Genomic DNA, 72,089 nt, shown 5'->3' with positions numbered 1-72,089 from the left:
CAGAAGTTAGGGATGCATCCTGTTTTGGTTTTGGCCTTTGGGAGGTTCTTTCGGTCATTGGCCGCTTCCTTGGGATTTCAGTCTCAGTTAGAATGTTCGAGTTAATAAAGAATAATATACCCCCGAATGTTCTCTTCTGTGATGGTTGTCTCGGCCCGTGTGTACCCGCGGGATAAGATAATATAAACATTATTTAGAACAGTCAGGTATCACAGTGAGTAGAGTTACTAGAGAGACAATTTCATAATCTTTCAGCATGTTTTGAGCTTGTGATGAAACGAAATCCTGAAATGTGAAGATATGAGATAATTGAATTCATAATGCGATTGTTACATGAATGTTATGTATGTTACTGTTATTGTTGTTGCAGAATATCCTTATTTGCATAATGTCTTACCTGCTACATTATTGTTGTTGCATAATCTGCTTACTTATGTATATGTTGAAAATCACACAGGACACCCACATCACATACTAGATTCATGATATACCTGCATTAAAAGTTATAGATTTCCTACTTAGACAGTTGTAGTCTAATTCCTTTAATTTACAAATTTCAGGTGAAGAGTAGAGCTATGAGCGACGCGGGATGAGGCGCTGAACAAGGCTTGATCTACTTGTTCCCTGGTTGTTCTACTTTCTTTCAGATTGGAATATTCGTTTTGAGAATCATAATGGGAAAACTCTGATGTTTAACTTCATAAGTTTTTTTTTTTAATAAAAATAAATGGTGTGGTTTGCCTTACTTCCTTGTATCATTTCGGAATGCTTAACCTTGAAATTATTGATTGTTTCCGCTGTTTAAAAAAAAAATATCCACATAAATCTGGGTTAAAATTTTGGGGCGTTACAGAGAGAGGAGCAAAGAAGAAGGGGGAGAGATAGAGAGAGAGAAATGAATAAGAAGGGGGAGAGAGAGGGGGGGACAAATAAGAAGGGTGACACGTTGTCAGCCTTTTTGCTTGTCATTGGCCTCATCGTCGGCATTGTTGTAGAGAGAGAGAGAGATGGTCGAGACCCCCTCTGCCCGAGCTTCTTCTTTTTTTAAGTAGCATTCCCTCTGTAGTGTTCTCATCATAACGGGGGGAGGGTAGAATGGTATGTGCATTGCACACGTTTACCACATCGAACGTTTGATCGTCGGGGCATTTTGCATGTTCACGACATCCCATAGGATGAACGATCAAACACCCCCTTAGGGATTGTTTGATGGCTTGTTTAGGATTGGACCAAATGAACAAAAAAATGAATAGAACACTGGTTATGTTCCTTTTGTAGCAATTGTACCAAGTCTAATGTTTATTTGGACAGTACTCGTATGTTGTATTCCAAATGTCTGTTATTTGATGACGATGTGTGGACAAACATGGATAATGGGTCAAATTACTTTGTTTTGGATCATATGACCCGATCCACCCACTATTTTACATGTTTTAACATGTTTATTATGGATTTTTGCCCCGAACATGGATCAAATTACAGACATATGTCTAAAATCATGGATTTTGCCCCGAATACAGATCTCGAATTAGATCCAAATACCATAACATTAAAAAACATTTAAAATCTAAAATCTTGAATTGGATCTAAAAATTAAAAAGAAATTGAGTAACTTGAGGAAAATAAGAATTGTTATTTTTTAATATATAAATGATTTAATCAATGTAATATTATATCTAATTATGAAAGTTTATCATAAAATGTCAAACCCTAAATTCAAATTAACTATAAAAATCAAATTATCAAACTCTATTAAATCATGAAACCTTAAAATGCAAAAAAATAAATCATAACTTAAGAAATTCGATTCAAAGCTCTAATCAATAAAAAACAATAAAAACTTTAATCAAATCAAGGAAAACCCTAATCAAATTAACTTAAAAAGACCTCATTTAAAAAATTTGATTCAAACACCTAATTAAAGAAAATAAAAATAATAATTCAATAACTACAAAAAAAACCTAATTTAAGAAATTTGATTCAAAGCCCTAATCAATAAAAAAACTCTAATCAAATCAAAGAAATGACATAATCAAATTAACTATAAAAAACTCCCATTTAAAATTTTGATTCAAAGCCTTAATCAAAGAAAAAAAACCCTAATCAAATTAATTATAAAAAACCCTAAATTAAGAAATTTGATTCAAAACCCTAATCTATGAAATCTAAGAATGAAAAGAAAGAAAAAAAATGAATAATATGATAAAAAAGAAGAAGAATGAAGAAGAAGGGGGAAAGACGACGACGGAGAAGAATGAATATTGAAGAACGAAGAAGAAGGGGAACAAAAAAGAAGAAGATGGAGAAAAAATCCTAATCTATGAAGAACAAAAAAGAAGAGAGAAGATGAAGAACAAAAAAGGAGAACCTGGCCGCCAGGGACCCTCATCGTTGGCCTCACCACAAGCGCCAGTGATGATCGATGACACCTTGCCTCGTGATGATCGCCTGGCACTGGTGATAGCCGACATCGGCTCACCCTCGTTGGCCTCTGCCTGGTTGCAAAAGAGAGAGAATCAAGGGGACAAATCTCCCCTTGACTTTTTTTTATTTCATTTCGCATGTCCATGTTGTCACCGTAACAGGGGGTAGAACAAAAATTGCATAGAAATAAGGACACGGTAAGTATGTTTGATGGCTTGTCCAGGAGTGGACGAAATGAACAAAAAGGAGGAAACAATGCATTGATTTTGTTTGTTTCATAACAATTGTACCAAGTCTAACGTTTATTTGAATGTATTGAGATGTGTTTCAAATGTTTGTTGTTTGACGATGATATGCAGACAACATGGACAGTCCTAGATAATGGGGATTACTTTGTTTTGGATCGAATGACCTGATCCACACACCATTTTACATGTTTTAAAATGTTTATAATAGATTTTTGCCCCGAATATGGATCTCGAATTGGATTCAAATCCCATAACATAAAAAAATATTTAATATCTAAAATCTCGGATTGGATCTAAAAACTAAAATCTAACATTCATTCTTCTAGAATTGGATCCAAATACCCCTTTCTTCTTAGTTCTTCAAATCTAACATTCATCAGCTCAGTAAAGTAGACCTCGAATTAAGCAACAAAAATCAAACTTGATTAACTCAAAATACAATTTCAGAAGCAACTCAGATATGGCTAACAAAATCACATTTTTCATTAAGGAGGACCACAATCACAAGCAAAATTTTTGCCAAATCTAAAATGAATCCCTTCAACACTATATCCAGCAAGATCAAACTTCACTAATCCTCACAACTTCACCCCACTGGAAGCAAATCTTTGAAACACAAGGCTAAAATCCACCAACATTTGCAAATTCACCCGATTTTTGAAGGGATGTGAGAACAAGAACTCCACCAAAACTCGATAAATTACAAAACAAACTCAAAATCACAAATCCAAACAAGTTGAACATTCCCATGCCAGAGATCCGCATATCCCAAAGCGACTAACTGAGACAAGCCCAAATCCGTCAAATTCCAACAAAAACAAATGGATTTTCCTATAAAAAGGCCTTGAAGCTGACAAATCCATCAAATTACCTTTAGGGTATGTTTGATGGCTTGTCCAGGGTTGGACAAAATGAACAAAAAGAACAGAACAAAACATCGGTTTGTTTGTTTCGTAACAATTGTTCCAAGTCCAATTTGGACTGTACTCAAATGCTATGTTCCAAATGTCCATTGTTTGATGATGATGTGTAGACAATTTAGACAGTCATGGATAATGGGTCGAATTACTTCGTTTTAGATCGTATGACCCAATCCGTTCACCATTTTACATGTTTTAACAAGTTTATTATGGTTTTTTGCCTGGATATGGATCCAATTACAAAAGTATATCTAAAATCATGAATTTTTGCCTTGAATATGGATTTGAAATTTGATTTTTGCCCTAAATATGGATCTCGAATTGAATTTTTCATATTCTTAAATTCTCATAAAGCAAACAAAATTCACACCAAACTGCCAAGATTTCAATTTTTACCATCATATTTTGTAGCATCAAGTTGATGACATTTTGATGAACAATGAAATAAACAAATGAGCTCGATAAAGAAAGAATGAAAGGGTTATGTTAATACCTTAAAACCTCAACTTCCAAGGCCAAAAATCAACTTGTTTACGCTTAATACCAGCTTTTGTCCTATGTTTGAGTTGGCAGGACAAATTGTCTTGGACAAATACAACTTGTTCTGGATAAGAAATTTTTGCCAAAAAATACCAACACATTTATGAAAAAATTTAATTTCTTAAACAAGTTTTAATTCCTCAAAAAAATAATAATAATATATTCTGAATAAAAAATCATCTCTTGATATTTTTCATGAGCCAATATTTTCCCAATATTTGTGACTATGGTGCAAACTTGTTTGGGAAACCAAAATGATCATCTTCTTGAAAATGTAGAACTCCAATTAGGAAAATGATTTCTCAAAATTTATCTTTCTGAATTTCTTTTTCTTGTTTTTAAGAGAACTGAAATATAGATGCTCAAGAAGCAATTTCCCAAATCCAAGCATACATGTGCAATCTCCACTTCCAAACTACTTGGACTATTTAAGAGATGCATGGAATGAGCATGCATGTTTAGGATATCAAAATTTAGATGTCCCTGAGTATCCCCAGGTTAAGTGTTAGTCATGTTGTAGGCAACTAGCTGGTGCTAAAGCAGATAATGGACTTCACAAATATTCATATTTTTGTTTTGTTCAGAGTACTCAATTGATGATAGCCTTGCACCGCACCTTACTCTTGAGGCCCCTCCACACTACACAGGATATATGCATGGTATTTGAAAAAGGAAGTCCTTGCAATTAGAGACATACATAAAAATACAATAAGATTCTTTTCTTCAACATGATTGACTAAAGTTCCCTCTTCAGATAGAACGGTCCATTAAATAGCAGACTTAAAGGATCTGATATGCTATGCTAAATGTGGTTATGAGAAGTTTGAAGTAGACAAGTGTGAATTTATGATACAGATGCTAGGCAAGAGATTAAGCAAGTCAAAGAAAGAGCTCATAATTTTTGAAAGAGTACTACTTAGGGACAACAGATTCACAGGAGTGCCCAGTATTTATCTTTTTCTGTGAAGCAAACTTGCTTTGCATCGATCATCTTTAGACCCACTAAGAATCAAGAACTTTTGGATAGGATCACTAATAAAATTGACAGAACAATTTCTTTGAAAAGGGTGCTCTTGAGTGTATTTAAGCAGTCAGTCCCCATACCTATTTATTGGATGGCTTTCTAAACAGAAATTTAAGCAGAGTGAAAATACATCATACAAGATCATTCTGTGACTTACGAAAACAATGATAAGCTTGCCTTGGATATTATTGTACCAATTCAATGGACTTGAGTATTTCAACCCATTCAAAACATTAGGCATGTGTTTTGCAATGCTTAGGTTATACATATAGGTTATGTCTGGTTGCATCTCAAATCACATGAGATGGAATCAAATGTGATTTGAAGTCAGATGATTTCAAATCACAAATTCCATGTGATTTAGAATCACATGAGATTCACTTCAAATGTGATTTCAAACCACATTTCATTTCTCATTTGCATGAGATTCCAAATCACATGTTTGGTTAGCTGTGAAAATGAGATTTATTCTCTCACTTGCATGATATTCCAAATCACATTTGTATCCAACCAGACATACCCATAGATTCTAGAAAATTCCTTACACCTTTCCAATAGTTAAAATTGCAAATAACCAACTGAAAAGGAGATAGCAATCAAACAATCTATAATGACAGCCATTTTTACAAGTACATAACATGTGGCAGTTGAAAATTCTCCAAGAAATGAGCATTTGCATGAAAATGAGACATTTACCATGATTGTGATTTCTCATTCTTCCCTTTTGTTTTCTGGAAAATTATCATTCTAAATCGAATAATCATGCAAAGAGCATACTATTGAGATGAATAAACATTTAGCATGTCCTAGAAAATCCTAAGACATTTATGACTAAGGTCAATTTCATTAGTACCCTTCATTCTTTTAGTAAGTGTGTGATAAGGAACACAATATACAGGTGAGACAATCATACCAGCGTCTTATACAGGAGTATTTTTTCTCCAAAATAGGTTTTACATGTACAAGAGAAAAGACTAAGCTAGGCGCATAATGATCATTTCACAAAAATGATTTCATTTTCTTTTATAGTATCTAGCATTCCAAATAGAATCAAAGTTTCATTTGTTGAGGTGTTCTAAATGGAGTTCTGCTATGGCCATTACATGGGTTACCATCTCTTGCAGACATTACAACAAACGATTGAAGTGCAACTTCACATTGACAAAAAAATGTGACCCTCTCAAATTTAACTTATTGATCAACAATCTCAGCACAAAATATAACATTTCACAGAACCATTACATCAAACAAATGACATGCATCGTTCAAACATCATTTTCATACAGATCAGTGCTCAGTTGGTGGAGCAAAAAGGAGATCGTGGGTGAAGCGATGGACGGTGAGTTTTTGTCAGAGTTGTGGATTTATGTTGGTGGAGCAGGAGCCCTTCGACTGCATCATCCACAAGATCTACAGCGATGAATGGCAGAACCAGCTGCGCAAATTCGCCACGAGGAACCCTGGCACCCACGTGATCGACCCGCCAGAGGCCATCGAGCGGCTCCGCAACAGGATCTCCATGTTGCAAGCGGTCTCCGAGCTCCGGATCCCGCAGGAGAGCGAGACCTTCGGCATCCCCAATCAGATCGTCATCTACGATGCCAACGCTCGCCGACTTCAAGTACCCGGTGAACCATGGCAGGGTCATCTTCAATGTGTACGCCGTCGGCGACCATGTCCGGTGCGTGAAGCGCAAGTCATTGTCGAACGTCTCTACTGATAAGCTCATCAACTCCGTCGGATCCCTCTCATTCTCGCAGGTCTCCAAACATGACGGAGAACCACGGCATGAAGGCATACTACAAGTCGATGGGGCTCCAGGAGAGCGTGATGCCCCCCCCCCCCCGATCTTCGTGGAGGTGATAGCGAGAGGGTTGCGGAGGGCATTGGGCTTCCGTCGAGATGAAATGAACGTTTCCTTCACCCCTGTTACAAAAAGTAACAAGGGGTGGATGAAACGAAAAGTTCATTTGTATAAGGAAGCGGCGGACGCACGAAATGTCGTCCGCGCCCAACGTTTGTTGAAAATCGCAGTCTAAATGACGCTGGGAACGATGCATCAAACATACAGTTAAGGAACACTTGGATATCATGTTGTAGCTCTCAGGTTACAAGTAACATGGAATTGTTTCAATTCAAGTTCAAAGATTATACATGAAATATCCTTTTTTGTGAAAAATGTGGATGCCACTTAAAAATTAACATGAACATTTCAAAATCAAACTTTTGATTGATTCAAACACTTGGGATCCTATGGATGAAAACATGGTCATTATAAAACCTTGGTCTCTAAAAAGCCCTCCTCTCCATATTCCAAAAGTAGATACAAAACCTTTTTTCATTATGATATTCTTTTATCTAGTGATATATATATATATATGTGTGTGTGTGCACGACTAATCTTAAAGGCCGGGCCAGGTAAGAGTGTGCAAAATCATTTTTTTTATAGGCAAACGGGGTTAGGCAGACCCCTACCAGTTATACAAAGATACCATTGGGATTTGAACTTGCTACGTCCCAAAACAAGGTGACACGCACTAGCTGGCGGAGCCCTGTTGGTAAGATTGTGCAAAATCATATAGATTGGTTGTTCCTGATAAAATTTCAAAAGTACAATTGGAGACAGACATACACCCACTCAAGCGAAAATTGAAGGTGACAGACAAAAAAATAGGCAACTGAGGTTATAAAAATATTTTGCAAATAGATCAGAACGAAGGTTCAATTCTCTTATGTAAAACATTGTTACCAATTATCAGTACAAGCTCTGCAAGTATATAAGAGCTTTTTAGATTCTAAGTATCATTACCATCAACTGCAACTTCATAAAGAAAAGAATAAACTGTCATGCATGAGGCTACCTGAGACGAAATCTTTAGGGAATACAGAAACCAAGCGATTCTTAAAAAGACACTGAACATTCTGAGCTGACTACAAACTATATGAAATCTTACATAACACCTGCCTAAAGACAACATACAAGAAGCTTAGGAAGTCCCATACATTGAAAGGATCGAACACTGCCTTATGCAGGTATGGCTACTCTCCTTTGGCAGGGGAGGTACTTTAGTCGCTTAGCAACCCGCACTACGAGAAGCGGTAGCTTGCTCAACGTTCGAAGATGCAAAGCTTACTAAAGAAGTCGTTTCTTATGGTGGGAAAGTATGTCATCTATCAATATCCGAACAGAACGGATTGGAACTTCTGCTAAAATAGTTTCGGGTGCTAAATTCTATTCCTATTTGTTGTCAGAGTAATTGACAACAAAGAATTGCCTAGTGCACGTCACATTGTGTTGGGAAGTTGCAAGCTCGAATCTCAATGGTATTGTTGTATAACTGGTAGGGGTCCGCTTGTCTGGTAGGAGCAGCTAGTGCACGTCACATTGTGTTGGGACGTTGGAAGTTCGAATCCCAATGGTATCATTGTATAACTGGCAGGGGTCTGCCTAACCCCAGCTTGCCTATCAAAAAAAAAGTAATTCACAACAAAGAATTGATTGCAGCACCATAGAACATGAATATCATGACCCTTGCATTGTTCCAATTGGTGGGTCTCTTTTGGTTCTCATGATGATACTCTTGTAAATGCAACAATTAATAAGACCTTGTTATTTCAGTAGCTTCTGAGAATGTTGAGCAATTCCAAGCAACTGCTTGGTTTAATTCTAAGCGATTCAACATAAATTTTTTTTTGCACATCTGACCTTCTATATATATATATATAATGAAATCTACAAGTTTGTTTTAGTAAAACATAGCCCTTAGATCATGCTACAATTTTTTGGGAGTTGAAAAATGAGTGGCCATAATGTTTTGACTGTTCAGCCTTCAAAAATCATATTTTTACGTCAAATAATTACAATACAAGGGTTGATTCCTCTATTTTTTACCATATTCGGACACATCCATCCAAACTTCTCTCTATGAGTTCCAGTTAGGGGTTTCCTTACCCGTGAGGGTTAGAAAATATTTCCCATATATCATGATTTTTTGTCTGTATATTTTCTATTAGATAGGTCTTTGACTGTATATCTAGATATCAAGTTTGTATTTACATATTTGGTCAAGTCACCATGATGTCCAAAATAAGGTTAGTTTTTCATTTTTTATTTTTTGTTGATTTTCATGAAACTAACCTTATGGATGTAATTTACATAGTTTGGATAGTGAAAGTCGATTGTTGGATTATCTGATTATGACAATGTAGTCATGATTTTATGAGCCTTAAAGAATCAACCGACTACAATATGCAATATTTTCTCAACTTGTAAAATTGTGTTTTTCGTTGAAAGAACATGATTGAGGAGCTGATCCTTATCATTTGGACCATGTTGAATCCATCTATGAAGTCTGATTGAGTCAACATGGCATCTGTGATTATTAGTTCATTTGGATGTTTAGGTCACCATGACCAAATATGATAAGGGAAAATATCGGCTACCCTCTAATAAAAACAGCCCATTCTATCACATTTTCTTGATTTCTTTTAATAGGATATGAACTATATGGTTTGTTTGGTCTAAAACATGCTTTAAATTGGTTGATGACATTGTATAAGCAGATTCTTAGAGGCATCAGAATTCAACATTTCACAATATAAAAAAATATCACGATTGAAAAAAATCATGTTTTTACACTAAAACTACTTTATGAAAAGTTCGTTCCCTAGTAAATCGCCATATTTAACACATTTGTGGGGGTCAAATTGATGAAATAAAACTTGCACCTATGAGTTTTAGCAAGAGAATATGGTGTTCTAGAGTTCCACCTATATACATAGACCATACTGCGGGCAGGGGCGTAGCTAGGATTCATGTGAGGGGGGGGGGCAAACAGGGGTGTAGCAAAATTTTTTTTATTTGTGTGATAGTCGGGGGTTCGGGGGCAGCGCCCCCGAAAAAAAAAATTGAGATAAAATAAAAATGGCTACAATTATTAATAAAAATCTATTTCATATGGACAAATCAAACTATTTGCTGCAGAAATGGATAAAAATCTATTTCATATGGAATCAGGGCAGGGCAGGGCAGGGCTAGGACTGGGCTTTTAAAAAAAAAAAAAATTAACTGTTTGGGGAGGCAGGACTGGGCTACAGCCCAGTCCTGCCCCCCCCTAGCTACGCCCCTGACTGCGGGTAAACATTTGATACTAATGAAGGTATGAAACTATCGAGTAGAATCACATTCTTTGCCTATTTGCTTAGGTTTTTTGTAGATTGAACCTTATGGATGTAGTCTACCATGTTTATTTAGTAGGAAATGGGCTTTGAATCATGTGATCGTGTAGGTTTTTCAAGGACTTCAAAAAGCAACAATCCATAATATATCAAAGTTTCACAACTGAAAATTTAATAATTTTACATTAAAAAAAAGAAAAACATGATCCAAATTATGATGTCCAATCTTTACTGAACAAACCATGCTGAACATATCTATGTGGTCAAATTAAGCTGATACTGCTTACACCTATGATTTCTAGAAGCTTCCTAACTTCATTAGTATCAAAATGTAAACCCCTGTACAATTATCCTGATTGGAATAAGAGGTAATAATGAGAGTTTCTTTAGAAAAGGGCAAAGTTTCTTTAAGAAATGCAACCGTCTCACTTTTTTATAGTAAAAGCTGTAGGACTGAATTTTAATTAAGATGTTAATCTAATAGTAAAATTTTTATTTTAACTTTAGCAATATTTAACTGATTAAAATGATCAAGAAGTCCTCAAATCTAATGGTGGTTCTGAAATTAGTTTTAAGGTAGAGTTGTTTTTGTAATCTTAATCTAAAAAATAAAATAGCTTTTTACATTAAAAAGTAACTTCGTATTTCTAAAAAAATGTTCCCTTTTGAAATTATTGTGTGTGTTTTAACGTTAAAATGAAAGGTGCAAAATTAAGTTTAACCCTTTAATTAAATGAAAATTCTCACCTAAGGTTATCATATTTAAAATTTCAAACATTTCCGATGGGGAGAAATGAGAAAAGGAGGGAACTTTGAACTTATAAAACAACATTCTTTTCCCATTTCTAGAGAGAGAGAGAGAGGATGGCGGGGATGCCAAGGCGAGGTGGGGAGGGTTTTTAGGGCTTAAGATCCGAGAAACCTTCCCCATCGCACCCCTCGAGTTACAGTTTGCACCATTGTTCCGTTCCAATCTGCAAAACCACACAACCCCAATCCAAAAGGCCACCCAAATTCCAGAACAAGTGAGTTGGGTCTAGTCGACTCTCTCCTTGTCCCTCCCCTCCTCTTCCTTATTATACCTGGCTTACTTTCCTTAATTAATCGGCAACAGTCCTCTCTGAGACGCAGGGAGACAGAGAGGACACCGCCATTGAGTGAAGGTGAGGCCACCCATTAAAGATTGGTCGAACCCATAGATGGCGCTTGGACAACTTGCGTTGTGAATCAAAGTTGTGTTCTCTTTTTCTCTGGGCCTTGATTGGATGGTCATGTTGCCGTGGATTTCATGAAGTTGGTTGTCGAGAGAATCGGTGATTGATGTTGATTTCATTGGTTGGTCGAGATTTTGGGGATTTCATGGAGAGTATTTCCTTTTCTATAATGGTGGCGAATTGGGTTCTAAGGCCAATGTAGGTTTGTTGGTGTGGGATTTTCGTGGTGGTAGTTTCTGATGGGAATCCTTTGAATTTGAGGCCTTGGAATATCGAGAATTCGGGCGGAATTCGGAAGAATGCTGCCTGAAATCTTGGCTTGATGCATCGTGGGTCGTCGATAATTTCAGAGAATTGCTTGATTTGGGCAGTTGCCTGTAAGGAAACAGGGGGCTGTTTGAGATTATGGGCTGCATTTGCTCAAAATCCAGCAAAACAGATGAGATCACCGGGTGCGGAGGGATCGGAGGCTCCATTAAGATCTCTGCATCGCTTCGGCGTCTCTCCCGGAAGGAGGAGGTAGCAATAGAACCAGAAGCTGCGACCGATAGGGATGCTAAGGCAAGGCTAACTGTGAAGCCGGCAGAGAACATCGTGGTGGTCCCGGTTTCATCTGCAAATGAGAAGAAGGCGGAGATGCCAGTTGAGAGGCCGCAGCAAAAGCACCAGAGGCTTTCCACCTTCGATCTCGCCGCGAATGAGGATCATGGCCTGTGGGCCGGCAAGGTGCCGAATCAGATTGTTGGGGAGCAGGTAGCGGCAGGATGGCCGTCTTGGCTCACATCGGTGGCTGGAGAAGCCATCAAAGGGTGGGTTCCGCGCCGGGCTGATTCGTTCGAGAAACTAGACAAGGTTAGCCAATTTCTTCTGCTCATATATGTGGCAATTTCTATTAAACTTATTTTTATGGTTATTGCTATATCGACATCGTTGTCTTTTCGGTTTTGATTCTTCAGGACGCACAGTCATCTACTTAATGATTCCTTTGTCTATGGAATCATAAACTGTCCACTGTAATATTTTGCATGTATTTTTTGTATTATTGTGGTTTTCTTTGATAAATTGTTGAATTCCTCATCGAATTTTATTGAGTTCTTTATAGCTTAGTTGAAACTTATTTTTGTAGGTTATTAGTGATTGATCTTTTAACTTTGGTATAGATTAAACAATGAAAATTTCAAATCCATATAGATTTTCCTGCCAAAAAGTGGAAATGTAATTCATTGAACTAGCTCAAGATTTGCCCAGATGAGGTCCATTGGTGTTGCTTGATACAATTGTTTGGGACATCTTGAACGCAACTAGTCAAACACCAAATATCCGTTGGCGTTGTTTTCCATGATATGGTAGTTGTTTTGCTGGCCGAGTAAGCTTGCCTTTGAACTGAACAATAGTTTCTCTGAAATGTATACAATCTCTTAAAATTTGAAATGGAGTATGTAACCTTTACAATGTCAACTCAAGTGATGTAGAAGAAAAATGTGAAAAAAGAAAATAGTGGGAAGAATGAAAAGGGTGTGATATGGATGTTTGTTCTGTAGCTCCAAATTTTATCTGGTTACATCATTTTCCATGTGAACTTCTAAGCATTTACATTTGCCTATGTTCAGATTTAGTATTTCTTGCGACACAATGCCCACTTATGTTTGACATTTATCAAGATTCTTCCTTTACTTTTCGTTTTCCCTCATGCAACCTGCCATCTTTTTCTTTCCTATTTTATTACTTCTAGTATTTTCAAGGGAAATTAAGATAATATTATTGGCCCCTGATGTTTTAAGATTATCAGCTTTTCTATATCAATTGTTTGACAGTCACACATTGAGCTTTTTAGCCATGGGATAATTAACTTAATTTTGCATCTGGTCACCCCTGATTACAGATTGGCCAAGGAACCTACAGTAATGTATATAAAGCCCGGGATCTTGAAACAGGAAAAATTGTAGCATTGAAGAAAGTTCGCTTTGTAAATATGGATCCTGAAAGTGTTCGTTTTATGGCACGAGAAATTCACATCCTTCGCAGGCTTGACCATCCAAATGTTGTGAAGCTTGAAGGGCTTGTGACATCACGAATGTCTTGCAGCTTGTACCTTGTTTTTGAGTATATGGAACATGATCTTGCTGGTCTTGCGGGTACTCCAGGTGTCAAGTTCACGGAGCCACAGGTAGGTAGTGATTCTAGCTGTAATTTTCTTTTCCTTTTGCTTTGACAGGCATATAGTCATTGCTTTTTACATTTATGAGTGCTAATGCTTTCAGTTTTTCCTGCATATAGATGAGTTTTGTGATCGTATCTAAAATTTGGAATTGGCAGATCAAATGCTACATGCAGCAACTGCTGTCTGGGCTTGAGCATTGTCACAGTCGGGGAGTTCTACATCGAGATATTAAGGGCTCAAATCTTCTGATTGATAACAATGGTATTCTACGGATAGCAGACTTTGGCCTGGCGGCTTTTTTCAATCCTGATCAAAAGCAGCCACTGACAAGCCGTGTGGTGACACTATGGTATCGTCCTCCAGAACTTTTACTTGGTGCAACAGATTACGGTGTTGCAGTTGATTTATGGAGTACGGGTTGCATCCTTGCTGAACTGCATGCAGGCAAGCCCATCATGCCAGGACGTACCGAGGTACTGTTTCCATTGGATTGTTGTTCAAGTTGGAAGTAACAATTAATGCTTGATAACCTGTTTTCATGTTTCTGATTTTTTTTAGCTTGTTTCTGTTGCCTTGACATACTACATTACTTGTGTTTCAACCGCAATCATGGTTTTGTGGTTCATGAGATTGTTGTCTTATGACATTATCTTGTTTTCTAGGTGGAGCAGCTGCATAAGATCTTTAAGCTCTGTGGCTCACCATCAGAGGATTACTGGAGAAAGTCAAAGCTGCCACATGCAACCATCTTTAAACCTCAACATCCATACAAGCGTTGTGTTGCAGAGACATTTAAAGATTTCCCTGTTTCAGCTTTATCTCTGTTGGATTCCCTTCTTGCTATAGAACCAGCAGATCGTGGTACAGCTACTGCTGCACTGAAGAGTGAGGTCAGTTTTATTTCTTACTGTCAGTTTTCTCTGTTTTTATGATCTTTGTCTGCTATCTGTTTGTCAACATTAGTCTGGGTTCTTCTTATTCTTTTTGAATCTTTTTGTGATGCTTGTCTCTGTTCAAACTTACATGTAGGGCTGGTAAAGGAGCCGAACGAACAGAATAGTCATGTTCATGCTCAGCTCGTTTACAAATGGATTGAGCTCGTGATTCAGCTCATGCTCGTGTTTAGCCAAGCCGAGTTTGAGCTCAACATATCCCTCAACGAAACGAGCTGAACATGAGCTGTCTCGTGTAAAAACATTCTATGTTATTTATACAGACAATATATATTTTTTATATATTACACTTAAAATATATATTTTATATAGTACAGTTAATAGTTCATCTTTTATATATATATATATATATATTTTTTTTTTTTTTCTATGCATCCTTCTCTTTGTATATATATTTTATGCATTCTTATTTTTATAGACTATGTTTAAAATTAACACATAAAATATGTATATATTTTACCTATACGAGCTCACCCGAGCTGAGACAAAACCCTGTGTTCGGTCTCAACTCATTTAAGCTAAACGAGCTTCTTGTGGCTCAGCTTGCCAAATATACGAACCAATCACGAGTGAGTTCGTGATGAGCTAAAGCAAGCCAAGTCACGAGCTGCTTGGTTCGTTTACCAGCCCTACTTACATGTATTTTGGTTAATGGAAATCCACAGATTGGGTCCCTGAGACAAATATGTACATGCATGTGTTTTGTTGTAGCAGACAAATTTTGAAATGTTACAGTTGGCTTAGGGACCCTTTGGTTGTCCTAGCTTGCAGCCTTGCACCATGCCAGTTCAGATATAGCAGGATGGCAGTAGACAGTTAGCTTGAAGAAGCTCCTACATTTTATTTAAACTTTTCACGACTCATGGTCAACTTGGCAAACCTGAGTCCGTGTAGGCAAAAATCAGCAAGTGATCATGATTTTTGTTTCTAAGACATACTCAAGATCTGTGTCACACGGACACTTCACTTAGCATCCTATCCCGTGTCAACATGACACAATACTTGGACACATCAGGACATTTTGTGGACAGTCAACATTGTGCCATTTGTCTATTTCATTTTATGATCTTGATTATTTGTTTGTGTTCTTTTCCTGGATTCACCTGCAAATTTGGAAATATTTTCTTTCTGAAGCTAATATTCTAATCATTTGTTTCTTCAAATCTTCCTTTTTTTCTTTGGTAGCACAACTTGGTTTGTATGTTGGCATCATTTCTTTCTGTTTGTGCTTATGTCTTTCATTGTTTCAATTTCTGTGCACCATTATACCTGGTTTGCATTTGTCTTTCATAGATCCATGATTGTTAAATGTTTGACATTCTGTAACTCCGTGCAGTACTTCACAACAAAGCCACTTGCTTGTGATCCATCAAGCTTGCCAAAATATCCACCAACCAAAGAGTTTGATGTTAAACTTCGTGATGAGGAAGCTAGAAGGTACAAACACTCTCTATTCATGTATAGAAGTGACTAACTTTTTTAATAAAAGTAAACATGTTCATGATATGATGGCAAACAAGGTGTCTTTGGATGTAAGTGTTGTCAATTTTTTCAATCTTCAAACTTCAACTCAGCTTGTTGATTCTTTCACACTTTTCAAACTTCTTTTTTTTGGCTGAAAGAACTGATAACCTAAACAGTTTGAAAATTCCATAGCCATGCTGATTTCCATCAAATCGTATTCCTTCTACGTGGGGTTGGCCCTTCCTATCGTGCTACTTCCTAGTATAAGTTGATGCACCAAAATCTATGTGCTCCACCATGTTCCATGAGTAATTTCTGCCAGTTTATATTTGTTTGGAAGGCTGCTAATGATATGGCTGACACCTTAGAAACCAGTAAGGCTTGATATCTCCATATCCAAAGTCACCTTTTCTGGGGTGTTTGGATACAAGGAATTCAGTGGAATTGCAATCCAATTCCACTAAATTCCCTGAATTGGACTCCAATTCAGTTTTTATTCAGTAGAAAAGACATGGTCGTTGTTCATCCTACGTGGACCTAAGAGATTTGGACTTACAAAGCACCGTGATTTCTTTCTAGGAATAGCAAAAGTCTGATAGTTTGTCGAATGTGCACACCTTTTTCAAATTGAGTTCCTATGGGCATGTACTCTTTCTTCAGGCTAAAGTGTTTCCTAAAAAAGAAAAAGAAAAAGTTCTTGGCTGTGATTTCTACTGAGTGAGCCTATTTACTAATTATGCTTCTCCACTTGGTTCTTACCCTTGTTACTTGCAGGCAGAGAGCTGCTGGTGGAAACACCCGTGAACCTGATGGAAGAAGTAGAGTTCCTAGAGAATCAGATGCAAATGCTGGTTTACGATCATCAACAATGCAGGTGCTTTTTCAGTTAATCTGTCAGTCATTTGCTTTGAGTCAGTCTTTCAAGATACTAACCTGTTGTGTAGGAAACATCTTAGTTTTCATGAGTTGGTCTTAATCACTCAGTAATTAGTTGGAATTATGAATTTTTTCTTGTACTTTCCTATGCCTATCAAAGAAGGAAAAGAAAAAGAAAAAGAATTATGTAGAATAAAAAAATTGAAAATGTTAAGTGCAAGTGATTAATTTGTCTAATAAATAATGAAAACTTCCTTTTCTGTTGCCCTTATATGCCTTCCTGATGACTTCCTGATTGACATTTTTTCCCCTTTTCAGAAGAGGCAAGGTCATTCAAATCCTAAACGCAACAGTGAGAAATATAACCCTGACATGGATGATGCTGCTTCTGGGTTTCACATGGAACCTCCCAAGGCCGTGCCTCGTGGAACTTCAAAGAATGCCTTCTACCATTCTGGCCCTTTAGTTCATCCCAGTGGTTATGGACCAGGATGGAACAAGAAGCAAAAAGATGATGAAAATCAGATGGTTCCTGGAAGAGCATATGGCGGCAGTGGAAGGGGTGCAAAGGCTTCAACTGGTGCAGAATTGAGATCACAGAAATCTTGCATGCCTCATGTAGCATCTGAAGTCTCAGGGAGAAGCAATGGTAAGCCAGACCATGGTAGAGAAAAAGGGACCCAACAGCACTTGCCTGAGAAGATTTTAAACAGATACAGTCCGCTAGAGGCTGCTGATCCATCAGAAATGCAGCAATGGAACCACTATTTGTTAGATAAACCTGGAACTACTCATAAGAAGGATGAGAGAATCAATGAATTAGCAACAGTAAGTTACCATCACAACCCTTAAAAGAATCGTGGATGTGGGCAGGTCCTAACTTGCTAAATTAACCTGAGGTCATAATTTTGAAGTCATCATACATTCAGCATTCATGTGTGTGTGTGTTCATGTATGCAACTACTGGCCTCCTTTTTTTCCCTTTCGTGTGTATGTGTATTTGTGTGTGTGTCTATGCACAAGTGCACTTGCAGTTGTGCACATCTCCCCCACCAAACTCAGGGATATGAAAAATTATAAAAGTTAGTGCAGATAGAGATTCTGATTATTCTCATGCTTGCTTACAGGCCTATGGTCGTAAGAAGAACATACTTCATTACTCTGGACCTCTGCTGCCTCCATCTGGAAACCTTGATGAAATGCTCAAAGAACATGAGAGACAAATCCAACAGGCTGTACGGAAAGCTCGCCTGGACAAGGCCAACACCAAAAAACACCGGGAGCTGGAGAGAATCCAAATTTGAAGCATTTCTTGTCCCTGGGATAAATGGGAGTTCAGTTCAAGAAACAACTTGTATGTTCTTGAGAGGACATTGTCGAGCATGCAGACAAGTTATAAATTTCCAACCAGAATCATGGCAGGCATCATTGTCCAAGAAGAAAAAGGGACTGTTGTCTGTTCTTTTTTGTTCACTTTGCAGTTAACTAATCAGGCTGGGCAACCTGCACAGGAGCTTCACAAGGACAAGAAACCTTTGAAAATCATTGTTATGATTCATCGCCCTTGTAAAAATTAGCTGTTCACCAGCCTTCTGAGAGGAAATGCTGATGATTTCTTGTGGAAAGGTTTCTACTTTGCTGATAAGCTGCAGCACAGTCAGAAGTTCCACCAACTCTCCATGTATATCGATTTTATTCTTCTTAATTTGTATAACAGTGGTAATCACATGTAAAATTTATACTGGATTCTGGGTTGTTGGGCCTTTCTGCTCAAGTGTTAAAGGGTTGGTTATCTGTAAAGAAATTATGTGAGTCTTACAGCAGTTTATTGTGAAATTATTTGAAGATCAATCTCATATTGTATGGACTTTTTTCTGATATTTATACAGAGAAACCACCCCCAGGATCAGAGACTTAGCTCTACTTGCTGTATTTATGGTTACTGTCCTGGCAGTGTAAAACTCCATGGGATTACCCCTTGCCCCCAGGGATTCACCACGCAAACCCCTTTGGGGTTGTATGATGGATTTGCCCATCAAGCTTGAACAAAACATAGATAAAGATGTGATTCAGACTTTATTAATTGAAATCTCTACTAATCAGTATCCAAAGCAAATACCTGAAATCTTTGTATCACCAACACTGAAAGTTCCTGCTCAAGTATCAGAATGCTGTTAATAAAGTAGCACTTCTGTAACCTGATGCGTGGAATTGTGATGCAGTGTTCATGGGGTTGTTGGAAAAAGTAGCATGAAGATCTCATTTCTATGCAATATCAATTCTTTTTTTCGTTAAAGGCAAGCTGGGGTTAGGCAGACCCCTACCAGTTATTATTCAATGCACCACGGGTTTGAAACTGCGACGTCCCACCACAAGGAGACGTGCACTGACAGCTCCTACCAACCACGCATGGAACTGCTCTTTTTCACATGTATCTGTGTTATGGAAATAACAAACAAACACCGAGCAAAAACAAGATCAGAGAAGAGAGAAGCAGTAGAAGACACGAGATTTACGTGGTTTTGCACCCGGGCCTACTACGTTCACCGGTGAAGGAAGAGCAAAAATTCACTAGCAAGATGTAAGGGAATACAATGGCAAGATACAAAGCTCGCAAATTCCTATTCCAACTCAACAAGTCCATACCACCACAAGCCTCGTTGAAAAATCCTATTGTATGGTCACCAAAATATTTTCGAAGCAGGTCCCAAATTAAGACACCCACAACAATCTGTTTTATAGGGTTTGCAAGCTACTGCTTCTTCCACCGTTGAGGACAACCCAAAGAAAAACAACTCAAAACCGAAACTTTGGTGGTTCTGGATGTTGGGGTGTCCAATGGCTAGGTTGGCACTCAATGAAGCCCTGAACAAGTCATTGCTTCATGCCTTCACATATGTTGACTTGTTTTGATCATGTTTTTATTGAATCATGCATCATGTGCATCTACAAATCGAGAAATTCCATGATAAGCGAACCTCTGATATAGAGCTGCTATCAGCATTATAAACTTTGATGGCATCCCCTACTTGAATATTGACCAAAATTCTCACCAATGCCTTCAAAGGTTAAACTATTTGGATGATATGATCAAGTTGTAACATGCACTTAATAACATAAATAATGAAAGATAAGTAGATTTCACATTATGACAGTGTCGTTGTATGAGAAACTCACATATTATGCACCATCCTGCCTGGGTTTCTGCTCAATACAAATTATTATCTCTTCCCACAGGCCTGATAAAGAATCAGATTGTCCAGTGATCTGATTTGTTGGGCATCCACATTTGGGTGACCCACCTCTTCTTGAGTCCCTTTTGTAGAGAGTCAAACTTGGTTTGATTATGGAGGTATATTTTATTAGGTTTTTGTCTCAAAACTATTAAGTTAGATGCTAGATTTGAATACCCATTACTAGGGATGGTAGTGGACAGGGGGACAATGGGGCCCCGCCCAGCCTCGCCCCATTTGGACCGGGGATGAAGGGCATGAAACGGGGATGGAGGCGGGGATGAAGGTTAAAATCTATCCCCGTGCGGGGATGGAGGCGGGGATGAACTTATGCTTTCCCCACCCCGCCCCGTCCCCGTCTCAATCCTCGCCTTGCCCCGCCCCACCCCGTCCCGTCCCCAATCCGGGATGACTATAGACAAAGGGGAAATGGGGCCCTGCCTCACCCCCATTTGGACTGAGGATGGAGGACATGAAACGGGGATGGAGGCAGGGGTGGAGGTTAAAATCCATCCCCATGCGAGGATGGAGGCGGGGATGGAGGTTCGGATTTTGAAAAAGGCCGGGGATGGAGACCTTGTCCCCCGGTCCGCTGTCATCCCTACCCGTTACCCTACATTTACCTATGTTGGTGGGTTTCATTTACTCCTTTTAGTTTTGTAAGTCAAGTCTAGGGACTAACCTAGGTTGAGCTTAGGGTCTAACTTAATTTGAGCATAAGTCTATCTAACCTAATCAAAAGGCTATTCATGGTGGTATATATCAAGTTGCTCTCATCCACTGCAGGGTGTGGGCTGACTTCACAAGTAGACAAAAGTTTGGTCGTGTCGTAGAAGCGAAGTACGAATACTCATTGTACTAAGTACTTGATTCTAAGTGGGTCAACTATCGCTTTAAAGATAACACGTGTAATGTGTGCCTCCAAACACACCTGATTCAAGCTCAATTGACTTACCCACATAGTGAATAATTTTTCACCAATTTTCAAGTGATAGTGCTACGAATGGCTACTGGAAAGATTAAAAACCATGAGCTTCCCAAGTTATTTTAATTTAGTTACACAAATTTCAAAAGGTGGTAACACAAGGTTCACATTTTTCTTGCAATTATAAACGTGGTGCACGTGTTCATAAAGACCTGATGAGAAAAATGAAAAAATGACCATCATTGAGAACAAAAAAAGAGATGAAAGTGGAATGAAGATGAAAAACATTAATAACTATAAACACCAACTTGAAAACATTCCAATTAGATTCAAGGAGGTACGGTTGAATTTGAATTTGAAATACATGTGGTAACAATCTATTTACATATAAAAAAATGCAATCAAATAGGATTTTGAATCTTAACAATTCAATATCTGACTTGAAATGTTGATCTAAATTTGGTTCTTATTTGAAAGTACTCTGATTAAATCTAATATGAATGTATATTTAGATATTACTTAAACAATCCATATATAGAAAATTTATTTAAGACTTGAATCATATATTCAATCATATTTAATCCATTTGCAACCCTACTTATTGTAACGACCCCAACTCTTACCCCTGAAATAGTGCAATTTTTTTTTAAATCAATTGCAAAAATCTTCTTAGAGACTCGGGGCCTTTACAATTTTATTCTCAACTGGATAACTCAACCAACCATAAGGAATCTTACATCCCATCTTTCAAACCAAACCCAAGCTGAATCAACTTTATTAATTCAAATTAAATAGTCGAAGACGTGCAAAATAATGAAAAATCAGAGTAAGCCAAAAAGGGTAAGTGAAAGAGTAGAGTCACGCTGTCCCTAAGTGATTTGTCCAGCAGTCGTGATGCACTCGTAACTCTCTCAAAACCATGTCCTTTCACTGGGTACCTAAGGCTGCAAAATATAAAAAAAATATGGGTGTTAGAACCAAATAAGATTCTGAGTACAAGTCTTTCTAATTAAACAAATAAACATAAAGAGTACAGATGAGATTCGTGTAATAATTTAAAGGGATACTACTATAATAAGAACATAATTATGACAAGCATTAAAGATATTCAACATGCAATATGATACAATATCATGCAGTTAATCATATAAGACAAGTAGAGAAGCAAGTAAATATGCATGATCTAATGCATAATAGAAAAATGCATGAACTCAATGCATATGCATGAATAAATTATTATCTTTCATCATGTCCTCTTTCACATGCATGTCCCTATTAGGATGCACACACATTTAAGTTTCACTTTTTATTACCATTGCTCGCGGATACACTAAACGGGTAAAGATTTCTGAGGTCAAGTAGGATTTTTAATGTAACTTAGCACACAAGTTGTATTTTATTACTGGGTTCCAAACTTAGTCCTCAACCAAAACACCCTTCGGAACATTAGACCACCCATTTAATGTCGGGACAGCAGAAACCACCCATCCACAAGTGTCATTTTTTCGGTATACCAAAACAACAGTTGTGTCTACACACCATTCCAAAGCAAAGTGACAGACTCTTCCTAAAACTGTGGTCAGAAGAAAGAACCTCAATATCGGGTTCAGGGGCACAACAATGCACACTGAGTTTTTGTATTCTTTCGGTTTTCCCAATACCGCAACTCCAAGAGTCTCATACTTCCGATGAGACATCTCAGAACGTATATTACACTGTTCTTTTTTTTATCTTATTATTAATAGTCATTTCATTAATTTGCAATTCAATATGCCAAATTAATACCACAAATTTATATTTCCAAATGCGAGACTCATCACGGGATCACCCCCCGTGGAAAACATAGAATAGTACAATATAAAAAACAATATCAATGTGATTTTTGCGATGCATGAAAAACAAGTAAAGAGCATATCGGCTCAAGGCACTCCACTGCCCATAATGATCCACTTTGATCATCTATGCATTCATATGCAAAAATCATTAGGAACATGCCAATGCATTCATTTCATGTCACATGCTTTCCAATGCATAACCATGCATGCCAATGATTATATTCTTAATCATGTATTCATATCCAGATGTATGCATTCACATAACCATACCCAAAGCATACTTCCATTCGTGAACCAATTCAAGTAAACATATAAACCAATGCATGCTTTTAATCATGAATCAATTCAACTAAGCATGTGAACATTCATGAATCAATCTCATTAAACATATGACCATACATAACATTTTGTACAAGCCAAAAATATTTTTTAGCATGTGTATGCTTATGCACCTGAAACAATCTTATAATAACATATTGCTAACACATGTCATAGCGGGTCAAAACATGTAAAAGAATCTCATCCTTAGCATGTATAAAAATCAGAAGGCATGTACTTAACCAAATATGGAAATCTAATTATATAATCGGGGTCATTCACTTTATGTGTACACATGCACTAAGAACAAACTTGAAATAACATATGACGTAAGCATGTCATGATAGGTCAAAGCATATGAGGAATTCCATTCATTAACATGTATAAGGGTTTTAAACAACCGCACTTAGAGAAATCTGGAAACTTTCATACACAACTGAACTTGTTTCCAGATTTCCATAATCATGAGCATCACTGAAAGATCAAGTATTTAAGTTGGCCCTTATGCATGAACTGAGCATATAGCCATTATAAAAATCTGAATATTTTGTTACACATGTAACTTCAACATCTAGGTCAAGAGAGGTTACACTTTCAACCCACTAAACACAACACATACTTTAAAAAAAAAAAAAAAAATCTTGCCCAGCCGAGCCCACTCGACTAGGCTCCAAAAGCCTGGCAGACCGGGACAGCTGTTCTGGTTCAGCTGGGTCGGCTGCCTTGACAGTGTGTGGCCAGGTCTGGTCATGCTTAGTCGATCGAGCCACTCAGCTAGTCTGTTGACCAGACCTGCCTTAAAGGCCCTTATTTTTTTCGTGTGTAAAAACAAATTTGTTGCCCAGGCCGAGCCACTCGACTGGGCTCTACAATAGTAAATCAGGCCTGTCAAAAACAGGCCTGACAACATAAAACAGTTCAGCCAAATCTGGCCAGACAGAACAAAAAGCCAAAATAAAACTTTTTAAAATATTTTTTTTTCTTTTTCTTCCTACAAACACATTCAGATTTCAGGATCTATGTATGCATTTATTTGCGTACATGCCTTCAAGTATATGTATTACACATGTATTGGAACTAACACGCAAGCATGAACTTCATTAAAAGAAGATGTTCTGATTCATACCCCATTATGCATGCTTTCAATGAAGATTACATGTATACTCAATATTTTATTGCTCCTTTACATGCTTCTAACAATACATATCATGATCCATCTGTGGAAATCGACAATAGCATAATGTAAACACTTAACAAACTAAATTTTATCATGAAATATATTCTATTTTAACATAAAAATAGTTATGTACAGAATTTTACTTTGAAAAGATAAAGAGAATCAATAATACATTTATGGAAATCGATTTTTATCAAAAACAACTCTAAATCATGCTTTTATTACTAATAAAAATTATGTTTTTCATAAAAATAAACATGCACATATATTTCTTTTTGAAGAGGTGAATAGAAATAAAAAACAAATCCATGGAAGAGAATCCATAAATCCTCTTCCATGTCTTTTAGAGTAGACATAAAGAATCCACCCCTTTTCTCCATGGATTTTCATCAAAATCATGCATGGAAACCCATCGCATGGAAATCCATCTATAATCAGTTTCTCACTTGCTTTCAAGAGAGGAGACCCGCACCTTTTCATAAATCGAAAAAAAAAATATGGGTTGATGTGAAAAAAAAATTGGATGGCTGAAGAAGAAGGTCTCTTTCTCTTCTTCTTCCTCTCTCTCTTTTCTTTCTTTCCTCTTTTTTTTTTTGATCTTAAGTAGGCCCAGTAGTCAAAACAAATTGCTCTTTTTTTTTAAATATGATTTTTGGGCCAACCAGAAGTCAAATTCAAAAAAGTAACATACCGTTGCGCTCGGCATTTCGAGACGCATTCAATGACATATTACATGAATATCAAATTCTGAATTTTGCTAAAAAATAACCTGAATTTTCCTCGAATTCAAAGGTAAAAAATAAAACTCTTTCTTACACTTCGATTGGCTCATCTCGACCTTATCGATGAGACCTAGGCTAGGCTCAAACTCTAAAACATCAGTCTAATATAGATGTTTAAACGATCTTTCTTCTATACTTAGCCAAAATTTTTAAAAATCTCAAAACGACTAAGTGTGAAAATACGTGATATTATACTTATAACCTCTAATTAAATTTTAAAATATGCATTTTTTATGATCAAGTTGGGGGGATTAAGGCCCCTTCCTTGTAGACAAGGCCTATTGGTGGCTATACATCCAGACATTTATTTAACCACCTATACCAAAGGGGTTCGAACTAAATATTATAATTATCACAAAAGCTAATAAAATAAAATGAGAACTGATTGAACATTTTTCTATAAAACTAGTGAAAACTGATTTAATTGATTATGACAAGATTGGTTTATTTTACCAACTAAGGATTCAAAGTAGACATTTATACAAGTTAAAAAACAATTAATTGGTAAGTGTTGATTTATGAATTCAACTATTTGCTAAACTTGAAACTTGGACTAAACTTACCCACAGTTTGCAAAGACAACTTGAGCTATATAACTAAGCAGTGAACTAATTACGTAAACATTAACTGATAATGATAATTATATAAATTAACATATTTTTACATTAAGTTACAGTATAAATCAGTAACATATAAATTTCATATAAGCTAGTCTGATAAAAATGACCATTGTTTAAGTGTTTATAAATATTAAACAAGAAGAACTGTTATATAGATTAAAAAAGTTTCACGTTAAGTTAGAATATGAATCAATAATTACCTTTTCAATGCATATAATTTAGTCTGATAAGAAAATGACTACCATTTAAGTAATTATAGATTAAAAATCAAGCCATTTAAAAGGTAATTAAAAATAAATTATTGGTTAATCTGGAAATCAACAATTGATAATCAATGCTGTTTCATGCATACATTTATTTACCTTTGTATTAATACATCATACTCTTCATACTAATGTATTTTATTAAAATAACTAATTTACTTTAATTTTTAATTAGTGATGTGAATCAACAAAAACCGTAAGCAACAACTTGTTAGAATCGTCAAATTAAATTATTTTTCAAAATTATTCAAAAATTTAAAAAAAAAATCATAAAAAAAACTGCCTTTCGAAATGGTTCAGAGAATCAGCTGATTGAGAATTGAATCAAATAATTTTGAATCGACCTTTTTAAGTTTTTTTTTAAAACAAAATAAAAAAATTGAAAAATTAAAAATGTAAATGATAACTTGTATAAGTCCCAAATAAATTCTAAAATTTTAGAAATCAAGAAATATCTACCGGAACTTCTGTCATCAGAAAATAATTAGCCAATCCGAATTTGCGAATTGTTGTAGATCATTCATTGGTGGAATGGAAAAAATTAGGCTCATTTGGAGTTGTGGGTTATAGTAGGGTTTCGGGTGGGCAGTTCGGGTCACGAGAGTCCTGCTATCCAGATGAATACAAGGTGGTATACAGTACCCATGCGAGTAAGGGAGACAGAAAGAGGGTCACATTCGCTCTTAACGGACCTACCATTAATGCTTGAAAGCAGGTCTTAAGGTACTCTTTGGAGGGAGCTAGAGACATTAAATGCATGTTGTTTTCTCTTTGAAATTATGCATTTAATGCCTAAAGAATCAAATACAAAATATATATTTTAATTATTATAAAAAAATAAAAACAATAAAATCGAAACCAGTTCAGCCTTTTTAATGAAAACCGATTGAACTTGGCTGAATCGGTCTATTTAATGACAGGTTATAGGGTTTGCGCTTCCCGAATCTGAAACCCTACCCCCCCATATTCTCGCGGGCTCGCATCTCGTCATCTCCTCTGCTCTGCTGCGTACGACCGGCGACAGGTACCTCTCTCTCTCTCTCTCTCTCTCTCTCTCTCTCTCTCTTGCTGGTGTCGGTAATGGCGAAGGATCTCCTCTTGAGGCTCTGTTTGGCAGTGCTTCATCTGAATCCAACCGTTTGGAATGAAGGGCAACGGTAAATCGTGGAAATAGTGAGGGAGTCGGCAATCCCAAATCTCTCCCCATCTCCTAGTTTTGCCACCCACCTCCAAACGTGGTTTTTGATCATGCATACATTCAATCAGCACGGCCGAAGACTGCAACCGCTTGGAGGATTGATCGTGTGAGAGGGCCCAACTTAATGGAGTCTTCTTTTCATCTGTTTGGGTGTTCTTATTAAGGGTCTGGTTTCTGTGCTGGATAAGGGAATTGATAATGCCCCTTTTCACGTATTTGGGTGTACAAGAATGGTTTTTGGGGGATTGATAGGATTGCTGATGATGAAATGGTGGAAGGAGAAGCAGAAGTTGTTGGGGAGTGACGGAATGGGGACTCTGAGATCGTCTTATTTTGTTTTTTTTTCATGCATTTGTTAGAAATAATGGTTTTTTAGGGAACTGGAGACAACATTTTCTCCCTTTTTCTTTTTAAGTTTTCAAAAAATTATGGAACTCTTGAAATTGATATACATACTTTCTGAGACATCATTTTCTCTCTTTTTCATCTATTTGAGCTCATCTTTTTCGCTAATAGTTTGTTATACAAGCTGTGCACAATCCGTATTGGGGATGGACTAGATGAAGTTGGAAATTTTGGTGCTTTTTTATCTGACGGAAACACCAAAATTAAATGTTGTGATTTTCTGTGGTTGAATAACATGGACGGTCATAAAAAATGGTTGAATGATCAATCGCAAACAAAGTTGAAACCTGCCGTCTTCTTTTTTGGCAATCAAGGTTGCATCCATAAAGCTGATATTATGAATGAAGGTAGAGACTGGTTCTGAATAAGCTTGATTTTTTTTTGTTGCCGTCTTATAAGGCATATTTGAAAGCAGTACTCTCCCAAAAAAAAATGTTGAGTGAAAAGATAATTGTTTGCTGATTTTGATTTTGAGGTTTGTATTAAATGTAGAGACTCGGTCTTTGAGGTTTTATTTTTTGTCGTGTCTGAATAATTGAAATGAACATAAAGTTTCTGCACATTGTGTGCATGTGTGCAGACATATGTGCGGCCACACGTTGTGTTGTGTATTAGCATCCCTAACAGATTGCACTTTATTTTCGTATTTATCCATTGCTGAATTTTAGCCATTATGTAATTGGATTTGAGTTCGTTGAAGTCTTGGGTGTTCTAACTCTATTCTTGCCCTTTATTGTTGCTGTAGCCATGGTGTCTCTTAAGCTGCAGAAGCGCTTAGCTGCCAGTGTTCTAAAGTGTGGAAAGGGAAAAGTGTGGCTTGATCCCAATGAAACTAGCGAGATCTCCATGGCCAATTCTAGTGAGTCCTATCATTTTCTTTGGTGAGAAATCACGATTAATGCATGCATATAAAGTCTAAAAAAATTGCTTTCATTTTTTTTGTGATTTTATTTCCTGTTGATTGGTTTTTTCATCACTGGGTAACACGTTTCTCTTTTTTTAGCATTATAAATTTTGTTGATGTCAAAGTTTGGGATTACAGATTAGTATATTTTCGTTCTTTGTTCAGGTGTATGTATGGCTCAATTGTTATTTTTTATGGTTTTTCTCTTTTTGGCTAGTTTTAACAATGTTGTAGAAAAAATTAATATTCATAGAAGCTTTAGTCTTGTCTTTTTCTTTTTAATATTTTGCTTGCAACTTGTGCTCTTTATAACTTACATTTCTGCAATATGCCAATATGCAATTTTTATATTTGCACAGTTTGTCATAGACCTGATTCAGTTTGCTATGCTCTAGGATCTTTCACAAGCTTGCAACCCACTGTATCCTGTGCAAAATGTAGAAAAGAATTGATCTCAACTCCAAACAGTTAAAATTGATTATGGTGAATTTTCATGCATTTAAATATTTTTTAAGCTCAAATATTGATATTTGGATGAAGTTTTACAAATTACAATTAATCTAAGATAGTCCTTTACTTCCCAAATTTCAGATTCAGATTAGTATATATGGTGGCACATTTTCTATAAGATTTTCACAATACCATTCATGGTTCAGCTTATATTGTGGGGACTAGAGGTTGTTGGGGGATGTGTTTATTGGTTCAACATATTGTTCAATTTGTTAAAGGAAAATTTGAATTTTGATCACCCAAAGGGACCATGCATCTCACACAAATTTGTAAATTATCACTGTGGACAAGGAGAGTTGGGATTTGCACCTTGATGGAATCTTCACCGATTGGACATGTAATCAACTTGCTTTTTTCATTTTCATTTTTCTAGTTTTTGTTTAGCCCTATGTTTTCTAGGAGCTGGCATTTTTTGTGTTATGAATGTCTTCTGCAATTTGTTTTGTGGAACTTGTGTCCACAGTGCCTAGAGAAAACGCCACTCCATCTTATTCTGGTAGTATGGCAACTGTCAGACAGCCGTAGTTATGGGTCCACAGATGAATAGCTCACAGTGCTGCTTGTCTACTGATACCACCACATATCTCTACTTTCCTATTTCTAAGTGGTGGCTTGTTGATTTTTTTGATGACTTTTCTAGTAGGCACTAATTGGTATTTTGTTTCCTTTTATAAAAGTTGCCCATGTTTCAAAAATTTTCTTTTATAAAAAAGGGGATGCATTTAACAATGACCATCATGCTTGCATTTCTAAAAACTCAAACCTAATGGAGAAGATCACAAATATTGTTGCACTGGTTGGCTACAGGTGTATAAACTTGTAGAGCGAGAGAACTTAATTGTATTTATTTCCCTGAAGGGTGTATTTGCATTTTCCAATCCACTTGTTATTACTTGCAAATTATTCATTTTCTTATGTATTCAATGCTACTGTTAGATCAGTGCATTGATCTAATTGTATTATGAGACATGCAAATATGCACGTGGTTCAGACGTGGGGTTTTGTCATGAAATTTCTGTGTGGCAGTCTTGGCTTGTTCAAAGCTGTTGATGGCCAAACACCATTCTTACACATAAAGTTTATTCAGGCCTAATTTCATTTGTTATTTTAGTTTACTGTGACCAATTTACAGAATAGGAAGAGCTTCGTGGGTGGGATTCTTACTACTTAGGTCAGCAATGTAATAGTAAGACCAATGAGAGTTAGTGCAAACCTCAGGGGATGTTGAAAATTAGGGAGCATTTTTTCCCTGGTTGTGGCTGAGGAGAGATTTTAGTAGCCGTCAATAGGTGAATATGGAGTGTGTCCATTTTTTACTCGAGTCATTTATGTGTTATTCTACCTCTTTCTTGAAATGTTTTTAAGGTCTTTTTCTATAAACCATATATGAGTATGAACTGCATTCTTCTGGGTTTATAATTATGCTTCAAGTAGTATATATTAGTTTTTGTACATGAATGCTGGATCATTTGCGCAAATACAGTGGGTAAGAAGTTTCTGTTGTGATACATCCAACATGATTTCGAAAACCAATACATTCAGCTGTTGGTCTGCGGATAGGGATGGCAGTGGACCGGGGCGGGGGCAGGGGACAAGGTCTCCACCCCCACCCCGTTTCAAAATCTGAACCTTCATCCCCGCCTCCATCCCCGCATGGGGATGGATTTTAACCTCCACCCCTGCCTCCATCCCCGTTTTGTGTCCTCCATCCCCGGTCCAAACGGGGGCGAGGCAGGGCGGGGCCCCGTTTCCCCTTAGTCTATAGTCATCCCTTAAAGGATTGGGGACAGGGCGGGGCGGGCGGGGATTGGGACGGGGACGGGGCAGGGCGGGGAAAAGCGTAAGTCCATCCCCGCACGGGGATAGATTTTAACCTTCATCCCCGCCTCCATCCCCGTTTCATGCCCTTCATCCCCGGTCCAAACGGGGTGAGGTGGGGTGGAGCCCCGCTGTCCCCCGCCACTGCCATCCTGCGGATGGTCAACTCGGGATATTATTAGTTGCTCTTGATCAACTTGGAATGTGGTAATTGACATGGGTTAACAAGCCGAGTAATGTTGCCATTTTTTTTAATTTCCAAACTTGCAAACTGGGTAGTCAAATGAACACAGGCACACACATGTATGATGATGAGGGAATCTTCTTGGTGTTTTAATTAATGTGAACTATGAATTGCTCTATCTATAATGAACATATTGAAAATATTATTAATGTGCAGGGCAAAACATTAGAAAACTGGTCAAGGATGGCTTTGTGATTAAAAAGCCAACAAAAATCCATTCACGATCACGGGCTCGTCGCGCTTTGGAGGCAAAGAGGAAGGGTAGGCATTCAGGATATGGTAAACGTAGGGGTACTAGGGAGGCCAGGCTGCCAACCAAGATTCTTTGGATGAGGAGGATGAGGGTGCTGCGTCGGTTATTACGCAAGTATAGGGAGGCAAAGAAGATAGACAAACACATGTACCATGATATGTACATGAAGGTTAAAGGTAATGTTTTCAAGAACAAGCGTGTGCTTATGGAGAGCATTCACAAATCAAAGGCAGAGAAGGCAAGGGAGAAAACCCTGTCTGACCAGTTTGAGGCCAAGAGAGCCAAGAGCAAGGCAAGCAGGGAAAGGAAGATAGCACGGAGGGAAGAGAGACTTGCTCAGGTCAGTTGACAGTGTTTTTCTGTTACGTTGATTTGTTTTAATATCTAAATGGATTATTTCATCAACATATGGTCCTAAAAAATCAAGTAACCTTTGAAATTGACATTTTATGTTAGTGGAGATTGATGAGGTTAACCCATCCTCCAATAACATGTTCTTTTTCCATTTCCACTTTTTGAGACGTGTTGGTAGTCTATCCTTGTATATGTGCATAAGCAGCATCAATTAGGCCATAGTAATATCCATAGAAACAAAACCATTCTTCAAGTAGTGGTCCGTGCATGCCTCTTGAGGAAGAGGTGCATATCTGAGCCTTGACTATCTCATTCCATCCATTTTGATGCATGGGTCTACTGCTTTCAATCTTACCAAGACTATACAATAGTGTTGTCCTTGAATTCAGCCCAATGTGGCAAAACTTCGGGTAAATTATAGATGGCATTCTGTTAATAATACTCTCAAAGCGCTATGTCAACCTTTCAATAATTACATTAAACTGCCTGCTTTTACTTGATGTATGTTAAGCGCCCAGCTGAAATATAGCATTATTTTTTTGTCCTTTGTTGATGAACTCATTTATATTCTTTTGTTAAAGATATCAAAATCAAAGGATTTGTCATTAGCAAATATAAAAAACACAGGTGGTTAAATATAATAACCAAAAAAGTTGGGCAGTTCACCAGTAGCTGATAAGTGGGTGGTTTATTTTGCTCGTTTCCACCAATTCCAGCCCCCCACCCCCAAAAGAAAAAACATCGTGATGGATCAAAAAATAAAACATTTGCAGTTGGGCTTTGGTTTTTTAAGCTTGAAAAGAGGCTAACTTAGTATGAATCATTGTCGGACTCAGTACATGGCTGGCAATGCACATTAGACTATAGTAGAAACCCACTTTCTGAAACTGTTGATGGAGAAGAAAAATAAAATATTAGCAGTTGGGTTTTGGTTTTTTAAGCTTGAAAAGACACTAACGTAGTATGAATCATTATCGGACTGGGTACATGGCTGGCAATGCACATTAGACTATAGTAGAAACCCACTTTCTGAAACTGTTGACTCCCAGTGAGTTTTGGCTGTCCCAAGTATGCTAGTTACTCCTACTGGTCAGTTTTATAAAAACCCCATTGTTTGGAATTGGATTCTTAGCAAACATTAAACTAATGTCTGATACATTCTACATTGTATAATTTTCTATGCTGTTTTTTTCTGGAACAGGGTCCAGGAGCACCGGTTTCATCACAATCAGCAGCAGAGTAATGCATCATCCTGCTCTAATCATTTAGTACTCCAGTTTCTTCTTATTTTGTATGACTGCAGGCTTCCTGTAATCTGACATTTTTCCTGCCCTTCATTTTTCTACCAGGGCACCTAAAAGAAAGAAGTGAATTCAGTCTTTTTTGATTCCTGACTAAAGACGCAATTTAGAGATGCTGATGAACATGGTAGATCCATGCTCCTCCTGATGAATGGAGACATCTAGGAAGTATTAGGTGTTAAAGAAACCTCCGTATGTATCTGTTGAAGTTTATCGTTTGTCTGTTGGAGTTATTATTAGCAAGTTTTTTTGTTTGATTTTGAAACTTTGGCTTTGTTACCAGTCAGAGAATTGCCATGGTTTTGTTGAACATCTTATGTTTTCTAGAAACTATAGTTGTAAGTGAACCCGTAATTTGAGCCCCTTCAATTCAGCATGTTGATAGAATCTCAAGGAGACTTTTATGCATTGGCAATGGTTTGGGAGTGTCCTTGTGATTTGGTTTTAGTCCTGATAACGTTTTGGTTGATCACACTTTCATTCTTAAGATGTAGCCTCTGCTCATCATCGGTCTGTTTTGTTTATTTAAGCAGTACCTCCCAAGCGATGTGTTGCCCTTTGTGTGTCATTGTGTGATTGAATGTGTGTCTCGCGTGACAACAAACAGCGGACACATGGATGTCCTATTCTAAACCACCCCTCCCCCCATGGAACGATGTGGACTGGGACGCGCTAGGGGAGGGGAGACTGTTTATGCTGGATGCACTGTCCTATCCAAGCTTGGACAAGGAGTCAAACACGCCAAAGTAGGAAAACGTGTTCAATTGGTACACAACAATGCGCTGCCCCTTGTTTTCTTGTGGACCATTGGTTTGAAGGTTTCATATTCTGATTCATGGGAAGTGAATTTTTCTATCGAACAGAGAAGTTTGCTAGGCACGGGCTGGGGTTGTGCACCCAACCCGAACTCAGATTGTTCAAGCTTGAATGCTTGGAATTGAGAACTGAATCATTCGAGCACACCTTAAAGAACATATCATATTTTAATTGTTAATGAGCTAGATGCATATTAATAATTTTAAATATTCTTACATTTATAGACATTAAATAACTACTAAAACATTAGTACTAAATGAGTTGAACAGTAATTATAGTGCAGTTTGTGCATTTTAATCGCAATGACGATGAATGACAAAAGTAGCACAATGGTTTGTTTGCCCACGCCAAGTAGTTGACTTCCCTCAAGGAGCCATGTAAACGCTGTCTGAACCAACTTGAATCATTAGTTGTTGAGGCATGACGATCCATTGACCATGCTTAAAACATGTTTTCCCAATCCGTTCTGGTTTCCGCATCAATCTGGCCGGGGATTCCAAGAAGTGTTTGTGAGGTCCGATACATGATCGAACCGAATACTGATGTCCAATGAAAAACTATCCCACTTGTATAAAACATACACCAGTTAGTACATCTCTGTTTAAAATCCCATCATGGTCTGTTTGCACGTTCCTGGATGCATGAAACATTACAAATCATTTTGGGAGTTCTGTTTTTCTCTTTTCAACCAGCCACTGTAGTAGCTGCTGCTACTGCGACGCTAATAGGATTGCACTTAGGACCACTGATTAACCATCTCATTGGAAAATCACGGGAAAGAAGGTATGCACCTATAGTTGTAGATTGATCTAGTAACAAAAACCCTTCAAAGATTTTCCCCAGTAGTATAATAAGATGCATGGATCACTTGCACGAGCGGGAAGCTGATTGACCCGGCTTCATCAACAACGAAACTTCTGAGCGGATTTTGTTAATTTTGCCTTTGCTCAATTCTGCTTAAGCTGCAGAAAATAAATTGAGCTCATAAATCATACACGAAAACTGTAATTAATATAACTTTGCTCAACAAACGGAACAGGGTAAGAGACAGTTACCATTCACAGCTTCAACAGTAGAAGTTTCGAAGCTAACGAGATGATTCCGTCTCCTTTCGACGAATTTTTTTCTGAATTCGTCAAAGTTGCCTTGTTTAATTGCTTCCCTTATCAACCGAAAAAAGGCCAGATAGTGATGTGTATTGTGGCTGCAATCCAAAGCACAAGTTTATTAAACTCGTTAAACAAAACATAAAACTAAACAGAGAGAGAGAGAGTACATCTCTAGTAAAATCTGTGCTAGCATTTCATGAACATTGAGTAGGTGATTTATGTAAGCTCTTGTATGATTCTGGCAGGAGTAGCAGCTGCAGCCCTCAACTAGCGGAGAGGTGTCCTTCCTACATGGCAAGAAAATATTGAAAGGAAAAATCACGAGTAAAATCATGCACCTGTGACCACATGATATTCTCTTGCAACCTTTTATTTGCAAGCGTCAATAGTGAATCATGAAATCATGCAGAACAGCTAACTAGTTGCATAGTTTTCTGAGAATCATATAACTACAAACCAGAGTAACACATTTTAGAAAGGTGGATGACAGTAAAAGACTTAGAGAAGAAATTTCAGCTGCAAACCTATAGATGGTTGCACGTAGATTTATCTTTGCTAAATCACCACTTTCATGACATGTCAGAGGATTGAAAGATTTATCATTGTCGTCTAAAGGGAAGACGAGAGCAAACCCTCCAACTGTAAGATGATAAATATACCTGCAACATAATACCACAGTTACTAGTCTAGCAACTGGGCTTGGAGTCAACAAAAGACATCAATAGTTTGGTCTTTACGTTGTATCAAAGAGATCAATGCCTGCAGAAACTCCCTGTAAAACCTCCTCTGCAAGATTAAGGCAGAAATATTCACTTGCTGAAGAACATCGCTGCAACAAAATTTTGGAGAGTAACTGAAAATTGCAAGTTTTTAATATTTGCTGTACCTGGCAGTCCAAGACCACATATATGGCGCACTTTTTCCTTTGGCAACATCTCCTGAATATTAACAACCAAAAACTGCCATGAGGTGATGAGGGTTGTCTTTCAAGAAGTTCGTGCTCCCATCTTCAATAGGCAGCTCTTATTCATGTTTCCAAAGATTCTTTAATGATGGATTTTTTTCTTTTATAATTTTTGATAGAAAAGCTGGGGGATGGCCCCTGATGTGGTGTCTTTGAATGTGTGAGCACGTAGCTTGCAAGCATGCAAATTTTGTTTTGACAGAAGTGATGGATTTTCTTCAGTTCAAAATCTCATATAATCATATAAGCATACTGAGCTTTGCGTAAGACACTCATAATATTCTCAAAAAATTGCAAAGATGTTCAGTTTATAGAAATACCAGAAAACCCAAATATTTCATAACTTTGAAGACAATCAGACCAGAAACAGAAGAAACGATATTAGAAAATGCATAGCAAGAAACAACTGAGAGAGAGAGAGAGGTTCGCTGTGAATAGGGGTTGGCATGCTTGAGCTAAGCCATTGAAAACCTTTTCTTTTCACTTTGCCTAAGAGAGACATTAAGGGGTTCAGAAGCCACAATCTCGACTGAATGAGAGCACCCTTCTAGTTGCACCATATGCTACTTTTGTGATAAAACAATAAATGCATATAATACATAAACACATTTTAAAAGTCTACCCAGCTTTAGTGAGCACAAGCTCAGAGCTCAGGCTCTAAGTAAATGAGCCTCAAACTAGGTTCAAGAAAGATCCCTTGGGCAAAGCATTGCATTGAATCATTGCGCAACCCTACCTATGAATCACACATAGAATCTGCACCCTTGGGCAAAGCAGTTAGTTTATAGAGAAAAGCATGTGATGATACAGGTGGTTGGGGCAAGATGGGCATGCAAGGGAAACTAGTTTAGCTTCAGAGATGAACATAACTATTCTTTTGGAAAACTTATGTAGAACACATTACAAATTTCACCTTCAACACTTTGAATACACATATGCATGGTCGTATAAAAAACAACACAAAGAACTATTAAATGATTGCAATCCATGGTCGTGTGATGCTCCTTGAAGCAGGAGTTATGCATCTCAAAGGCAGATGCAACCTTTGGGCCTCAAGGCATAGGCATCAAGCAAACCTCAATGGTCCCAACCATGCCATTTAGTGATTATGAGATCTATGCTTTGCCCATCTTGGGCATAAAACCCCTATCCTCTTATGTTATTTAATAGATTCAAACCTACAACGTCACCAATCATTTGAAAAGGTTTACTTGTTTTCAAGCATCTATGCGTATTCAATATTTGGCACAACGTATATGCATTTATCAAAAATAGTTAACCTAAATAGATAGGAAACATACTGTTACTGCATTAAGAAGTGCAAGGCGTTCATCCATATCCTCTCCAAGTCCAAAGCCTCCAATGCAGTAACCTGCATTAAGCATTATGAACAATGTGAATAATACTCAACCAACAACATCAACCTATCCATCTGAAAACTAATTCCAAATGAACCCTTTGAAAAGCTAAAAACATCAGTTGGGTTTGCAGCTATGTCACCATTGCTTTCTACAATTATGCTATTCTTCCTGGAGTGCTCACTGATTCATATTGAAATAACATTGAGGGATTCACACAACTTCTATCTTCTCGTAATCTTTATATAGAACCGTCTATATTAAATTTCTCCATGCAATATGAAAATACTACTCAGGGCATGACTGATAAAAAATATGTGAATACACCCCCACTCGATGATGAATTATAGCATAGCAACAAGAACCTTTCATGCATGGCCCATAAAATCAAGCAAAATATAATGAAGTAGCGTAAGACCAACCCGCAACATTTCGCTTTGCAGCTTCACAAGCAGATCGCCTGCGTTGCTGTAAACTTGATCCTCCAACAACAGCCCCTAAAACCGTTCCTCCTTTTGCCTTCATATATGCATGGAAATCACAAATATAAGCTTCAATTATTATGCAATATTTCAAAATTCAAACCAATAAAAGGTTTCAATGTATAGCAATTTCTACAAAGCAAGAGAATTTATAGAAATAAGATAATATGAAATCATTACATACCGGGTCTAAAGAAATGCAATCATCGAGCCAACGTACAGTTCGATCCACAGAAATCACATTCCTCTTTTCAGAAACCCAAGCAGGAACTTCATCTGCCATACTAGCCCAAATATTTGGCCTCAAAGAACATATCATTTCCATGTATTGTTCTGGCTTGAGCTGCATGATGCACAGTGTAAGACAGAGAAATGAAAAGGCATTGAATAATCTTAGCAGTTAAGGATAACTAACCAATCGTCGACCAGAGGGTGTGTCAAATGAAGCACCAACCCTATTTGTGCTCTGACTATCTGGAAGGCATACAACCGAATCCCTTGCCACAGCTACAAAGCCATAATTTTGCAATCCCAATAATTGGTGCAATCCCCCAATGTTTGAAATTGTTTTTGGTGAAGGGCACTCCATGCTGCAAAATTCTCCAAACACTTTCACCAAGATCAATAATGAGAAGAACATTTGAATGCATCAAAGTACAAGATGATTAGACACAATTTAGCTAAAAGTGACTAAGTTTAACAAAAATGAAGAAAATAACGAGTTACTTTCTGTCTCAGTTAGATGCAATCTAGTTAAAAAACAACCAGATGTAACAGAAATGAACAAAGATGGAATTACTTTCTCTATTTGCTACTTAAACTTGATGGTCCTTTGACATCACATTAGAGTTTGGTCAAAAGCCTTCACCAGTGGGTAAGAAAGAGAAACAGTTTGTTTGCTAAGGAAATATGTGCAAAGAAAGTGTTAAATTGGGTCAGGACATGTCCTGACAGATATTAGGTAGAAGCTGGAGAAGACCCAGTTCTTGCACCTGTTTCTTTATTTTGGACAATATGGAATTGTTAGCATCATGTTTGTGCCCGCACATCCTGCCCTTTGGCTAATATAGACCATTAACCAACACTCAGAGAATTCTTTTCTACATGTATCTATTCATAGAACATTGAGGATAGAATGTCGCAAGATAAATGACATTGCCATAGAAAAGCGATGCATCTGCTATGAGTACCCAAAGAGCCACAACAGCTTTAGAGGAACAGTCAGTATGACCTACATCTCAGATCTTTTGCCAGTTTGTCAATGCATATGTTTAATTTTCTTGTTTTCCATGTCATCCGAGTAATGATTTTACCGACACATTTTCTTGCACCAAAGAAAAGATTTTTGAAGGGGTCGAGAATGAAAAGTATATTAGGCAGTTAAACATGGTCTTCTGTCTAGCTGTTTCAACAAACTTCCCAGTTTCATTGTGGTAAAAGCAAACGGCATTATTTTGGAAATAATGAATTACACAAAATCTTGTCTAAAACCTGACACTAAGAGTATTGTATAAGGGCTATTTTTCGCAGCTGCATGCCATAAAACCTGTTAGGAAAGTTTTAAAATTGGTGATTTCTTTCCACCAAAAGTGTTTTAAAAGGTTTAGTCCCATATCTAAGAAAAATCAGTTTTTCTAGTGGTTTAAATAGAGACTTTGTTCTCTATTCTTTACTTTGGTAAGCCTTGTGTCTTTGGGTGGCTTGCGGACGTTGTTGCGCATCATGCGCAAGGGCGCTTGAGGCGCAATGTAGCGTTTTGATGGCGCACTTTACACTTCGCACGCTCGCAGCGGTGCGAGGTGCATATGAGGTGCAAATGTCCGTTTTGATTTTTTGGTTTTGAGATATCTGGCCGTTTGAAAGGTTTTAATAGCACTTATATTGAGTTTAAGGCGCTTTGTGACTGTTGGACGGTTTTGTAGACCTTTGATTGACAGTCAAAGGTGGGTGACCGTTCAGGTACCTTTTCGTCCTATTTTCAAACTGTCAGATTTATGGTCATTAATCTCATTTATCGCAAAACGTTTTGGCCTCTCTAAAAGTCTATAAATATCTCCTATTTTCGTCTTTTGAATATCATCAGAATTTCTCACTCTCCAATTTTCTCCTCTTTCTTTCTTCTCGGTTTGGCTTGCAGAGTTCATGTGTGGGAGAGATCATCTGTTCTTGCGAAGCAGTGACTCTCTTGAGGTTCAAGCCTAGTTGTATCCTGGGAACTCAGTCATAACAAAACCCTTTTCGCATCTTCAGAATTTCCGGAGTGGGGCGATTGAAGTTCTAAAGATAGCGATCTTAAGAACGTGCCTCTAGGCTTGAAATCTCTTTTCCGAAATCCATTTTTCACAACACTGGAATAACAATTTTAGAACTTCAATTATGACCTCTGGTTCGACATCCAACTCCATCAATCTGCTTAGCCGTGACCTTGAAAAACTCGATTGATTTGATGGGTCAAACTTCAAGCGGTGGCAATCAAATGTCTTTTTCTTGTTGTCCGAGCATATCGACTATGTCCTCAAAAAGCCCTCTCCCACTGTTGTTGCTGGAGAAGTTGAGACAGAAGAACAGAAGAAAGAGCGAGAGAAGTGGCATACTGACAACTACCGATGCAAAGGGCATATCCTGAACACTTTAGCCGATTCTCTCTTTGACCTGTATTCACCATTGGAGTCGGCTGGAGAGTTGTGGAATGCTCTCGAGATCAAGTACAATGCAGAAGATGTTGGTAACAAAAGGTTTATCGTAGATCAGTATGTTAATTTTTCTATTGTTGATGATAAGCCGATACTTGCTCAAATTCATGAGATGCAAATTCTGACCTATAAGATCAAAGGAAAAGGTATGTATCTTGATGATGACTTCCAAGTTGCTGTCATCATTGGGAAACTGCCGGATTCCTGGAAAGAATATAGGAATCACCTAAAACATAAAAATGAGAAAATTACTTTAGATGGTCTTCTTACGGACATCCGAATTGAGGAGACTCGTCTTCGTGACAAAAAGAATTCGACTCCTAAAGAAGGTTATCCTAAAGTGAATTTTGTTAGTAAAAAGGGTGGAAAAATCATGAAAACCCAGAAAATCAAAAAGAATTTCGTGAAAGGGAAAAAGCCAACTGATAAAAAGAAAATTAGTTGCTATGTTTGTGGCAAGTTTGGCCATTTTGCTAGAGAATGCAGAGAACGAAAGAGGACTGGTCCTAAGCCAAATGAGTCAGAAGAGAGGCTTGTAGATGTAATCTCTGAAACCTTTATGGTGGCTGCAAATAAGGACTGGTACCTGGATACTAGAAGCATTGTTCTCCTCAACTAAAGTGCTGGGAAAAGGGAGTGTGGAAATTAAGTTCACCTCCGGGAAAGTCCTAACACTTGAGAATGTCCACTATGCTCCAGAAGTTTGAAAAAATTTAATCTCTGCAGATCTACTGTCACGAAATGGCTTTAAGATTATTATTGAGTCTGGGATTGTAATTGTGACCAAAGGAAAAATCTTTGTAGGAAAAGGGTTTGCCACTGGTGGTATGTTCAAGATGAGCATAAATGAAGCTACTACTTCTGTTTATATGGTTGACTACTATTTTCTTTGGCATTCAAGATTAGGACATATAAATTCTCGTTGCATTCATAATATGAATAACTTTGGTCTTCTTCTTTGTCATGTTAGAATAAAACATAAACATAAGTGTGAGACATGCATTCAAACTAAGCTAACTAGACTCCCGTTTCTTAGTGTAGAAAAGAATTATAAATTGCTTGAATTAGTGCATTCTGATGTGTGTACGATGGATAATGTTTTAAGTCGTGGTGGCAATAGGTACTTCATTACCTTTATAGATGATTACTCGAAATTCTGTTATGTTTATTTGATGAAACATAAATCTGAAGCATTTTCCAAATTTCTTCTTTATCTTACTGAAGTACAAAATAGGTTTAAAACAAATATTGTACATTTAAGAACATATAGAGGAGGTGAATACTTAGGAGGAGAATTTGATAAATTCTGTGAAGATAATGGCATTATCCATCAAACTTCAGCACCTACAACTCCTGAACAAAATGGAGTAGCAGAAAAGAAAAACAAAACACTTGTAGAAATGATGAATGCTATGCTTCTTAATATGGGTTTGCATTCCAACTTATAGGGAGAGGCTATACTTTCTGCTTGTTATATTCTTAACCTTGTTCCTTATTCCAAATCTGAAAAATCACGTTATGAATTATGTTTTGGTAAGAAACCTAATCTTAGTTATTTTCGTGTTTGGGGTTGTTTAGCATATGCTAAAATTTCAGAAAATAAAAGGAAAAAGGTTGGACCTAAAGCATTTAAATGTGCATTTGTTGGGTATGCTGAACATAGTAAAGCATATAGATTTCTTGACATTGTTAATGATGTTATTATAGAATCTAGAGATGCATCTTTCATAGAACATAAAAATGCATTTGATTCTCTTCTTGATGGCAATCGCATTACAGTAGATGAACATCCTGTTAATGACATGATTGAATATTCTAATTATTGTACTGATGAACCATAAACTGAAATTAGACACAGTAAACACATTAGAAAACCAACTAATTTTGGTTCTGACTTTTATACATTTCTAATTGAGAATGATCCTGTGTCTTTTCAAGAGGCTATGTCTTCTCAAGATGCTGCCTTTTGGAGAAGCTATTGGCTGCAAATGGATTTTCAAAAAGAAATTAAAAGTTGATGGTACAATCGATAAATTTAAAGCGCGTTTGGTTGCAAAAGGCTTTAAACAAAAAGAAGGTATTGATTATTTTGATACTTTTGCTCCTGTAACTAGAATATCTACTATTAGAATTCTGATTGCCATGGCTGTCATATATAAGCTTCAAATCCATCAAATGGACGTGAGAACGGCCTTTTTGAATGGAGAATTAGATGAAGAGATATATATGGAGCAACCTGAAGGTTTTGTAGTGCTAGGGCAAGAGCGCAAAGTTTTGCAAACTTGAGAAATCCTTATATAGATTAAAGCAAGCCCCTAAGCAATGACATGAAAAATTTGATAGTTCTCTGGTACATAATGGTTTTAAAATTCATGATGCTGACAAATGTGTCTACAATAAAGTAGATAGTAGTTCAATTATTATTATCTGTTTATATGTTGATGATATGCTTATTTTGGGTAACAATAGTGAATGCATAAATCAAACAAAAATATTTTTATCTTCCTTGTTTTGTATGAAAGACTTGGGTGTTGCAGATGTTATTTTAGGAATCAAAATTATAAGAAATAAAAATGGCATTGTATTATGTCAATCACATTATATTGAGAAAATTCTTACAAAGTATGGATATCTTAATAGTTCACCAGCATGCACCCCATATGATCCAAATATGAAATTGACTCCTAATGTTGGTGCAAGTGTTCAACAATTAAAATATGCGAGTGTTGTAGGTAGCCTTAAAATTGCACAAGGCCTGATATTGCCTATGCAATGAGTAAAGTGTGTAGATACACTAATAATCCTGGTCATCAACACTGGAATGCAGTGAACATGATTCTTAGATATCTAAAGCATACTTTAGACTATGGAATTCACTATACCGAGTTTCCTGCTATTATTGAAGGGTATAGTGATGCAAGTTGGAATACCGACTTTGAATATTCCAAGTCTACGAGTGGTTGGGTTTTTACCCTTGGTGGAGGAGCAGTTGCATGGGGGTCTAAGAAACAGACTTGTATAACTCATTCTACAATGGAATCTGAGTTTATTGCTTTGGCATCTGCTTGTAGAGAAGCTGAATGGCTTAAGAATATGCTAGTAGATATTCCACTAGGTGAGAAGCCTATACATGCTATTTCAATGTTTTGTGATAGCCAATCACCTATATGTAAAGCAGGTAATATAAAATACAATGGGAAGTCTAGACATATTAGTCTAAGACACAATTTTATAAGACAAATGATTGATGACAATATTATTTCATTGAAATATGTGAAGTCATGTCAAAATTTGGCAGACCCATTTACGAAAGGTCTTTCGAGAGATGTCATCAATAAAACATCGAGGGGAATGGGAATTAAGCCAATTAAGTCATCACCTAAGGATACCCAACCTAGAGCGTTGGAGATCCCACATGCATAGGTTCAATGGGAAACGAATTGGTGAATGACAAATATTGAGCATATTTATGTAAGCCATTACTGATGTATGCTCATGAGCTGTAACTAATATGAGGGTTGAGCTCATAGCTCTTAATGAGTTTGTAGGCTTTAAGGCTAGGGTGCGTGTTACAGTACACCTAGACAAACTCACCTATATGAGTGTAGAAGTGTGAGCCGTTTCTTATGAGAATTGGCAATTCTCTGAGCACTCATGAATCCAGGGAAGCACAAGGCTCTAAATGTGCCAACATGAAATCCACACAATTGAACTTTTGGAAACCTATGTATGATTGAAAACTTTGTTAACAATATAAGGAGCTAAGTTCAAGGTAAGTCCACTTAGCACCTTGGTTAATTTAGGTTTTCTTTCAAATAGTGGGGGTTCAAGTGATGCAGACACTCTCATTGATGCATAAGTTTTTATGCAAACAAAATATATTTTAAAACTAGTGGGGGATTGTTAGGAAAGTTTTAAAATTGGTGATTTCTTTCCACCAAAAGTGTTTTAAAAGGTTTAGTCCCATATCTAAGAGAAATCAATTTTTCTAGTGGTTTAAATACAGACTTTGTTCTCTATTCTTTACTTTGGTAAGCCTTGTGTCTTTGGGTGGCTTGCAGACGTTGTTGTGCATCGTGCAGCAACGGACACGTCGTTCGCGTGCACGCGCGCACGCACGCGCGAACGTGTGTGCGCAAGGGCGCTTGAGGCACAATGTGGCGTTTTGATGGCGCACTTTGCACTTCGCACACTCGCAGCGGTGCGAGGTGCATATGAGGCGCAAATGTCCGTTTTGATTTTTCGGTTTTGAGATATCTGGCCGTTTGAAAGGTTTTAATAGCACTTATATTGAGTTTAAGGCGCTTTGTGACTGTTGAACGGTTTTGTAGGCCTTTGATTGCCAGTCAAAGGTGGGTGACCGTTCAGGTACCTTTTCGTCTTATTTTCAAACTGTCAGATTTATGGCCATTAATCTCATTTATCGCAAAACGTTTTGGCCTCTCTAAAAGTCTATAAATATCTTCTATTTTCGTCTTTTGAATATCATCAGAATTTCTCACTCTCCAGTTTTCTCCTTTCTTTCTTCTCGGTTTGGCTTGCAGAGTTCATGTGTGGGAGAGGTCATCTGTTCTTGCGAAGCAGTGACTCTCTTGAGGTTCAAGCCTAGTTGTATCCTTAACAAAACCCTTTTCGCATCTTCGGAATTTCCGGAGTGGGGCGATTGAAGTTCTAAAGATAGCGATCTTAGGAACGTGCATCTAGGCTTGAAATCTCTTTTCCGAAATCCATTTTTCACAATGTTGGAATAACAAAACCCAGTTAGTTTGATATCAGACAGAACTGGCCGAACATGGCACTAACTAATCAACAAAGTTTCAACTGTGCCTGCAACTTACTATTAAACGATAAAATTATGAAAAAAATACCAAAAAAGTTGAATTGCATTTAGTTATTCTTTTTCTCAGAAACTGAGATCCAAGCCAACTCAATTTAAGTACTTCCCGCTGTTGCATAACCGTTTAATTCAACATGACCTTCAAAAATATGGTATTTCAGCAAACAAAAGATATCAATCTCAAGATTTCAATGCAATCAGATCCATCTCTTCGATTCAGAAGCACAACCCACATATTTTTCATCAATAAATTTGCATTCTTTATCCCATTTCCACATTTCTATCATGATGCAAACCGCCTTTTTTCGTGGGCAGGGCATCTTCAAGAATTAGAAACAGTAGGATGACAAACCCACTACTAGAAATCGAAATTTATAGACAAAAATAACGGTCAATCAGCTTAATTGACTGAGCCACACTGAGGAACAAACTTCCAAGACAAGAACATGGGTACCGTCAGAATTTGAAATAATTCAAATGGGCACTCGATTAAGCATTCTAACATGAGAATTTAACGATAAATAGATAATCTCAACTGGAGAAAAGCAACATAAGATAGAGAGAGATGTATGTAGACCTACAAATGGAGGGGGCTAACTTGGAAGATATGAGAATCAGGGGAAGGGAGATCTTGAAGGAGATCGCGGGTGATGAAAACGGGCAGGCCTTTCCTCGTGGGCAACACGAGAGCTGGCGTCTCTATGGGCGTCGGGCAGTTCGCTATTTGGAGGACCCCTGACCGAGCCCCTCCATTCCACACCTTCACGACGAAGTTCATCCTCTCTCTCTCTCTCTTCCTTCCTTCCTCTTCTACGCTTCCTCTCGTTCCTCCTCTACAGAAGTAACAGAACAGAGAGAGAAAGAGAGACGCGCCTCCAGCGTTAGGGCGCCGACATGCTAAGCTTAAAATTGACAACGGATCGGACTTACGCCAGATCCAGTGGATCCGGACCTGGGTTCTATGGGTGCTGTACGGTCTGTAGACTAGTCTGTACCATCCTCGGACCTAGTATGACTGTATAGGAAGAACCAGATCCTGGTCTGAATACTGATGGCATAATTCGGAATCGGTGAGATCTTAACTGAAAATCGTGTCGGACACAGGTCTGGTTCAATTTTTATTAACCCGTTTATTACTTGGATCCTGTGAGACCGACGTGATTGGACAAAGGGTCAAAGCTGACCACCTTGTTTGAAACCCTTTCCATTTCCATCCGAAAAAGTGTTTGTCAAAATTGAATCGAATCTCCCTGGAGTCCGACGTTAATCGGATCTAACGAGTCCAACCTAATCGGATCTAGGTATTACCGAGTCCGACGTCGGATCTGACTTAGTTAGATTCAGATTAGGATGAAACCAGATAAAACCGAATCCAGATCCGACTAGCTTAAATCCCATCATTTACACTAATCGGATTCTGGTTTGACATCCCTATACATGTAATTTGTTATCCCATGTTGCTCTTTTGATAAAAGATGCCAATTGAAGTGGAGGATTTCCTGAAACAAGGAGCGGAGACAAATATTCAATTAAATGATGAGCATATTTCCCATTTTTCTTGATAAACAAGTGATTTTTTTTTTGGCAAAATTGTGTTCAACTTCATTTACCACAATTCCACCAAGATCTGTTTATTGTTTGAGAGAAGAATCAGTGGACTATGGCATCATGCTGGCTTGGTACTTCATAAGGAGTATGTCAGCTTGTCTGGTAGGAGCAGCTAGTGCACGTCACCTTGTGTTGGGACGTTGCAAGTTCAAATCCCAATGGTATCGTTGTATAACTGGTAGGGGCCGGACTAACCCAGCTGGACTTAAAAAAAAAATGTCATGTTTGAACAGACCCAGAGTTAGAGGCCCATAAGAGGGAACCCTGAAAAGAAAGAAAACAAAAAGGGGTAACATAAGGTAACCTCCCGGCTATGTCACAAGGACATGGGAAAAAGGACTCAGGACACTCCATTTTTGTGACATTTTTAAATAAGAATAATGTATAAGAGGACACGACACGAAGAGTGATTTGTTGTATCACTGAGACATAGCCTCCTAGAAAACAAAATTATATTAAGAACATGGCCATCAAGCATTGTTCAGATGACAGATGTTAAAATCAGGTGGTGACCCAACATACAAGCATCTTCCATCTCCCATCTGAAGGACGACGGTATTCAACACCAAGGTGGACATATGCATGCTTTAAAAGAAATTGTCCTACCATGTACTGTACGAAACAAAAGATGAACGGTTTCAACTTCTCACTCATAATAAGAACTATCTAGTTTTACTGCCCATGGAAAGGAGAGTGATCCATTTCACTAGAAGTGTTTAGCATAAAGGGAATCAGAAAAAGGATCAACTCAACGAACACGCCGAACTTTCTCTTCCTGTCCCAAGCCAAGCGACTTCTGCGCATCGGCAATACCTTTTGGATCTGAAAGAGAACATGACAACGAGATCAGAACTGATAAACTAATCAGGAAATCATGAAAGAGAAGTACACGACCATATCTAAATGACATACAAAAGACAACTCATGAACCTGAGTTTTTCCTAGAAATAGAATGAAGTATGACAGTTCATCTTAGCAAGAAAAAGTAGTACATTCTCTCAGATATTTGATGAATCAAGGTTGAGAATTAGCTTACTCAGTACTCCAAACCTTTCGGTTAACTAGAAGAAAAAAAATAACATAGAATGAAAACATACAAATGCAACTCCATGGACACCTAAACATGTAGCCTCCTTTGACCAGAATGTGAAATGGATAAATTGATAAATGGGTTCACTCTTAACAGTTCTTGCAATGTTAAATCACATTCCCACACGGTTGAGAAAAAGCAACACGATTCCCTTGGTTATCTTCAATTTGGTGACTGTCATTGCCCTCATCCGCTAATACGTGGGTGCTTGGATAAATCAATATTGAACCAAGAAAGCTCAGGAAGATCAACAATCACTTAGCAGGTAGTTGCACTCTCAGTGAAAATAGGGAGACTTTATTTGAAAAAGCCAGTTCTTATTTGTTTGGATGGAAAAGCAAGCTACCCTTCCATCCTCCAGAAAAAATGGTTACTGTTGTCAATGGTTTCCAAACAGGAAGCAAGAAGGTGATTATCAGTTAGCCATTAAAAAATTATCAGAAGCTAGAAATCAGCCACTTTTCTGAGGTGTGCACTGTAAAATTTAAAACTTCACAGAGCACATAAAGTTAAAAGACAGAAGACAAATATTAAAAAGAAAAATCCTTTGTCAAATGATTGTACACAATATCACCAGGGGAAGATGGTCAAAGCTTGATTGACTTAATTTTAGCGACTCCAATTGGTAAATGAAATTTGCCTTTTGCAACAAAGGAGGACTTGCTATAAAAAGGAACCTTATCAAGTTATCATGCATGGAGGCATAAGAAGGATATCTTGTTGTGAAGACGAATACTAGAAAAAAATAGAGGAAAGATGCTTCATGTAGAGTTCAGAGAGTCTATTCTGTCATTACATAGCTAGCTACAGCTGAAGATAGAGAACCACAAAAACAGGAATATATGCAACTAAGAGACTTCTCTTTTCAATCCTGATATACTTTTCTTTACAAAGATTTTATGTAAAAGATGTCCTACCTAGGCAGATGGGTTATTTAAGCATCCTTAATGTTGAAATTTTATAGAAGGATGGTCATATTGGTGCATTCAACCTTCAGTATGCAGTGATACTTGTTTTCTACTCACCAAATAGGTGGGATTCTGAAACACACCAAGTTGATGAGGAAAAACAACCGGTTATTAGGAAGAGCAAGCATTAGGGAACTAACAGTCATCGTATTATCCAACTCATTAGATGGAAGTAAAAATAAAAATTTATCAAAAGTATAGAGCAAGAAAATGAAAGGAGCGTAAATGGCCAGTGAAAGCTTCAACTTCTAGAGATGAAGCTTGAAGGCTCCTTTTGCTCCTCATGAAACAACATAAAGTGATTCTTCAAGTTTTACATTTTAATTCTTCTTGAAAAGATGTAGTGGAAAAATGAATTCCAAGTACCAGAGTTCTGAAATCAAGGCCTGCATACTGATATGTGGCATTCATACCATCAAACCATCCTCTTTATGGTTAATAAACTAGGATTGTAAAGATTCTTATGTTGATGAATGGCTTAGAATAGTTCATAAGGCAACTCAAAAGGAGAGCTTGATGACAAGGTGATTAGTTCAGCTATCAGGAAGGCAGACACATGAAACACATGCCTAGCAGATTGTCCATTGAATTTCCATACAAGCTGTTCAGTCACAATAACAGAATCATATCTCATATCTCCCACGAGATTGGCTTTATACTGCAAAAACCAAAACTTTGACAATGACTACTTGGTTAAAAAATATTCTGTCAGTCATGACATGAGCTCCAGGTTTCAAACAAAAAACATTAGAACAGATCTTACAGTAAAGAAACATAGCTTTACATGTGAAACAAAAGATGCAGGTACCAGTGGAACATTTCTATGGCCCGCCCATCAAAAAGGGTGGTGCATAGAAAATGAACTTGAGATGGTCATGAAATACTGCCGAGCGGCAATATTCATGCCATCTGTCTCCTAAAACATCACTGAAAAAAGACATGAGATAATGAGGATTTTTTTATGTCAAATCTTTATGATTCTATCAACACGACCTTCATTAAGCATCTATCAGCTTATGAAGTAACAAAGGCGAAATAAATTAATTGTAAAGAATTTGTAACTCACATAAAACCCTTAATAGTGAAGAAGACAACAAGGCAATTCAACATTTCAACTTACAATGATCTCAGTTAAGAAAATTTTCTCTAATTGTTGGGGAAAAGGATAATAAACATACCAAGGAACTGTGTGAATATGCGAGTGAAGAAGCTCAAATTATGTGAGACATGATACGCCATAGCAGGAGGGAGAGGTTTCACAACAGTGTCAATGCTGAACACTCTTCTGAGAAACTGCAAATACAAGGAGATGAAAACATTGAACTTAAAAATCAATACTATAGTTAATGGATAAAAAAACGTGAAAAAGAAATTCCATTCAAGACAAGCCAAACAATGGCTGCAAGCATTGCCTACAAAAGATTGATTCAAAACATGAAAAATGAAACACAGGTATGTAACCTAAACTTTGCAGAAATTGGAAGGTCATTTAGAACTCTAACAGTTGACTCAAATAGGGGTGGGCATCGGGCCGGCCAGGCCCGGCCCGGTCAACGGGCCAGGTTTTGGCCCGGTTCTTGACGGGCTGGGGTTTGAAGAGAAGTCCATGGCCCAGCCCATTGGCCCAATGTGAAGCGGGCCAGGTCCAGCCCGGCCTGGCCCAATCTTAAAATGCATAAATGCTTGACTGAAATTATGGGTTAATGAGAGAATAGCAAGTTCCCATGCAACTAATTCTTAATTAGTGCAACTAATTCTTAATTAGTGCAACTAATTAGGTAAATAGTAATAATTAACAAATAGCAAGTTCCCATGCAACTAATTAGGTAAATAATAATGGTTATCCAAGTTACTATCTAATAGTTAATTATTAAAAAAATTAATAAATAACTCAAGCACATTGGGCCGGCCCGAGCCCGGCCCACGTATATAATGGGCGGTGTTTCGGCCTGGTACCTAATGGGCCCACACCTAAAATCATGGCTCAAACCCAGCCCCATGACGGGCCGGGTCAGCTTGGCCCATCGGGCTGCCAGGACGGTTGCCCACCCCTAGACTCAAAACATAGTAACATACTATAGTTAATATAGCAAAAATGTCAAAAAGAAATTCCATTCAAGACAAGCAGCCTCTAAAAGATCGATTCAGAACATGAAAATGAAACAAATGAATATTTAACCTAAATTTTCAGAAATTTGAAAGTCATTCAGAACTCCAAGAGGTACCATTCCACACAACGATAAAAAAAAAATAGACTTTGCTCCTCACATTAGGAAGTCCATATAGTCCACAAATAAAGGATTGGCAAAAATTATTTGAAAAAGAATAAATAAGTACAGAAACAGTAAACAAACCCTGAAACCAATGTTTGATTATCGAAATTAGGGTATAACTTCTTAAGAATAGGAATTGTTATATAATAATTCAATATATAAAGTTCAATTTGTTCTGTAGAATATCAAGACACTGTCTGCACACAATCAAATTATTCAAGGTTAGGAAATTAGCCAGAACAAATTCGCATAGAGAAATCTGACCCGAAATAAGTATTGGAACAGAGGTTCTACATGCATTAGAAGACAGTGATTGCCCTTAAAATTGAGACATTTTTAGGTGGCACCTAAGTTCATGATAAATCATTGGTGTACTTCATGATGTGCTATTCCTGAACATGACGGTGGCCAGATAATCAAAATCCAGAAAAATGAGTAACATATAAGCAGCAAATTCTTTTTTAAGATCAGCCATCGTTTTTTGTACAAAATTTCCCAAGTGGCGCATTAGGAAAATTGCAAGAATACACTGCAAAGAAACAATAAATAAATAAATGTTCAGTAACTCAACTTATATGCACCAAAAATAAAAGGAAACGTATCTAAGCTCATTACATCATATACGATGGAGGCTTGTCTAATTGTACTCGCTGTAGCATGAAAAAATAACAAAAATAGTGTTCATACTTTAATATGGTTGAATATTAACGAACAAAGTGAAAAAAATGCGGAACACCATAAGCACATAAAACGAATTTGGAGAAATTGCACGAAAAGATTGGAACTAGCAGGTTGGTGGAACCTAAAAATTTGAAAATTCATCTTAAAACCCTACGTGGCACTAATTTCAGCGAATCAGCCGGAAATAGAAAGAGATACGCCTGATTCAACAAAATGGGTATCACCAAAAAAACAAAAGTTAAGCAAGAAAGAATGGAGATAAAGAATACACGCTTAATTGGAAGAAATGGGTACCGTCCAAAGTACAAATTGAAGGAAGCTAGAATAGATACTAAGAATGGGGGAGAGAAATTGAGTGGAAAAAAGGAGTGAGGCTTTTTCTCGAATTGTGGGTGATGGGGATACCTGAAAATTCCTCTGGAAGGTGTAGCGGAGCTCGGGGTCGATCTCGGGGACGGTGTCGTCTTGGGGTTTCTTGGAATAAACGGAGCGCTTGCGGGGGACATACATGGTGGGCGTATGCCCTGGTTGGTTGGTGGCTCTCAGCTTCGCGTCTTCGAATTCCTCTTTCTTCTCCTCCTCCCTCCATGGTGCCGACGACAGTAGCTTCTTCTTCATCTTTCCCTTCTTCTTCACCAACAAGAGAGAGAGAACGGATAGAGGAAAGGGGTGATGGGGTTTTAGAGCATGTTACAAAAAGTTGCCTAACTTAATAGCTATTCACAAAAAGCCGCTCAATATTTTAACTATTATATATAGCCTCACTTTCTTTTTTTAATGACTAAAGAAAACCTTCAACCAAAAACGGGTCACTTAGTGGGCACGCTTCCTTGCAATTTTGACTAGTCATTTATCTCATGATTTTGTTCAAATATTTGATTTTGTCTTTTGTCTACAACCAATAGATCTTCTTCAAATACATTTTTGGCCTAAAAAAATGATGTTTTCAAGCTTTTAATTAAAGGAAAAAGTTGAAGAGGATATCATAAGCTCTCAAACTCATTAAAAATTACTTCAAACTGACATCAGGATCAAAATTTATAGCCAAAACAAAGTTTTTAACCTATTTGAATATGGTTATGAATCTAGATCCATCTCAAGTTGTTGCCCAAACTCACTTGTCGCTCATACATTATCGTTCCAGCTCACTTGTCATCATCATTATTTAAATATGGACTCTACTCCTCATTTTAAGTTTGGATTTAGACCCCAATTATCATTTGAACTATGGATCATATCAAGTTCAATTATCATCATTGCTATTTGGGTCTCTTTCAAATCCAAACCAATTTATCATCCTAACTTAGTTGTCATCCAGACTAGTTAGATCCAGACCCAATCCAGTCTAGATTATCGCCCATCTTGTTTGGATCCAGATCGAATCCAACTGAGTTGTCACCTATACAGTCCAGATTATTGTTTCAGGGAACAAATCTAGATTGAACCCATACCCATTTCTCTAAAACAACAACCTAAGTTGTCACCTTTACTAAAATGACAACTTAGGTTATTGTTCAATCTAAATAAGCACCATCTAAACCTGAAACTTGCTATTTTGGATGAAAGGTATTTTAAACTTATCAAAAACCCCAAAACTTGCCTCAAAACCTTCTTAAGACGCAAAACTTAGCCCCTAAGACTTACTAAATATGATTTCTTAGCCCATTAGCTAAATTTTTTGCCAATATGAGCTTGCCATGTGATTCTTCTGGCCAATCAAACCCAAGGTCTTGCATGACACCTAGCTTTGGATTTTCTTAGCCCAAAAAACCCTAAATCTATGTTCAGGACTTGGTTCTACACCTATAAATAGGTGTCAAGAACCCTCTAGTTTAAGTATCTATAATCTAAGCTCCTCAACTGGATTGTCCCTATCTTAGTTTACTCATACTTGGAGTCTTGACCCATAACCCTCTAAATCTAGATCCTTGTCTCATTTGTTTATTGTCTCATTTTCTAGAAAGTACTATTTAAGCTAGTGGTGAGACTCCTATTTATTGATTTTTTTTTATTTACTATTTTACTAAAATAAGTATGAATTTGCATAATGAATCATTTACTTGTGTCTTTGGGATTTTTTTTAGCCTTGATGGTGTTCCTACACCATCAAGCACACTTTTTTATAAGATTCATGTACCAAGTACATGGTTCTGCATGATAAAACTAAGATCAAATTGAAGTCTATGTTCCTAATGAGGTTAATCTCTTCTCATTGAAAAATAAAAAGAATCACAACTTGCAAGCGAGGATCCTACATCTTCTTCAACAAATTTTGGATCCACTTCAAAATTTCTCTCATTGAAAACCTTATCAAATCCGCATATTCACTCAAGACCACTCGGTCTTACATGTCCTTAACTGCAATAAAGCAACAACAACCCTCACGTACTAGTTTGATTCAATCTTGGGCCTTCAGCTCGAGACAGGACCTAGTTGACCACATGGGTAACCACCAATATTGGTCTCATTTTTCATTTAAGTTTCTTAGTCTTAAATTATTTCATTGTTTAGTGAAGCAAAATGATTAAAATGCCCTCGTTATTGATCTCTTTATTGGAAGAGCACAAGTTGAGTTATTTCAAAGTAAATGATGAAAATGTCATTTTCTTAATTCAGCAAGATAGGGGTGGGCATCGGGCTGGCCCGGCTCGCCGGGCTTTAAGTTTGGCCCAGCTAAGAGATCGCCTACCCCATTTACTCATGGGTCGGGTTTTGGCCCGGTTCTTAATAGGCTCAAGTTTGAAGTGCAGCCCATGGCATGGCTCATTGGCCCAACGAGCTAATGCGAACCGCGCTGAGTCTTACCCTACCCAAATCCATATGTAAATAGTAATAATTAACAAGTTCCCAACTTCTCATGCACCCAATTAATTATCTTTCTAGTTTTCGTAATTAATTGGGTAAATAATAATAATTATCAAGTCACTATGCAATAGTTAATTTTTAAAATTTTATATTATTAAAAATAATAAATAACTTAGGCCCATCAAGCCAGCACAATAGCCCGCCGGCCGGGTTTCAGCCCGTTACCTAATGGGCTCGGGCCTAAAACCTTGGCCCAAACCCGGCCATGGTGGGCCAGGTTGGCTTGGCCCATCAGGCCACCCGGCCCGTTGCCCACCCCTAGTTGTCGATGAAGTAGGTGTTTAAATGTAAAAACTGAAAGTTTGGGTAGCTCTTAGTAAATATCTGATAGATTAAGTGGCCATCTAAATTGTTCGTGGTTTAGAGACTGGGACATTGATCCAAGCAGTGTAGTCGGAACCGATTTGGACCTGCCTAAACTTTTTCATATTAGTTAAACCAATAAAGACATAGATGCTGCCACAATACCCAGAGTGGCTGCAAATTAAAAAATATAACAAATCTAACCAATTGAATTTTTTTTTTATGATTTTACCCTTTTATCGTCTAAAAAACTAGGTATGTAGGTCAAACCACTTGTCTAAGTTGTTCGCTTGAGAAAATCAGGTGCCATGTAAGTTTTCACCTGAAAATATGAGGCTTATGATTTCAACCAAGGGGACTGATTTTTCAGTCAACACAAATGAGTGAAACTGTCAAGAAAAATGTAAATTGACCATGTTTGTTATATTTTCTAGTTGGCGGGTCAGTTATGGTAAGGTGCCAAAAACTAGTGGCATCTGTGTCACTATAGTTAATTAAAAAGTGAATCAAATTTGAATGCAAAATCCCATACAATTTCTAAGCTCTGCATCTGAAAAAAAAAAGAGTGCCAGACTTGAGTCAAATGCCTGTTTGTCTCGTTTAACTGGTTCATGTTTTGCCATTTTTGCTCCCAAATTGTTCTTTAAACTCTTCTACATCACCCAAATTCTGCACCCATGAGTAGATGCAATCACACACGCACACACATTCTTAAATTCACCTGTTACAAGTTCCATAAGAAAAAAAAATAAAGGATCTGATTTTTCCATGATGACACTAATTGTTATTCTTAATGGCAATAGGAAACATCTCCATAGAATTTTCAAGAAAATAAAAGGTCATGTGGCTTAACATGTGCAATATCAAGGTTATTTAAATGCCCTCAAGCGTTCAATGGGACCCTTGAATTGAGTCTTATACACCTATAATAAATCAGCCTCAACCCTCCCATCTTCAGCATCAATATCTTGTACCATTAAAAAAATCTGAAAAAAAAAAGTTCCCTAGGACAATCTGAAAGTTACTACAACCATCAGAGTGGAGAAGTGCCATAGATTTTGCAAATGGGGACTCAAAAGACTTCCCCAAAATTATGAAGGTGATCTGAACATGAAACCCTTAAGGGCAGAAACTGCCCAGGTTTGCCCTTTGGCTGGGGATGGTAAAGTGCCTTAGCCTACCTTCAGCATGCTTCATGTACCATTCACATAGGAATGCCATGGAGTACTTATCTTCAACTGGTCTATCAACATCATGCACAAACACTTCTGTTACCCCTCCATCCCTTCTGTTTCTGGCCATCAAACCAGCAGTGTATATGGCAGTCATCCTCCCTGGTGCATCTTTGTGATACCCAGTTGGGGCATCCACCATTATCAAGTCCCACTGTACCTCATAAATCTCCTCAGGCAGCCCTTTTAAAGAAAGTCTGCATTCTGAAGATCTGGGGTCTCTTACAGCTGTGCACTCGTCCCTGAGCCCATAACTCAGCAGCTCATCAGCATCCCTTACCTTGGTGTCATACCCTACATGATATGTTTCAAGGATTGGCTGCTGTTTGGTAACCATCTCTATCCATGACTTGTCCTCCTCCAGGAAAACTGTGCGCCCTCCATAGTTGAGAGTGGTCCACAGAAGGCTGTCATGTCCTAGGCCAAAGACCAAGAAGTTGCAGGGACCCTTCTTTTGTAGGATCTCAGCAGTGACTGAGACTTCTTTGAAGGTCTGCTGTGGGGTTATGTTGGAGGTGGCATAGTGGACCAAGGCCTGCATCACTGGGCTTGGGAGCTTTGTGCATGACTCAGTTGGTGGTGGGCACACTGTTTCAGATGGTGATGATGACACCAACGGTGTTGATGAAGATGGTTCTGTTGTTGCCTTTGATGAGGCAGATGATGGTGTTGAGGGTTGTGAGGAGAACGAGAAGTTTGATTTTAGTAATATGAAGAGGAGGAAAGCCAGGAAGAGACACAACAGTAGGAGCTTCACATTGAAAGAACGGTTGGTTTTGGACTTGGGAATACCCATTAGGGACTTGGGGTCTTTGAATTCTGAGCCTTCAATGGTTCTTGCAGGTCCCTATTTGAGGAGTGGGGTGAGAAAAAAGAATTGGGTTCCCTTGGAAGTAGAGAAATGGTGGTGATTCATGGGCTTTATGTACTCTTTGAGAAGCATCAAATTAGTGTCTTAGATGGGTGATTTGTAATGGCAACTAAGATTGGCTATGGGTGATGAGAAGTTGGTAGTGGTGTTGAAAGGTATAGACTTTTCAATAGTTTACTGATTAGCCCCAACAATGTCATGCTTATGATGATACATGATACCGGGAGAGTAGAGGAGCATGGAAATTTGGCAGGTGTAACTGCTACTCATTTTCCCTGTTGGCTCTCTAGATTTTTTTATCTCTTTTAAGTTTAGGTGACAATCATGGACCTCAACAGATATGATGTTGAGAGAGAGAGAGAGAGAGAGTTTTATTCTGATATATCAAGTGATTTGGTGGGAAGAACATTGTATATTTGAGATAAGGTATTCTGTTTTGATATATCAAGTGATTTGGTAGGAAGAATATTGTATATTTGAGTTCAAATATATATGATTCTAGAAATCGAGGTGGTGCTTATTGATGAGAGTTGGTTGCTTCAGGATTACATAATTAACATTGGATGAAAAACTCTTTAAAGTGGTTTTCATTAATTAGTTATGTGATGGCTTTCAAGGAAAGCATGGTTGGTGGAGATGGTAGAAATTTTGTATCTTGAATTTGTAGAGATGCCACTAATGCTTGAGACTTCTCGGAACCACTATCCATGGATGTTGACATGGCATCCATATGGCTATCTATCAACAGAGAAGTAGGCCCATATCAGCCTAGGACCCCTACAGGCATGGGACCCAGGTTTGGCCTTAATGGATTTGCGACCAAGCCTTAATTAATCCAAGTCTGATCAAGCCAGTTCCAGATCTAGGGCACAACCTACTTGGCCTAGGTCAATCTATTGTTTGTGCTAAAACCAATGCTGGATCCAGGCTTAAGGCATGTTCCCTTAGCCAACATAGGCTTGAACTTTGTCGGCTGTGATTAGAACCCAATCTGGGTCCAACTTACATAAAGTTAGATCCTAAAAACTGGCAACCATAAATTTGGTAAGGCATCTTAAAAGACACTGTCAAATGTCAACTTTTTTTCTTTTTTTAAATCAATGGGTGTGTTAGCTGGTGAGGAGATGATTCGGTAGGTAGCTTACCAGCTGGTTTTTAATGGGTAGATAAATGGTGCCTAATCTCTTGACCAGTGTATATTTTGATTGGAAAACCAAACAAGTCCTACCCGCGAGAAATAACTTAGATGACTCAATCAACTGGAATTTGACCATGGCCTACCCAGTTCAGTTGACTGCTTCTTACCAGTACTATGGTTTGGGCCGAGGCCAATTTCTAGATTGCTGGATTCACATTGAATCACTGGCTTTGCAATATTGTGGATTCAGGAATTTAAGGCATATCACCCACATTGTGTAGGCAAACGGCGATCAGTAGTCAGACCGTGATTGCCGGGCCTGCGCCGATGCCTAGTTTACCGAGGCACGGGCATGGCCTGTTAGGTGCTCAGTCCTGGATGCAAAATGTACTAGGCACAGCTTGGTTATGTATGTATAGTCCGAGGCCCATTTTGGGGCAACAGCCTGAAAGAAATTAGGCCTAAACCTCAGTCTAGGCTTAGCTCCTTCCCAGTGGGCCTGATGGGACAGTAATGTTCCAATTCAAGACTGCCCTGGCCTGATTTGGTGTCCACATCTTTAACTATAGACGATCTGGATGCACAACCTACTACATGTTCTGTGGGAATTTTGAAATCAAACCCTCCTCACAAGTTCTCTAGTTTCTCAACATATTCCCATTGAGAGCCAAGAGGCAACCGGTGATGCCCTTTGCAAGGTACCTGCAACTCACTTTGCTTGAATCTGGACTTTGGATATCATGGAGAGTCTCTCTCTCTCTCTCTCTCTGAGTTTATTTTTTCAAGTTTTACATGAATTCACCTTTCATTTGTGGACTTAAATTTACTCAGTACCAAATCTAAATGTACCATTTATTAAAAAAAATTTATTTGGTTATAACTGAGAGAAACCACCCTCAGGACAGAGACCTAGTCGCATTGGACTTAGCCTGCCATACTTACGGTCGCCGTCTCGGTAGCGTAAAACTCCAATGGATGCACCACTCGCCCCCAGGGAGTCGCCTTGCTTCGGCAAATGCAAGCCGTGACGCCCATGGGAATGGAACCTCGACCGCCTGTCAAGCCGCCTAGGCCCGCTGCCACTTCTAAGACCTCTCATGGAAAAAAATATCCTTCTCCACCTAATTGCCCAGGCTTTGAAATGTCCAAAATCCTACTAATGTTCAGTTCCTCCAATATTTTACCACCCCTTTCCAGTCCAACATCGCCCACACAGTATGACCAGTGAGTGAGTGAAGTCAGGCATACTCTTGAACAATGTTGTCAGTATCGCTATCGGCCCTGAATCGTTTGGCCACAGATTCTGTATCGGCCCATACCTATACCGATATTCAACTGAATTGTTTTGTATTGGCCCCAAAACAAAAATAAAAACGTTAAGCGTCAATTATAATGGGACAGGTGTTAGAACCATTAAAATAATAATAAAAACTAATTTTTAGTATTTTTTATATTTATTAAAAATAGCCGATTCAGGGGTAAACCGTATCGATTTTCTGCCACCGATACTCACAAATACTGATAACATTGCTCTGGAAGTGAGTAGATCATGTCACTGTATATAAACGATTTACTAGTTACATTGAATTTCACGGAAAATCCTACCCTTTGCCATTTTTTGGAGATATGTATGTGGGCTCCACTTTTCACGGTTCTCAAATGAGATGTTCAGTTCCCAAGGAAGACGTGTCGTGTGGGTCAAATATAACTAGGGATGTAAACGGTTCGGATTCGGATTGGATCTAGGTATTATCAAGTCTGACTAATAGGGTTCGGAGTCATATTCGGATTCAAATGAAAAAGGATAAAACCAAACCTCGATCCGACTAGATTGAAATAGGTCGGGTTGATTCAGGTTTGAATGCACAACTTAATACCAAACCTGAATTCTATTATTAATCGGATCCAGATTTGGCTAACAAACACACCTAATAGACTCAGATATGGGCCGGGTATTGGGTTGCACCGAACCATTTACATCCCTAAATATAACCATTGATCGGTTGCATATAATATGACCTAATCTGCTCTTGTTTTAGAATGAGTTTACCATTTCAGACATACCGTTCTCTCTCTCTCTCTCTCTCTCTCTCTCTCTCTCTCTCTCTCTCTCTATATATATATATATATATATATATATATATATATATATATATATATATATATGAGAGTAGTGGGTCCGTGCTAAACCCATTTGGTGCTAAACCGCGGGCTAAATGGGGTTTTCAACTTCTCCTGTGTTTTCAATGAAAAAAATGATGTTTGGAGCTTCCCAAATTTACAAAGATTATAGACCATTGATTTTTTTAACTTTATAAAAATCTACCCATATGTTGGAATCAAATGCTTCCAGAGTTGATCCCTTTAAAATCAAGTGCATAGATCACATCTAACGATCATAATTTAAAAATAAAATAAAATAAGCTCAAAAAAACTATTTAGCACGCGGTTTAGCACTAAATGGGTTTAGCACCAACCCATTACTATATATATAGAGAGAAAAATGGGTAGGTGTGAAATTGATACTTGCTAAATGGTTTTTTCTGCTCTTTAAGTGTTTTTTTTTTTTTGCAGTTTTGACCCCATAAATGTGTTGGGCAGGATCGATTTATGAGGAATCCACACCTGGATCGTGCATTTTTTATGAAAAAAATGAAATTGGAGCCGCAAAATTTTACAAAGATTTTGGATAGTTGACTTTTTGAATCTTATAAAAACCCACTCATGTGTCAGAAATGAACACTTCAAGAGTTGATCCCTATAAAATTAAGTACATAGATCACACATATACAGTGAAAATTTAAAAATAAAAACCCTACAAAACTCATTTAGCACATATCATTTAACACCTATCAATTCACACATACACATTGTTCTTTTATATATACAGAGAGAGATAAAGAGAGAGTGTGTGTAATGAGTCTTTGCTAAACCCACATTGGTGCTAAATTCAGAGCTAAAGCACACTAGCCGTCCATTAACATACGTTGATAGATGGTTAGCATGGAAAAATCACATCAAAATGCAATTTTTGGACAAAAAAACCTTTAGCGATGCACTAAAAGCGCCAGTAGAAGTCTCGCTAAAAGTATGAAACCCACTAAAAGCCAAGCATGTCTTTGAAAAAGGTCTTTAGTGGTGCACTAAAAGTGTCAGTAAAGTAAAGGTCTCAAAGCTTTAGTTGGACCTTTACTAGAGCTTTTAGTGCGCCAGTAAAGGGTACTCAACACAATTTTTTCTGTGCATTGACCATCCATCAACGCACATGATGGATGGTCAGCATGCTTTAGCTTCAGTTCAGCACCAAATGGGTTTAACACAGACACATTTCACTGTATACAATTATGAAGAACCATCACTGAGAATTGGATCACTTAATGGGCCCACCCCCTGCAAGGTAATTCCCAGGTGGGGTCACCAACACCTAAGCCCTTATGGCGCCGGCAATCGCTCTCCTGGTGGGAGTTGAACATGAGACGAAGGGGTCAGCACCTTCTCCTTAGGCTGGCTGCCACTCGCGTAGAAACACCTCTGACCTCCCCCTATACTGTTGAAACTGGCCTTGTACCAAGTTTCAATGTGTGATGGTGGCAGCCTTGTAATATGTTGTGTAATGGTTTCCGCTTTCAACTTAAACAAAATTGAGCCTCTCGTGTTTTTTTAATTACAAAAATATGCTTAACTTACAAGCATACGCCTAATTTTTTGAGACATTAACTAAGCGTATATTAAAAATATCTCAGAAGTTAGGCATGTGTTTGTAAATAGGCCAAAAGTTACCATGTTTTTTGTAAGTTAATTTTTTCTTCTAAAATCACTTGTTGGAGTTAGGGGTGAGCATTGGGCTGGCCCAGTTCTTAACGGGCTGGGGTTTGAAGAGCAACCCATGGTTTGGCCTATTAGCCGAGTGGGCCAATGTGAAGCGAGCCGAGTCTGGCTAGATCTGACCCATCACAAATCCATTTGTAAATAGTAATAATTAACAAGTTCTCAACTTGTCATGCACCTAATTATTTATTTTTTTCATAAAATGAATGTAACTAATTAGGTAAATAGTAATAGTTACTAAGTTACTATGCAATAGTTAATTTTTAAAAAAATTATATTATTAAAAATTTAATAAATAGCTCAAGCCCATGGGGTTGCCCACCCCTAGTTGGAGTAAGGGAAAAAAAGATAGAGCTTTGAAGAGGACATGGTTGTCAAAGTACACGTATACACAAACCATGCACACACTAACAATGCTAAAGATTTTTATGTGGTTGGGTCTTGAGGACCTACGTCCACAAATGCCTATCTTACTTAACGACCTTCCTGAGACAGGTTTCCACTATGTATAATACAACTCTTGAGTTACAATCTTTTCCCAACTTGTTATATAACAATTTTACATAGTTGGGGAATCATATCTAGGGGTGGCAAAATCTGACCCGACCAGACAACCCGCTTCTTAGCCGGGTTAGGGTTTAACTTAAACGGGTTCGTGTCATAAACGGGTCGACCTGCCTAACTCGTTTATTAAACGGGTCATGTTCGTGTTAGGGGTATGTCAACCCGCAACCCGTTTATTAAACGGGTCATGTTCGTGTTAGGGGTATGTCAATCTGCAACCCGTTATATATATATATATATATATTAACTTATCTAACCCTAACTCTTGTTTGACCAATAGTCCGAACCAAACAAAAATGTCTATGTTATCGGGTCGACCTGTTTAATAAACGGGTCGATGTGTCGTGTAATCATGTCGTGTCGACCCGACCCGTTTATTAAACGGGTTAACCGTGTCGTGTCGGGTTAACCGTTTAATAAATGGGTTGTGTTCGTGTTTGCCGCATCCGACCCATTTAATAAATGGGTTGTGTTCGTGTTGAGGTATTCTGACCCACCAACCCGACCCACCAACCCGCCGACCGACCCAATTGCCACCCCTAAATTAATCATATCTCTTTTTTCTTATTCTTTTGGAAACTAGAAATATAATTTTCTTTACATTAAACATCACTAGATTGGAAAGTCTTACCAAGGTCAACTTTCCTTTCTTAATGTTCAAGCTTATCTTCATGCACTCTAGATCCTTCTACAAGCTGAAAATTGTGGTGCGGATATTCATGCATAAAAACAAGACTATATGTAAATATTTCAAAATTAACTAGCAAAAATGATCAGCAGTAAGCGAACAATAAGTATCAACTTACAACATTAGGACTTAAGCATTTAGAGAAGTTTGACTCCTGAGATGAGGCAAATTGATTACCTATAGAGTTAGGACCATCGATCTCAACAATATCTTGTATTGATAACTTCATAATACTAATGCCAGAGTCCAATGGATATCCTTCAGTAAACCTTCTTTCAATGCTAACGATTGTAAGAGTATCCACCTTAGAATTCTGAAAGTTTAAGCTCTCCAACTACACTTTCAAACGATCATATAATGCCTTGTTTAACTTATAAACATGATTAGGAAAATATTTGTTTTCAAAACCAAGAAGTTGAGTCATGTAAACTTTTTCTACAAATCATGCAAGAACACATTATTAACATCAAGCTGGTAAATACCCCCACTTCTCACTCACCATTGTAGAAACAACAACTTTCATTGTGGTTGGCTTCACCATCGGACTAAACGTTTTTTAAATAATCAACTTCTTCTTGTTGACTATAACACCTTAGCAACAAGACAACCTTTGTATCTGGCAATAGAGTAATTTGCATCTCTTATTTTATAGACCCACTTGCAACCTATAACGTTTTTATTTTGGATTGCCAATACAAGGCTCCAAGTTTAATTATATAAGGTAGAAATCCCTTGCTCCACAACACACGATGCCACTTGGGTTCATTGTTAGCCTATTCAAAAGAGCTAGTTTTTTGTTCACCAAAAACTTTACTCAAGAGACCTAGATAGATTGGGTGTTTAATATCACTAAATAGTCTTAACTTTAATGTACTATCTTGAGAGCGAGTAGTCAGCATTGTGTGAGTTCTCAAAGAAACTGATTTGAAATATCCATTAACGATATCTATTCCATGTTGAGAACTCTCACTTGATTGTTGAAAATCACTATTTACACCTTCATGACAAGTTGTTCGGTCACTTGGACTTGACACCGATGGATATGTGAGGTAGACTCAGCCTTAACACAACTTGAAGTAGTTTTGAAATCATCGAGACTGACCTGGTTTGTGTTTCCCTCAATATCATCATGACTAACCAGGTTTCAGTCTTCCTCATGCTGAATATGCAAAGGCTCGTAAGGATGACTCACAAGAGGAATATGTCCAACTTGACTTTCACTAGTATGATTGACTAACTGTTTATGCATTTTCTTATCAACATTATGTTTCCTCAACCAATTTGCAACATCCTTGTTTGTAACTATGTCATTAGAACCAGCAAACAAAAACTGTGATTACGATAAAACATGTCTTGACTTATACACTTTATTTGTAATAGGGTCAAGACACATATACCCCCTTATAATAAGAACCATAACCAATAAAAAAAGGGCTTTGACTTGGGAGCGAGTTTTGAACCTCTATATAGGTCTAATAGAGGATAACACATGCAACCAAATACCTGAAGATGATTATGTTAATGCACTTTATTCAATAGCAAATAGCAATTCATAATGAGTTTTCATAGAGAGAGGTATCAAAAATTGATTTATGGTATAGACAACACAAAAGGCATCAAACCAAAACTTTTCATAAGCATAAAATTACATACTCAAACTAGTTTCTACCACATATTTATATTTTTGTTTTATCACTTCATTCTATTGAGGTGTGTATGGACAAAACAACTACAACTTAATACCATGGTTATTAAAAAATTATGTGAAATCATAGTTTACAAATCATAAAGACAAATTTGTTGTTTTACATAGAGTTTTGTTGGTTCTACCCTTTGCTAATATTTCAAGAAATGATTTAAATTTATGTACACAACCTACTATTAATTAATGGTTATTGGACATCAAGGGCATTGTTTCTTTTATAACTTAGAATTGTTTTGCATTTTAGATTTTTTTTGGTATGAAATGGATTTTTCATTTGTTGTATTCTCAGTTCCTACATTCGTAGTGCGATTAATTCATTCTACATATCTTCCTCATTTGTTGACCTTGTTTTTTGCATAATTATTTGGTGTTGTTTACTTGGTTCAAAGTATAAGTCAATTTATGAATTTTGTCTTCTCTCTTAAAGTTCACACCACACATAGTTAGTATGATTGTGAAGACAAATTTTTAATCCTCTATATTTCTCTTTATGTTTCTATATGTTTATTTGGAACCATACCCGTTGTCTCCACAAGTGATTATGGACCCAAAAATTGGTTGTAATAAAGATCAACTCAATAGTCTTTATGATACTCTAATCCTACACATTCTCAACTCCCTTCCAATAAAAAATGTTAGAATAAGTGTGTTGTCCACTAGGTGGCTCAATCTATGGATTATTGTGCCCATCTTATAATCGCATGAGATCTCTTTCAGTAAACCTTATATGAAGTTAATGCACAAAACACAACATCATCACCCATAGAAGAAACAGAACTCCTAAAGACTATCCAACAACAATGTATTCAAATGGTTGATTGTTGCTTTCAAATCAATATTTTCCAATTGCAAAAACTTAAGCTTCAATTCTCCCATGCAAGATCAGACTATATTATCAAAAAATGGATCCTCATATGTTCTCCAAGGAAGGTCTCAGTTTTATATAACTAACTCTAAATGAAAAAATCAATCTTGATATAGAAAAGCTTAGGCAACACTCCAACTGTATGGTGTTGACTTCATTGAAGATGATATCTCTACGTTAAGTGAATATATCAATAAGTTTGATTTAATGCTTTGTGTCCATTTGTTCCTTGCTTAAAAACCTAAGTTTTGAACTGTTTTAGAGAAACTTTTTTGGGGATTAAGACCAATGCAATTTCATTATTGGGAGTGGTTAGAAATTAAAGTATCCAATCTACAGTTCTTTGAGTTAGAAGGATATATATATATATATATATATATATATATATATATATATATATATATATATATATATATATATATATATGGCACATGGAAGCTATGTACACCCATCCTTACAAGTAGCCATGATTCGATTAATTGGTTCATCAGAAAGGGATAACATATTAGCAAAGGCAAAGAGAACAACATAAAAGACACTATTTACTAAAGTTGCACATGTACAATCACTAAAGGTGGATACCTTCATGCTTTCTTTACTCAAGTACTGTCACTTATCTTACATTGTATTAGCATACAAGATACAAACAATTATTATTACTAACAAAAAAATTACTACTATTATGCAAGTGTTTGCAACTTATGATTCATATGATTCGATATATATAAAACATTTGTATCCATTCAATAACTTGGTTCACCTAACATTGACGATAAGCAGTTCACTTACCTTGTGGGTCATGTTCACAAGGTCCCCATATCTTCAGTCTCATTGTTCAGGAATTGTTTAATCACCTTCACACTTTCTTAATGCATATAATGCACTTTCTAAATATCAAATATTCTTGCAAAAAAGTTGAATTCATTTCAATTGCAGTATTTTTATTCACTTACCATCATAGATCAAAGAATGGTCATACAATAATTTGTCTATAATCATGGACATCTATTAAGATACATATAAATTTGTCTGTTGTTTGGAGCATTCTTTGAAAATGGTTAAAATGAAACATTTTATCAAAATTAAAGGCCAATACAATTCTTAAGAATGATGTTCAGTTTTCACACAAACTTCAACCAATAGACATTATCACTGCGAACAAATACACCATGATAATATACAATATCTCTTGGTAGTTGTCAAAAATGCATAAATTATCTCCACATGTTTAGATCACAATATCGTGGTAACACAGAGTACAATAACTCAACCATATTGACACATGCCATAGCATTAAAATAAGGAACACTTTTTTTTTACTTGCGTTTTCCTTTTTTCTTTTTGTTCATACACTTATGTGTTGATGCACTATTTGTGTTATGTTGTTCTAAATGGTCAGTTAACTTTCATTTTGTTCAATTAGTATATCTCTGTTTTGGCTAGATTTGAACTCTTTGTGTTTTACCATAATGTGTATGCATAATATCCAACGTTGGTGAACTACTTGGATTTCTAGTTTCAAATTTAGTATTGAAACTATTTGTAAACCTACTATACAAGCTTAGCAAAAATTGTATCGATTGACAAGTTCAGTTGTAACATAAACTTTATCCAAATAATTACTTAATGTAACATGAATTTGTGAAGTCACCTGGAGGCAACAATTCAAATCCTTAGGAAAAACTATTTTTAGATCAGTTATCATGATTGCAAAGTTAAAGCTAATTGCAAAGGTATTTTACATCCATCAACTAGTTAGTGTTTGTCTAATTACAAATAGAAACGCGCATTGGGTTAACTATAACACTTTATTCTCCTTATCCTTATACAACTCCACCACCATGATATTATGTCCACCCACCTACAAGTGTTTCATCTTGTTTACAAGAGCAAGACTTAAACTTTTTTATTTTTTTGTTGATTTATTACCTAACCATATACTTTCAAAGGCACCTCATTCTGTATATGTTGTTGTCTTCTTCCTTTTTTTTGTATTCACTTTCTAGTCAAATATTTAATTCTTTCATTTATATCGTACTCAAGAATTGTCAATTATCTTACATTGTATTAGAATATAAAATGTAAATAATTATTATTAACCAAAATTTCATTACTTATATTATTCAAGCATTGGCAACTTATGATTCCCATGATTCGATATATACAAAACATTTATGTTCATTCAACAACTTGGTTCACCTAACATTGCTAATAAGCAATTCACTTACTTTGAGGGCCATGTGGGTCTTGCTCACAAGGTCCTCATATCTTTAGTCTCAATGTTCAAGAATTGTTTAACCACCTTCACACTTAATGCATATAATGCTCTTTCTAAGTATCCAAAATTCTTGCAAAAAAAGTTGAATTCATTTCAATTGTAGTATTTTTATTCACTTCCCATCATAAGTCAACGAAAGGCCATGCAATTATTTGGCTCTAATCATGAACATCTACTAAGATACATATGATTTTATCTCATGTTTGGAGCATTATTTGAAAATGATTAAAATGAAAGATTTTGTTAAAATTGAAGGCCAATGCAATTCCTAAGAATGGTGTTAAACTTGCACACATACTTTAATCAATGGACATCATCAAGGATAATACATGATATATCTCGACAATTGTCAAAAATGCATAGATCATCTCCACATGTTCAGATCACAATATACTGGTAACAGAGAGTATAAGAATTCAACCATATTGACACTTGTGCCATAGCATCAAAATAAGGAACACTTATTTTTTTTCACCTGCCATTTCTTTTTTTCTTTTTGTTCGTACACTTATGTGTTGAAGCACTATTTGTGCTATGTTGTTTTAAATTGTTAGTTAACTTTCGTTTTATTCAATTAGTAGGTCTTTTTTTGGCTGAACTTGAACTATTTTTATTTTTCCATGATGTGTATGTATCATGTCCAATGTTGGTGAATTATTTGGATTTCTAGTTTCAAAATTAGTATTGAAGCTACTTGTTAACCTACAATACAAGCTTAGCAAAAATTGTATCCATTGACAAGTTTAGGTGTAACATGAATTTCATCTAAACAGTTACTTAATATAACATAAATTTGTGAAGTCACCTGGAGGCACCAATTCAAATCCTCAAGAAAAGTTATTTTTAGACCAGTTATCATGATTACAAAGTTAAAGCTAATTGTAAAGGTATTTCACATCCGTTAACCAAATAGTGTTTGTCTAATCACAAATAGAAACATGCATAGAGTTAACTATAACACTTTATTCTCTTTATCCTTAGACAACTCTACCACCATGAGATTATATCCATCTACCTACATGTGTTTCATCTTATTCACAAGAGCAAGACTTAAACTTTTTTATTTTTTTGTTGATTTATTACTTAACCATATACTCCCAAAGGGACCTCATTCTGTGTATGTTGTTTTCTTCCTTTTTTTATACTCATTTATTAGTAAAATATTTAATTCTTTCATTTACACTGGAATGTGGTGCTCTCCAGTTGAAAGCATAAAAAAGAAAACTTACATTTGCTTCAAACTCAAAAAGGTAAACAAATGTCATCAAATCCATTATTGATTTTCAAATCATCTGCACATATAATGGACTAAATAATCAAGTTGATGTCTACACTTTCATGGGACCAGAATTCCAACGAACTCAATAGTGCCCTTGAATGATAAAATTTCTCTAGTAGATGAATTAAAAAAATAAACAAAATAAAAAGGATGGTATCTTGGACATGAATAAGCTGCTTATGCAACTCAATGTCAATCATCTGCATCTATGCAAATATATAGTTTAGTTTTTCCGACAAATTTTAGACCAACCCAATACATGTATCCTATATAGCAGGTCATGTGGTGAAGTGTATGTGTGGTCTGAGCAAGACTTGAACCCAAACAAACTTGGGCCTTGTTTGATTTAGTTTACCACTAGAAAGCCAATGAACCTCTCATTGTAATATCCACTTTTATATTAGCTATATGTAGCCTAGCAAACACATCTTGCAACCTGCATCTAGAGGTAATAATAATGTTAATATGATACTCATAAAAAGAGTTAAAAACTATGACAATATTAAAATAAACATAAAAAGAATGTGAGCATCGATGCATTCCCTAACCATGTCAAGGGGTTATCATGACCCATCACTTGCCATGTAACTACAATCAAATCAAATTTTAATTTTTGATAAGTGATACTTTTGAAGTTCTTTTGAAAATCATTTTCTTACAAATTGTAAAACTTGTTGCATTTTTAAACTTCTTAGTTGTGTCTAGACCTGATAAGTACATGATTATCAGTGTTGTAAGTTCTGTAAACTTATCTTATAAATTATTTGGAGTTTCAAAATAAGGAAATTATGTATGTTCTTTCTTGATTAGGTCCAGATGTTATTTTTCAAATTTCAAAAATAATATGCATGAAAACATTGGTCTTTCAATGGGATTGCTATTTTGAAATCATGTCGCTTTGAACATTGGATGATAACATTGGTCGCTTTGAATTGTGTGCGTGCTTAATGTTTGTGTGAGAAACAAATCCATGATCTACACCAACCTATCAATTTTCCAAGCACATACTTTGTCATTGTGGTTTTGTATTGTGAGATTCATTATGTGTGTTGTCTAAAATATTCTGCCCAAATTAAGGTATGACCAACCAATCAAGATTAGTGATTGCATATTGTAACCCCTCTCCCTCTAAGAACTATTGTGCACCACTGCTCTGTGTTTCTGACTCAGATTCTCTCTCTCTCTCTCTCTCTATATATATATATATACATATTTATATTTGCGATGTAGTATTTATTTCACAAAAAAATAATTACATACAACAAAACATTATCACTATCCTTTTATTAGTTCAAAATGTAAAAAATTGTGTTTTACCTTCTTTAAAATATGTTACAAGTTCTATATAAAAATTCATGTCAACTTGGAGACTCCACTACACTACACATTAATATCCATTGGGAAACACGTTGGATTGTGAACACTCTATCTATAGGTAAAGATGCAGGCATTAGATATACACAACATCAATGTCTGAATGTCGTATTGTGCAAGTTCACAAGTATCCCCAATATCTTTAGATTATCATAGAAGATTCTAATATCTAAACAGTACTCCATTAGTTATAAAATGTCGTGATATAAAAAAACTATCCTTTTTCTTAACTCAACCTGTCTCTTCAACAACACATCAATCATAAGGGTAGGATAAACCACACACATTCAATGCAAAAGCTCTTGTACAATGTTATTATAAACCTTCCAAATTCAAAATTGTCAATCATAAACATTATAACATGTGTTCATTGGACCTAACCTTTACATTGATCAACAAAACTCTATTTAAAACACATAAAAAAAGATATCAATGTTTTTTAAATATCAACTAAATGCTGAGACCATGAAAAAGTACATTGAACTCCCCTTACAATATAGATAACACATAAAAAAAAGAGATCAATGTTTTTTAAATATCATGCGATGATTTATTTGTGGATGTTTATTCGTATTAATTGTATGTGAAGAGTCATACCTCATCACTCCCTGCATCTTCTAAACCTATTAGTGTAATATAAGCTTCAAAAAAACTCCCATAAACTTTTCATGTCTCAATTGATGTATTGGGAAAGTGTGCTTGTATAAAAAACAATACATCAAATTACATGTCTCTATATTCAAGTAGAAAAGAACCGATCGCATGAAACATGCAAATCATAACCTATTAATAATCCCTACACTTATGATTACATGTTGCCAACCATGTAATAGAAACCAACATATACCACATAGATACACGTGCATTCTTATCATGACCCGATATTTATAGTTATTAATTCATTATCTAACTTCACAACTCACTGTAAAAAAAAAAAATGATCCAAGCACCAACGAAGATCCACATAAGTAAGCTTTGCAGAAGACAAATGTCTCTAGTATTCTTTGCCGTTCAATCTTTTTTTGCATGCAACTCATCTTAATACTAACATTACATGCATATCATAGGTGCTTACCTT

At 37.0% G+C, this 72,089-nt stretch overlaps 4 protein-coding genes and 1 pseudogene across 4 annotated transcripts; 2 read left to right on the top strand and 3 right to left on the bottom strand.

Moving 5' to 3' along the window:
* The first annotated feature begins 6,754 nt into the window (after window positions 1-6,754).
* LOC149848400 (putative serine/threonine-protein kinase At1g54610) lies at window positions 6,755-18,306 on the top strand. Its single transcript, XM_090004231.1, has 9 exons — window positions 6,755-7,172; window positions 11,931-12,400; window positions 13,431-13,715; window positions 13,865-14,182; window positions 14,372-14,599; window positions 15,999-16,120; window positions 16,901-17,000; window positions 17,321-17,830; window positions 18,130-18,306. The coding sequence occupies exons 1-9, from the start codon at window positions 6,755-6,757 to the stop codon at window positions 18,304-18,306; spliced, it is 2,628 nt and encodes an 875-aa protein (XP_089860357.1).
* Window positions 18,307-27,040: 8,734 nt separating this feature from the next.
* LOC149848399 (large ribosomal subunit protein eL19x) lies at window positions 27,041-33,550 on the top strand. Its single transcript, XM_089994401.1, has 5 exons — window positions 27,041-27,179; window positions 28,504-28,617; window positions 31,391-31,827; window positions 33,043-33,080; window positions 33,191-33,550. Exons 2-5 carry the CDS (start codon window positions 28,506-28,508, stop codon window positions 33,210-33,212), a joined length of 609 nt encoding a protein of 202 aa, XP_089850527.1. The 5' UTR covers window positions 27,041-27,179; window positions 28,504-28,505; the 3' UTR covers window positions 33,213-33,550.
* Window positions 33,551-34,503: 953 nt separating this feature from the next.
* LOC149848398 (uncharacterized) lies at window positions 34,504-46,200 on the bottom strand. Its single transcript, XM_089994505.1, has 11 exons — window positions 45,983-46,200; window positions 38,287-38,461; window positions 38,056-38,214; window positions 37,812-37,908; window positions 37,333-37,403; window positions 35,954-36,005; window positions 35,805-35,853; window positions 35,592-35,726; window positions 35,235-35,354; window positions 35,014-35,162; window positions 34,504-34,920 (listed from the first exon to the last, which is right to left on the bottom strand). The coding sequence occupies exons 1-11, from the start codon at window positions 46,177-46,179 to the stop codon at window positions 34,916-34,918; spliced, it is 1,209 nt and encodes a 402-aa protein (XP_089850631.1). The 5' UTR covers window positions 46,180-46,200; the 3' UTR covers window positions 34,504-34,915.
* Window positions 46,201-47,447: 1,247 nt separating this feature from the next.
* LOC149848397 (zinc finger/BTB domain protein) lies at window positions 47,448-52,669 on the bottom strand. Its single transcript, XM_089994445.1, has 3 exons — window positions 52,427-52,669; window positions 50,246-50,360; window positions 47,448-47,831 (listed from the first exon to the last, which is right to left on the bottom strand). The coding sequence occupies exons 1-3, from the start codon at window positions 52,637-52,639 to the stop codon at window positions 47,758-47,760; spliced, it is 402 nt and encodes a 133-aa protein (XP_089850571.1). The 5' UTR covers window positions 52,640-52,669; the 3' UTR covers window positions 47,448-47,757.
* A 3,639-nt stretch (window positions 52,670-56,308) lies between these two features.
* Window positions 56,309-57,217, bottom strand: LOC149848396 (glucuronoxylan 4-O-methyltransferase 1 pseudogene; annotated as a pseudogene).
* Window positions 57,218-72,089: the final 14,872 nt, after the last annotated feature.

Source organism: Nuphar pumila, chromosome 1 (assembly GCF_984573655.1).
Source record: "Nuphar pumila chromosome 1, dmNupPumi1.hap1.1, whole genome shotgun sequence".
Taxonomy (NCBI): Eukaryota; Viridiplantae; Streptophyta; class Magnoliopsida; order Nymphaeales; family Nymphaeaceae; genus Nuphar; species Nuphar pumila.
This window is presented reverse-complemented; position numbering and strand designations above follow the sequence as displayed.

What these genes read in the sequence shown, in the direction of transcription:
- LOC149848398 (XM_089994505.1), bottom strand. Translation starts at nt 46,179, where the DNA reads ATGAACTTCGTCGTGAAGGTGTGGAATGGAGGGGCTCGGTCAGGGGTC. An exon ending in TGCAAAGCGAAATGTTGCGG is followed by an intron (nt 37,404 to 37,811) that starts GTTGGTCTTACG and finishes TGCTTAATGCAG; the next exon opens with GTTACTGCATTGGAGGCTTT. An exon ending in CACTTCTTAATGCAGTAACA is followed by an intron (nt 36,006 to 37,332) that starts GTATGTTTCCTA and finishes GTTAATATTCAG; the next exon opens with GAGATGTTGCCAAAGGAAAA.
- LOC149848399 (XM_089994401.1), top strand. Translation starts at nt 28,506, where the DNA reads ATGGTGTCTCTTAAGCTGCAGAAGCGCTTAGCTGCCAGTGTTCTAAAG. An exon ending in GATCTCCATGGCCAATTCTA is followed by an intron (nt 28,618 to 31,390) that starts GTGAGTCCTATC and finishes ATTAATGTGCAG; the next exon opens with GGCAAAACATTAGAAAACTG. An exon ending in TCATCACAATCAGCAGCAGA is followed by an intron (nt 33,081 to 33,190) that starts GTAATGCATCAT and finishes TTTTTCTACCAG; the next exon opens with GGCACCTAAAAGAAAGAAGT.
- LOC149848400 (XM_090004231.1), top strand. Translation starts at nt 6,755, where the DNA reads ATGCCAACGCTCGCCGACTTCAAGTACCCGGTGAACCATGGCAGGGTC. An exon ending in TACAAACACTCTCTATTCAT is followed by an intron (nt 16,121 to 16,900) that starts GTATAGAAGTGA and finishes TGTTACTTGCAG; the next exon opens with GCAGAGAGCTGCTGGTGGAA. An exon ending in GAATCAATGAATTAGCAACA is followed by an intron (nt 17,831 to 18,129) that starts GTAAGTTACCAT and finishes GCTTGCTTACAG; the next exon opens with GCCTATGGTCGTAAGAAGAA.
- LOC149848397 (XM_089994445.1), bottom strand. Translation starts at nt 52,639, where the DNA reads ATGAAGAAGAAGCTACTGTCGTCGGCACCATGGAGGGAGGAGGAGAAG. An exon ending in CCTTCCAGAGGAATTTTCAG is followed by an intron (nt 50,361 to 52,426) that starts GTATCCCCATCA and finishes TTGTATTTGCAG; the next exon opens with TTTCTCAGAAGAGTGTTCAG. An exon ending in CATATTCACACAGTTCCTTG is followed by an intron (nt 47,832 to 50,245) that starts GTATGTTTATTA and finishes GTTCTCTTTCAG; the next exon opens with ATCCAAAAGGTATTGCCGAT.